General features: G+C 36.2%; 3 protein-coding genes across 6 annotated transcripts; 1 reads left to right on the top strand and 2 right to left on the bottom strand.

Annotated features, from left to right (window-relative positions):
* Window positions 1-23359: 23359 nt before the first annotated feature.
* LOC133030550 (uncharacterized) lies at window positions 23360-34338 on the bottom strand. The gene is made up of 2 exons (XM_061103332.1): window positions 34210-34338; window positions 23360-24352 (listed from the first exon to the last, which is right to left on the bottom strand). Exons 1-2 carry the CDS (start codon window positions 34336-34338, stop codon window positions 23360-23362), a joined length of 1122 nt encoding a protein of 373 aa, XP_060959315.1.
* Window positions 34005-49047, top strand: LOC115699674 (protein ENHANCED DOWNY MILDEW 2). 3 transcript variants are annotated; one of them, XM_030627195.2, is made up of 19 exons: window positions 34006-34280; window positions 34742-35157; window positions 35233-35329; window positions 35688-35741; window positions 35833-35975; window positions 36176-36272; window positions 36384-36482; window positions 37497-37744; window positions 37840-37929; window positions 38022-38546; window positions 38672-38819; window positions 38933-39034; window positions 44922-45014; window positions 45782-45823; window positions 46011-46121; window positions 46928-46999; window positions 47087-47205; window positions 47274-47337; window positions 47471-49047. In XM_030627195.2, exons 2-19 carry the CDS (start codon window positions 34748-34750, stop codon window positions 48740-48742), a joined length of 3786 nt encoding a protein of 1261 aa, XP_030483055.1. In that variant the 5' UTR covers window positions 34006-34280; window positions 34742-34747; the 3' UTR covers window positions 48743-49047. The 3 variants fall into 3 exon arrangements, with proteins under 3 accessions (XP_030483056.1, XP_030483055.1, XP_030483054.1); XM_030627194.2 differs by having other exon boundaries at window positions 35830-35975; XM_030627196.2 differs by lacking the exon at window positions 45782-45823 and having other exon boundaries at window positions 34005-34280; window positions 35830-35975.
* Window positions 49048-51258: 2211 nt separating this feature from the next.
* On the bottom strand, window positions 51259-55662 carry LOC115699628 (uncharacterized). Of its 2 annotated transcripts, none has more exons than XM_030627130.2 (8): window positions 55010-55662; window positions 54308-54914; window positions 53295-53411; window positions 52768-52946; window positions 52587-52683; window positions 52413-52490; window positions 52183-52284; window positions 51259-51779 (listed from the first exon to the last, which is right to left on the bottom strand). In XM_030627130.2, exons 2-8 carry the CDS (start codon window positions 54788-54790, stop codon window positions 51645-51647), a joined length of 1191 nt encoding a protein of 396 aa, XP_030482990.1. In that variant the 5' UTR covers window positions 54791-54914; window positions 55010-55662; the 3' UTR covers window positions 51259-51644. The 2 variants fall into 2 exon arrangements, with proteins under 2 accessions (XP_030482990.1, XP_060958763.1); XM_061102780.1 differs by having other exon boundaries at window positions 52587-52680.
* Between the last annotated feature and the right edge of the window lie 16427 nt (window positions 55663-72089).

Here is a 72089-nt window from a genome sequence, read left to right as displayed (position 1 = left end):
GCATGGTTCACATGATTTATTTCATGATTATAAATTCTGTTAAGTCCAGAACGTATGTATTTGTTAATAATTCTAGTGTTGTCAGCACACTGAAATATAATCTTGATTATATGTTTGAAAGTTTAATTCCCTGATTTGTCAGTTCACTGGATTTAGACTGTCATGATAATCAGCGATAGGTATTCTTACACCTTGGATAAGTGTTATGTCCTTTCCAGGGTATTGGCAAAGTTTACCAGTATCGGATGTATGGAGTATACATTGGAAGGGACCGATATTGAACTTTGATTAGATATGTTAAATTTACCGTAATATCTATTCAATTCAATATCACCTAGTTGTTCCTAGATCAAATGATCTTAATCCTGATATGGTTAGGTTCGATCTCAAGAGTATTATACATGTTCTTTGATTTGTTAGTTAAGCCTACTTTTGGGTCAGGGTGATACGTACATTTTGGGAACATGATAGTATAATTGAGTGGGAGCGCTAAACATAGATATGAAATCTATAACTTCTATAGGTATTTAGAAGTGAAACGATGATTTCCTTCGAGCTTGGCTAAACAGAGATAAATGGTTGAGTACTCATTTCACTTCCCTGAAATATCATTTATACGGAGCTAAGTGTTTTAAGGATAAAATACATTGAAGGGTGTAACGGTAATTTAATCCCTATACAATTTATTAGAGGATCATTGATCAAATTAGGATTATAACAATGAATAATTAATAACGTATCTATATCGTGGAACATATAGAGCGATATGACTGAGAGTGCAATTCCAAGTTCTATGCGTGGATGCAACAAGGAATTAATAAGCCAGTGGATTTACTTGGTAAATTCTTGATCTGCTTATTGGAAGCTCGGTTATACAGGTCCATGGTCCCCATACTAGTTGAGACCATACTGCTTGTAAGACTCAATTAATTGATTTTAATTAATCAATTATAATTCTAAAATTAGACTATGTCTAGTTTATGAATTTTCACTAAGCAAGGACAAAATTGTGAAGAAAAAAGATTCTAGGTTTTATTTGTTGATTAAGAGACTTTATATGTCTAATTAATAAATATATTAAATGACAATATTATTTAATAATTAATTTTTAGTTATTAAATAATTGGAATTGGCATTTAAGTGGTTAAATTAGAAAATTGGTATTTTTGAGAAAATGGGATGGAAAAATGACAAAATGGCAAAATTGTAAAGTGGGGCCCAATAACATCCTATGGCCGGCCACACTAAGAATTTACCATTTATTTTTCTATTATTTTAATGCCAAATAATTCTAACCTAAACCTAGGTGGTTACCTATAAATAGGTAGTGACGGCTTCAGGAAAAAGATGATGCATCTCATTCCTTCAGAGAAAATTCTAAGCCGCCACTTCCCTTCTCTTTTCTTCTTCTAAATTTTTGAACCTTGAGTGAATGAGTGAGTGCCCACACACATCAAGTGGTATCTCAATCATAGTGTGGAAGATTGTGAAGAATCCAATCAACAAGAAGGAGAATCAAGCTCAAGGAAGGAGAGAAAGAGATCCAGGTTCAGATCTTGGTGATGCTCTGCTATAGAAAGGAATCAAGGGCTAGAGATCTGAATGGAAGGAGTCATTATATTCCGCTGCACCCAATGTAAGGTTTCCTAAACTTTATATGTGTTTATTTCATTGTTTTAGAATTCATATTAGGATGTTAATGAAACATACTTGTTAGTAAATCTAGATCCTGGTAAAATATTTCTAACATAGGTCACTTGGTGAAAAAGCAACGGTGACTTGAGGTAAAAACAAGGGTCTAGATAGATATTATCTGTTTTGCTTAAAGTATTTTTCTAGTGTATTTAATTAAATAGAAAATTAATATTTAAGTTGATTCTTAATCATGATACTTAAATGTTTGAAATTTTTCTTAAATATTTAATTAAATAGGAAAATTAAATTTTTGTTGTAAATTAATTTTATTAATTAATTTTGGGCCAACATAAAATTAAGATAATTTTTCCAGGATTTATTTTATTTTAAAGCATTTTCGAAAGTAGTATTTTTATACACTTTATTTTTTGAAATGCAATATATATTTATAGAAAATTAAATTTGAGTTGTAAATTAATATAAATTAATTTTGAAACAACTTAAATTGCATATTTTTCTAAATATTTATGGAAGTTATTACTAAGATGGAAATAATTCACGTTATTTTCATATCCATCTAAGTATAATTTATAAATATTACATTAAAATTTATATTTAGAATTTTTCATTCTAAATTGAAAATTTTAATTAAATAAATATATATATTTAAAATAAATAAATTAAAATAAGTTTCAGAAGAAAATACAACTTTCATTAAATAATGAGCTTTATTATTAGGATATTCGATCTCCATTGTTGGTTTTACATAGCTATTGTTTTAGTGAGCAATCCTCCCTAATGGAAGAACGTTCATTAGCAAGTTAGCACCGTTTAATCTCGAAAGATAAGTAATCTTGTAAGTCTTTTATATAGTATTGATCACCCTAATGGTGGCGACTGTATAAGACTTGCAAGAATATGAAACAATGTGGAAGCTCATAAGATAGAATAGCCTTGACTCTCGCCTAAACGGGACAACGCGGATTCCAATCTTGATCGAATAAAAGGTTGCTAAAATGTTTATCATTTTAGATGAGCTGACAACTCTATTCAATGGATGGTATCACTGACTCTCGCCTAAACGGGACACTGATATCAGTTTGTTGAAGACCTTGGAAATTATTTAGGATTGTATGTTTTAGTATTTTCACTTATCATTCTTACTTGCTATGTGATTAATAATTTCCGAATTGTGTATGAATTTATATTGAACCATGTTATTTTATGTTATTAAATTGTAGTTTAATTTCGAATCTTCATTGTTGGTCTAACTTGGTTTGTTTTTCTAATGAGATAAATCCCTAATGGATTTTCACCATTAGACTAACATAATAGTGTTAGATCTCGAAAGATAAGTATTATAAATGCAACATTTAGCTGTTCATCAAGTGATCACACCTTAGACTAGTATTTACAATATGAAACAAGAAGATTGTATAAATAAGATTACTTTGACTGTCGCTAATCGGAGCATCATTGGATTCTTATTTAAAACGAAATTATCCTAATTCCTCTTAGCTTATTCATTTTGAATTAGCTCAATGACATATCATTGGATGAATGGTTTATAAATCATATAAAGTCATTCTATATTTTCTCTTAAGAAATTAAATGACGCATATGATTATATTCCCGAAATTCTATCCCGAAATGATATAAATCCTCAATCTTAGAAATCTCCTACTTGTATGGGCAAATCAACTTAGAGTTAGATTAGTAGTGGTGGTCCAAGAAAGAATTACTCATTATACAATTACACTTTCACAAGTGTTTCATAACCATTTTTTATCAATGGATTCAAACTGTATGAGTTTAGTATTCTGTGACCAGAATCCACTTGCACTATTCTAAGAACTCTTTGATGTAACTAAACTTAAGTCATCAAAAGATACAACCACATATTTTATAAATCTATGGCATTTGTATCTTGTTCATAGTGGTTTTGACAAGATCATTCTCTGCAAAGAGTTCATATGCCTATATCCACTGAAAGTATAATCATCCCATTCTAGATTTTACCTTATGCAAAAGAAATTTGAAATGTTTGAAAATTTTCATGAATTTCTAGCAATGGTGGAAAACCATTAAGGTAAGTGGTTAAAGATCTTGTGAACTGATAGGGGTGGAGAAAAAGTTAGTAGATATGTAGTTCAAAGATCATTAATTTGATTTTTGAATTATATCCAAACTTACCTCCCTAGAAATTCAATTTGCATACTGATAATTAGTTACTAATCGTTGCCTAAATCCTTCTATGGTAATATAATTTCAGAATGATGCAATGGTTGTATACTTAATGTAAATCATTACTAGATTCATGGATGACCTAATCGAAATCTTAAGAAAAACTAGAACTGCTAACCCTTGTTTGCATGTTTGTTAGCTATTCTAAGTGATTAGGGGTGGGCCATCCCATAGTCATTAGATAAGAAAGTGTTTGTTTAAACAAATACTACTTTTCTAAGAAAATGACAAGTCTGAAAATAAAGTAGCAAATAAAGGAAATATTTTCTTGATTCCATAAGTGTTCTATCATCTTATTCGTTACAAGATGATCCCACTGCCTCTGTTGTCTTAACACAACCGAAGAGGTCAATACCATTTAGTTTTCTTAGACATAATTCACGGTACCTTGTCGTAGTGGGAGGGTTTCTAGGAATCCACCTTATTGTGACTTGGAAGACACTAGTGATTAAAATCCATTGTGAGTTTAAATAAGTAATGGATTGTCAAGATAAGAAACTAAGAAGAAAGCCAAGAGAACTATAGTTTAATCCATTCACATGGAGTAACCTAAAGTTTTCTATTACAAGGACATAAAAGGAAATTTTTGTTAATAAGTCTATTCAATGGATTTAACAAAACTTCCTGTTCCTAGTATTATAGGTTTGAGTTTATCTAAACCTATGGCTTGTGGTATACCTGGTAATTACTTACTCTAATGCAAGCAACTTACTTTAGTAAGATGCTGAAGCATTTCCTTTCCAATGGAAATCTATAGAAGCTTCACAACTTCTAAGCATAGATTTAATTTATCTAAGGAAAAGTCTCGACTATTCCAGAAAAGATAAAGCCATGAAAGAATTTCTTAAATCAACAGTGAAAGGTCTCAGATATGCTTTTGTATGCCTTAGACCAGACACCTGCTGTTGAGTGGGAGTAATGAGTAGGTATCAGATTAATCCAGGAGAGGAACATTGGAAGACAATCAAGTAAATCTTAAGATTAAGAAGAGGAACTATATGTTAGTCAATAAGGGTGTGTTTAAAACTCTTAGACTACACCACATCAGATTTCAAGACTTGCCTTTGTGCTAGAAAGTCTGCTGATAAAATGGTGATTACTCTGGGGGTGGAATAGTGATTTTGGAGAAGTGTAAAAACCTATCTGAAGTCTCTTAGTCTACCAGAAAGAGACTGAATGTTAAAGTTGCAGGAAAGGTACTTATTCAGTCTAAGGAAAGTTCTATACATTTGTGGCACCGTTCCAACTTGCCTTAACTACTAGTGTTACTTCCTGAATAACCAAGAAGTAGTTGCCAAAAGTATAGAATCCAGTATCCCAAGAGAGTGGACATATAGAGAGGAATTTCACATTATCAATGATTTTGTGATTAAGGAAAAGTAATGGTGGAGAAGAGGTTGTGTTTTATTCAACCTGTCAGATCCTATTACGAGGAGTTTACTACTATTACACTTGATTTGTATATCAAGGTGTTGAGATTATTTGAAATGCATATTTTATTTTATATTAGTGCAGGTGGGAGTTTGTTGGGCTTTGTGCCCTAAATAAAACCCATTTCAATATAATCAGATTTACTTATTAATAAAGATCAGAAATAACATTTTATGTTACATGGTTCACATGATTTATTTCATGATTATATATATAATGTATGAATTCCATTTAAGTCCAGAACATATGAATTTGTTAATGATTATAGTGTTGTCAGGACAGTGGAATATAATCTTAATTATATGTTCGAAAGTTTATTCCCTGATTTGTCAGAACACTAGATTTAGACTGACATGGTATAATCAACGATAGGTATTCTTACACCTTGAAAAAGTGTTATGTCCTTTCTAGGACATTGGGAAAGTTTACCAATATCGGATGTATGGAGTATACATCGGAAGGGACCGATATTGAACTTTGATTAGATATATTAGAATTTACCGTAATATCTATTCAATTCAATATCACCTGTTGATCCTAGATCAAATGATCTTAATCCTGATATACTTAGGTTCAATCTCAGGGTGATACGTACATTTTGGGAACACGGTAGTGCAATTGAGTGGGAGCGCTAACATAAATATGGAATCTATAGCTTATATCTGGCGAATAGAAAGTAAAGGATGATTTCCTTTGAGCTTAACCAAACGAAAATAAATGGTGGAGTACTCATTTCACTTAGCTGAAATATCATTTATATAGGGTTAAGTGTTTTAAGGATAAAATACATTGTAGGGTGTTACGGTAATTTAATCCCTTTACAGTGTAAATCATCTATATAGAGGATCATTGATCAAATTAGGATTATAACAATGGATAACTAATGACGTGTCTATATCGTGGAACATATAGAGCGTTCTATATGACTGAGAGTGCAATTCTAAGTTCTAAGAGTAGATTCAATAAGGAATTAATAAGTTAGGGAATTTACTTGGTAAATTCGGTTCGACTTATTGGAAGCTCGGTTATATAGACCCATGGTCCCCATACTAGTTGAGACCATACTGCTTGTAAGACTCAGTTAATTGATTTTAATTAATCAATCATAATTCTAAAAGTTAGACTATGTCTACTTTATGAATTTTCACTAAGCCAGGGTGAAATTGTGAAGAAAAGAGATTCTAGGTTTATTTATTAATTAAGATACTTTATATGTCTAAATTAATAAATATATTAAATGACAATATTATTTAATAATTAATTTTTAGTTATTAAATAATTAGAATTGGCATTTAAGTGGTTAAATTGGAAAATTGACATTTTTGAGAAAATAGAATGGAAAAATGACAAAATGGCAAAATTGTAAAGTGGGGCCCAATAACATCCTATGGCCGGCCACACTAAGAATTTACCATTTATTTTTCTATTATTTTAATGCCAAATAATTCTAACCTAAACCTATAAATAGGTAGTGATGGCTTCAGGAAAAAGATGATGCATCTCATTCCTTCAGAGAAAATTCTAAGCCGCCACTTCCCTTCTCTTTTCTTCTTCTAAATTTTTGAACCTTGAGTGAATGAGTGAGTGCCCACACACATCAAGTGGTATCTCAATCATAGTGTGGAAGATTGTGAAGAATCCAATCAAAAAGAAGGAGAATCAAGCTCAAGGAAGGAGAGAAAGAGATCCAGGTTCAGATCTTGGTGATGCTCTGCTATAGAAAGGAATCAAGGGCTAGAGATCTGAACGGAAGGAGTCATTATATTCCGCTGCACCCAATGTAAGGTTTCCTAAACTTTATATGTGTTTATTTCATTGTTTTAGAATTCATAGGATGTTAATGAAACATACTTGTTAGTAAATCTAGATCATGGTAAAATATTTCTAACATAGGTCACTTGGTGAAAAAGCAACGGTGACTTGAGGTAAAAACAAGGGTCTCGCTAAAGGGATAGAAGATAAAGTTTAGGGTTTAGGCCAAGCTGCATCTCACAGATAACGACGTTTACCCTCAGTTATTTCTTGTAAAAATTGCCTATAGTGACTGGAAATTTCATCATGATTGGTTTTTATTAGATGATCCCTAATTTTGGCATCATTTATCTCAAGTTTGGAATTAGGTTTTTGGATTTTGGGTTCGAATGGAAGGGCTAATTCGTTAGGACATTCTATTTCTAGGAAATTTGGAGTTGAAATTTTAAAATTAGATTGGGACATATTGACTAAAAAGAATAATCCCAATTTCTGGAAGAAATTAATTCAATCTAAACCAGAAACCTAGGAATTTAATTATACATAAGTTTTCTCCTTAAAACCCTAGAAATTATCTAGAAACTAAATCGAAAAATGCCTAAACCAAACGCAGTAAATGAAGAGGCAATCGAAAGCAAAAATAAGATTACAAAGTCTGGAAAAAGGAATAGCAGAAATAAAGAAGTAAACAACTTAATGTTTTGACAAAAGTTTTTGGGTAATGAAGAACTTGTCGAGTGAGAATTTGATGATTGGAGTAATGAGTTATGAGATTCCCTGAGATTGAAGACGAAGTCTGATGAAACACGCAAAAAATAAGTCAAGGATAATAGGGCATTCAAGGTGATGGAAAAACAGAGATGGTTTTTTCTGAATAGTTCGAAGGTTTGAAAGGCAGAAATGGCAAATAAATGTCTTCTCTTGAGTTTTATACTTTAAGAGTGATCATCGTTAGATTAAAAGAAAAAAAATTCTAAACGGATGGGAACACGAAAGAATCGGAAAAGATGGGCATTTAATGCTAATGATGTGTCTCGAAATCATGAACCGCCAAAACTCAAAGCATGCAATTTTTCAAATTGGGACTAAAACAAAAATACCCTTGTAATCATTTAAAAAGCTCTTTTTAATTAAAAAAGAATTTAAGGGGCAATTGTTATACCCGAAATTCGACTACACTACAAAAACTGACATGTGTCTTGTGGTAGAATATGAACCACTTGATATAATAAAATTAAATCATTAAATGCAAGATAGAACAACAAGTTAACAAAGATTTAATAGAAAACATTCATAACTCGCTAGCTATATAGTCTTAGGCGAGATAAGGATAAAAGGTTATTAAGACTTGCATTGACGAGACACGCGTTTGCCTTAGAGTACATAGTTAAAGAAGATATTCATCTATTTGAAGTAGAATAAATACAATCAGATATGGCAACCTCAGGTTATGTATAGCGAGACAGTTATCTCGCTATTTTAACTAATAAAATTTAACGAGGTGAACCATCGAAATCAAGATGAACAAAAAAGATAACTCGAATTAAGGGAGATACAATTATCCAAATCAGCATTAACCATCGAAAAGGATAAGAACAAAAAGCAGTTAAGCAGTTATCAAGTATTATCCTACATACAATTAAATGAAACGTAGGAATTGTCCACGTTTCATGAACAGTTACATTTTAAATTGATCCCAAATAAATAACTGTCAATTTATATTCGTATAAATAAGGACAGATTCCACAGAAAAATGGACGAAGAGTTTGAGAGAAAAAGATTATCAATTGTATATTGTATCATGTATCCAGAAAATATCATAATAAGATAAACTCGTGGAGTATGCAAATTTAACTATAAAACTTCGTAAAAATATCTGGAGTTATTTAATCGTATATTATTATTTTTGTGATATATTAATTACGTAAAGGTTCATTATTTTTAGTTAACAAAAATCTACGTTAACAATGTACCTCTTTAAAAGTGGTGCACTGATGTACTCTTACCTATTTCGGTATTTGAGAGACTTTTTAGTATAACTTTTTATGGTCGTGTAAATTATAGTTGTAATACCCGGAATTTAGAAAAGGATTAGCAAAAACCCTAATTAGATAATTATGAGTTAATTGAGGAATTATATTATTATATAGTTCAATATAAGTAAAATTATATGAAATTTAACATGTTAAGACCCCGTTGGTGAGTCAGGGGCATTTTGGTAATTATGACCCGAGAAGGGTAAATTGATGAAATTAGTTTAATTATGTGCTTAATAGAACTATTATTATATAGTATGCCTGTGTTGTCTTTTCAGGTGTGTTCTGACAGGTTGGCGCGGTATAGTCACAACCGGGTATTTCGGGCCGAACCGGGTTCGGGCCCGAAATGAAAATTAGATTGAATTAATTGGCATTTTATTTGATAATGAGAAATTTGAAATTTAATTGGGTTTGAATTGGTGTGTAAATGTTATTTTGTTTGCCCTTGCATGCCTAAGTGAATGTTATTTGGCCCTAGGGGCAAAATGGACTTTTAGACCCTTAATTTATGTTTAATAAAAGAATGATTTTAAGGAAAAGAAAATGAATTTTCTGGTGTGATTCTCTCTCTCATCCGACCCTCTTTCCTCTTCCAAACCATCTTGATTTTTCAAAATTTGTTTGGAGAATTGCTTGAAGTTAGTGTGGAATCAAAGCTTTGCAATTGTGGAATTTTGAGCTTGCTTTTGGGTTGAGTTTAAGGTAGTTTTCTCAGCTTTATTTCTAATTAAAGTTTGCTGATTTTTGTTGTTAGAAGAGCATGAAAATGGTTGTGATGTTGTGAATTACATGTTCTTGATTTTGATGTTGATCTTGGTGAATAGAATGTGTAAAGCATAATTTAGTTGTGATATATGTTTATTGAGCATGGAATGTGAGTTAGTGGTTGAGTTTGCAGCTCTGACTTTAGTGTTGTTCTTGAGTTTGTGTTTTGGGGTTTTGATGTTCATGGTTATGGACTTGAATTCTAGGTTGAATTTCGCTCAAGTGTTGAGCTTGACTTGAGGGTTGTTAATCTTATGTTTGGGATGCATATTCTGTGATGAATTTAAGCATGAAATTGTGTTTTACTCCCTGTTTTGGTTGAGGTTCGATTATATGTTAAAGTGGGCATGTTTAGACCTTAAAATCTGGTTTTCTGGGTTTTTCGAACCCAGTGGCCGCGGCCAGATCTATGGTCGCCGCGGCCATAAAATGCAGCAGAGAGCCATCTTTTTCCTGATTTTGTTTTGGCCATAACTTTTGACTCGGGACTCCATTTGGGACGTTCTTTATACCGTTGGAAAGCTCTTTTCAAGCTCTATGTGATTATCTATATTGTAAATTCCATGCTTTAATTTTATTGAGTTAAAAGTCAGGGGTTAACCCTAAGTATGAATTATCTCGGATTTGTGTGACTAGGATTACCGGCACCTGATCAGGAGCACCCGGGGATTTGGAATCTCCTTCTATAGCTGGACAACAGGTAAGACAGTAGTTTGCACGTAGAGTATGCGTAGTGGCGCTTTTGTTGAATATGATATATGTGAGTTATGGTAACCGAGATTTGGGTTATTACCCTAATAGGAACGGTTTGTTAGCCTAGGGTTATTACCCTAGTGAAATATGTGTATAAATGCCATGCCATGTTAATTGAAATGAAATTTATGGATTATGCGCTCAAGGCATAATCAGGTTGGACTCGGTACACATAACCGAGATGAACCACTTCTAAGGCCTTAATGTATTTAGACGTGTGAGAGTAACACGTGGGTCTACGTCATGTAGATTTAATTAGATGTGTGAGCGCAACACATAGGTCTACACCACGTAGACATAAATGGGCATGATGAAATAATGATCAGGTCTGTGCTATACAGACATATGTGAATGAGCATATTATATTTGTTATGATTTATACTGTCTTGCTGGGCTTGGCTCACAGGTGCTCTACTGTACAGGAAAGGGTAAGTCAGTGGCTGATCAACCATGAGTTTCAGGAGCAGGACGAAGAATGTACATGTTCACGCCACTTCAGACCAAGCGGGTTATGGGTCTAACAGTGTTGACTTTTGTATTCGGTTTTGCCGCTTAGGTCGGCTAGTAAGAAAGAACTTGTAATAAGTTTGTAAATATTTTTGGGATCCCAACTATTTTGAAAAGTTAAATATATTACAAGTGTATTTTCAGTCTGTTTAGTATAAAAGTTTAAATTCTGCGTTATTTTAATTAGTAATCCCGATTAGGGGATTAGGGTTTCATAAGTATTTTTGAGTAGCGTGTCTAATTATTTAGGGCGTTACAATTTGGTATCAGAGCGCCAAGGTTTTTAAACTTCCTGTAGACCGGCCGAACATGTACATTCGTCGTCAGAGATAAGCTCGACTCATGGTGCAGTAAGTATTGAGAGTAAATACTTGACTGTATGTGTGATCATCTGTTTACCGCTTTCCATTTTAGGCAGTATGCAAGCATCTAGAGTATGTATGTGTTATGTGATGCCATTCTATAAATGCTAATTGTCTATGTAAATATGTATGAGGTAAATAGATGAGTTAGGGTTTAAGGCAATAATTGCGTAAGTGTGGTATCGGTGCTTAACTCGCTGGAGTTGTTGATTACAGGGGTACTAGTAATGGACCCTCCGCAATCATCCAGACCACAGGGCGAGCAAGTAGAGCCCGAGGCTACCCGAACCGATCCACTAGCACTGCCTCAACCTTCGCAAAATTCGGGGGATAATGCGGAGACTGTTAATGCTAATCCTCCTGCTGACTGGCAGCAGATGTTTCATGAAATGCGGAGTGTCATACTTCGTCAAGAAGAAGAGTTGCAACGTTTGAGGCAACAAGTTGTCCCAGCTAATCAAGGGTTACCACCAGCTCCTGTGCCAGTGGTGGGTAACCAAGGGTATGTTATGCCGCACCGGGACTCTGTGTTCGAGCGGTTTGCGAAGCTGCAACCTCCAGTTTTTCTGGGAGGTATTGACATTATTAAGGTCGATCAGTGGATGAGCACTGTTACCCGTATCCTCGATAATATGGGGGTGACGGGAAATGAGAGGGTAAATTGTGCGGCCTTTATGTTTCAAGATCATGCCCGCGTCTGGTGGGACATAGTGAATCAAACCCGGGATGTCAGTGTGATGACATGGGATGAATTTAAGAAACTTTTTGAGGAAAAGTTCTATAATGTGGCTGTACGGACTTCACACCAGGAAGACTTTGTGAAATTGACTCAAGGGAAGATGTCGGTGGCTGAATATACTCTGGAATTTGATAGGTTATCTAAATTTGCTGGTGATCTGGTGCCTACAGATTTCACCAGAAAGCAGAAATATGTTCGAGGACTCAATGCTACAATCAGTCGAGACTTGAAAATTACCACATCCCATGACACTCTGTATAAGAGAGTGGTAGACTTGGCCTTAATTGCTGAAGAGGCCGAGCAGCAAGTAATGAAGGAGCAGGCTGCAAAGGATGCGGCCATGGCATCAAACCCTCCTGCTGGTGGTAATGTCAGTAAGGGGATCGACAGTAGCAACCCTGAGCACAAGCGGAAGGCTGAAGCTTTCGGAGCTTCAGGGGGAAATAGAAAGTTTCGGGGAAACAGAGGTGGCCGTCAGGGTCGCGGGTCCTCATTCCGATCATATCCAGAATGTCCTAAATGCAAGAAGCATCATCCTGGTGAGTGCCGAGCCAATGCATGTTTCCAGTGTGGCGTGGTGGGCCACTTTATCAGGGACTGTCCCCAAGCTAAGAGAGAAGAGCCTAAGAAGAATGTTGCTCAGAACCCAGGAGCGACTTTTCACTATAACTCAGGCAGACGCTGATGCTAGTCTGTCAGTTGTGACAGGTCAGTTGTCTATTAATGGTTGTGCTTATACTGTATTGTTTGATTCGGGAGCTACTCATTCATATGTATCGAGTAGAGTGATAGAAAGTTTATATAAGCCATGTGATATTTATGCTTCGGGGTTTGGAACCCTGTTACCCTCGGGTGACCTGATAGTATCCACAAGGTGGATCCGGTCCTTGTCTTTTTGGATTGACGGTTGTGAGTTGACCGCCAATCTAATTGAACTGCAATTATCTGATTTTGACATAATCCTGGGAATGGATTTTCTGTCTAAGTATGGAGCAATGATTGATTGTAAACGGAAGATGGTGGTGTTTGAGCCCGAGAGTGCTAACCCAGCGGTGTTCGTGGGTAAAGTTCAGGGGGCGTGCATACCGAGAATATCGATGTTGAAAGCTAAAGACCTGATGGGTAGAGGTTGTCTAGGGTTCATAGTCACTGCAGTGGACACTAGCCAACCTGTGACATCAGGGCCTGAGAATACGAAATTGGTATGTGAGTTCCTTGATGTCTTTCCAGAAGATTTGCCGGGATTGCCACCTGTTCGGGAAATTGAATTTGTTATTGAACTGGCTCCGGGAGTGGATCCAGTGTCTAAGGCACCGTACCGTATGGCTCCAGCTGAGTTGAAGGAATTGAAGATACAATTGCAAGAGTTACTGAATCTGGGATTCATCAGACCGAGTTACTCACCTTGGGGTGCTCCGGTTCTATTTGTGAAGAAGAAAGACGGAACCCTGCGAATGTGTATTGACTACTGAGAGTTGAACAAGCTTACCATTAAGAACAAGTATCCTTTACCTCGAATTGATGATCTGTTTGATCAACTGAAAGGGAAGACGGTCTTTTCCAAGATCGATCTTCGCTCAGGTTATCATCAGCTAAGAGTTTGAGAGGAAGATATCCCGAAAACTGCGTTCCGTACTCGGTATGGACACTATGAATTTCTTGTGATGTCTTTTGGACTCACTAATGCCCTGACGGCATTCATGGATTTGATGAACCGAGTGTTTAAGGATTATCTGGATAGGTTCATGATTGTGTTTATTGATGACATCTTGGTGTACTCTGAGACCGAAGAAGAGCATGGGTTGCATCTCAGAGCGGTTTTACAAAGGTTACGGGATCACAAGCTTTATGCCAAGTTCAAAAAGTGTGAGTTCTGGTTATCTCGTGTCTCATTTTTGGGGCACATAGTGGATAAAGATGGGATTATGGTGGATCCGGCCAAAATTGAAGCTGTTCGGGATTGGCCAGCACCAAAATTGGCTACAGAGGTGAGAAGTTTTCTGGGTTTGGCTGGTTATTACCGTCGGTTCGTTGAGGGTTTTTCTAAGATTGTTGTACCCTTAACAGAGCTGACCCGAAAGAATTAGAAATTTGTTTGGACTGATCGGTGTGAGAAAAGTTTCCTGGAGTTAAAGCAACACTTGATTACCGCTCCTGTACTAACTCTTCCTTCAGATAAGGAAAAGTTTGTGGTATATTGTGATGCCTCGAGATAAGGTCTCGGCTGTGTGCTTATGCAGGCTGGAAGGGTAATAGCTTATGCTTCTCGGGAGTTAAAGGAGTACGAGCAGAGGTACCCTACTCACGATTTAGAACTCGCAGCAGTGGTATTTGCGCTAAAGATTTGGCAGCATTACCTTTATGGCGAGAAATGTGAGATATACACTGATCATAAAAGTCTGAAATATTTCTTCACCCAGAAAGATTTGAATATGAGGCAGAGGCATTCACTAGAATTGGTGAAGGATTATGATTGTGAGATCCTTTATCACCTTGGTAAAGCCAACGTGGTTGCTGATGCCCTGAGTAGAAAAGGTCAGAGTCAGCTGAGTTCTATGAAGCAAATCTCCCAACAGCTGGCAAATGAAATGACTCGAGCTCAAATTGAGTTGGTTGTGGGGCAATTGGCTAATATTACCATGCAATCCACTCTTCTTGAGAGAATTAAAGAAGCGCAAAAGCAGGATTCGGAATTGACAAAAACCCGAGCTAGGGTTTCGGCCGGGAAGGCTAGTGATTTTTCAGTGGATGAAATGGGAATGTTGAGATTTGGGAGTTGAATTTGTGTGCCTATAGATGAGAACATCAAGAAAGAGATCATGGGTGAGTCTCACACGACTCCTTATTCAGTTCATCCAGGGTCGACAAAGATGTACCAAGACCTGAAAGCCATGTTCTGGTGGCCAGGCATGAAGAATGACATCGCTGAGTATGTTGCAAAGTGCCTTACGTGTCAGCAAGTGAAAGCTGAACACCAGCGACCTGCAGGGTTGCTGCAACCGCTGAAAATACCAGAATGGAAATGAGAAGATATAACTATGGACTTCATGGTAGGTATGCCTAGAACCACGGGACAGTTTGACTCTGTGTGGGTCATAGTAGACAGGTTTACAAAGTCTGCTCACTTTTTACCTGTTCGGATGAATTTATCCATTGATCAGTATGCTGAGTTATATGTTAGAGAAATTGTTCGTCTGCATGGTGTCCCAAAGTCCATTATGTCGGATAGAGATCCGAAGTTTACATCAAGATTCTGGGAAAGTCTGCATCGAGCTATGGGAACTCAGTTAAAGTTTAGCACAACTTTTCATCCTCAGACGGATGGACAATCCGAGAGGACTATTCAGATTTTAGAGGACATGCTACGGGCATGTGTGCTTGGTAAAGTACCTTTCCCTGATCGAGTTTTCTTATAATAACAGCTATCAGGCAACAATCGGGATGGCTCCTTATGAACTTTTATATGGAAGGAAATGTGGATCGCCCATTCACTGGGATGAAGTGGGTGAAAGAAAGTTCTTGGGTCCCGAAGCTGTTCAAAAACAAGTGAGGCAGTTGACAAAATTAGAGCGCGAATGCTCGCGGCTCAGAGTAGGCAGAAGAGTTATGCCGATCCAAAGCGTCGAGATATTGATTTTCAGGTCGGAGACATGGTATTTCTCCGAATATCTCCGATGAAAGGCGTAAAGCGCTTTGGGAAGAAAGGAAAACTTAGCCCGAGGTTCATTGGACCTTTTGAAATCCTAGAAAGGATACGGCAAGTAGCGTACAGGTTGGCTATGCTCCCAGCGCTGGCAGCTGTACATAATGTGTTTCATGTTTCAATGCTTCGAAAGTATGTCTCAGACTCGTCCCATGTTCTGAGTTATGAAGCGTTGGAACTTCAACTAGACTTATCATACGAGGAACAACCAATGCAGATACTTGATAGAAGAGAGAAAGTCTTGAGAAGCAAGACTGTGGCACTAGTGAAAGTACTGTGGAGGAACAGTAAAGTAGAAGAGGCAACTTGGGAGCTCGAGACAAATATGCAGCAGAAATATCCGGAGTTGTTCAGGTAAATTTCGGGACGAAATTTCTATAAGGAGGGGGTAATTGTAATACCCGGAATTTAGAAAAGGATTAGCAAAAACCCTAATTAGATAATTATGAGTTAATTGAGGAATTATATTATTATATAGTTCAATATATGTGAAATTATATGAAATTTAACAAGTTAAGACTCCGTTGGTGAGCTAGGGGCATTTTGGTAATTATGACCCGAGAAGGGTAAATTGATGAAATTAATTTAATAATGTGCTTAATAGAACTATATTATTATATAGTATGCATGTGTTGTCTTTTCAGGTGTGTTCTGACAGGTTGGCGCGGTATAGTCACAACCGGGTATTTCGAGCCTAACCGGGTTCGGGCCCGAAATGAAAATTAGATTGAATTAATTGGCATTTTATTTGATAACGAGAAATTTGAAATTTAATTGGGTTTGAATTGGTGTGTAAATGTTATTTTTTTGCCCTTGCATGCCTAAGTGAATGTTATTTGGCCCTAGGGGCAAAATGGTCTTTTAGACCCTTAATTTATGTTTAATAAAAGAATGATTTTAAGGAAAAGAAAATGAATTTTCTGGTGTGATTCTCTCTCTCTCTCATCCGACCCTCTTTCTCTCTTCCAAACCCTCTTGATTTTTCAAAATTTGTTTGGAGAATTGCTTGAAGTTGGTGTGGAATCAAAGCTTTGCAATTGTGGAATTTTGAGCTTGCTTTTGGGTTGAGTTTGTAACACCCCGATTTCCCGAGATGTCACATAGGATAGTCCGTATAAAACAATTTAATAAGATAAAGACAATCAAATACTGCTTTATTGAAAAATATCCAAGCATGAGATCTCATTGTTTAAAACAAAATTCTTTTAGTACTGTAAACTTAAATAAGAACTAGTTAAGTCAAAATAATAGTTCCAAAATGTTTAGCAGTTAAAAACATTAAAAGCAAAATACTGTGCCAGCCCCCTAACATGCGGTCCACGCCTCGAGCTCTTCATTCTCACTGCTTAGCCTTACCCTTACCTGCACACAGAGTACCCGTGAGCTAACGCCCAGTAAGAAGAGCTATGTAGGACATAACCCTCCTAACTAGTTACTTGACATAATTTGCTCTTTTATATTAATCAACAGTAATTCACATTCCATAAATATATCCACAATGCATGTTGTTCTCACATGCACACATCAAGTCTCATACCGCACATTATACTCACATACGATAATCAACTATTCTCTCATGTTGATCAGACATGAGGTAACCTACCCTGCCTTGTGTTATTCTCACACTTGGCATCCAACAGGGCAATTAATTACCATAAGTTGTACTCACCCATGATAATGTTATAACCTGCAAGTGTTATGCTCACACAAGCAGCAAGACCCTAATATTATTCTCATGCTAACGATGCTCACAAAATATAAGGAAATCATAACACAATCAAATTAAATAGCAAACCAACCCAAGTTGTATGCATAACATACACCCTGTGTACAGATGTCCACTCTTCTTACCTCGCCGCTAAGACCACACTTGCTACCTCGAGCACCTCAACGAATTTCCTTGTTGAGAACAAGATCCTAGACATTCATTAACACAACAATACACTCAAAATACATTCAAGTATGAATCTCTAAACTCATACAGAAACTTACGTAAAAATACGTAACACATAGGTCCATTTCGCTTGCATGACACACCATACATAAGCATTTATTATTTAGATTCACACAAACATATTGCATGGACTCAAACAAACATTCTTAATGTAAAACATGAATTCATACAACACATTTTTACGTAAAATTTACTAAAATACCATTTATTCTTATTAAAGTCCAAATAAATAGTTAATTAATCACCAATAATTATAATAAATACCTACAGCAACCAATAAATAATAAAACCTATTCCATTTGATATCATAGGCAGTAAATGGTATCACAAAAATACATTTTACTATTTTAACAACACTTATCTATTTTTCATAATTAACTTAAGCATTAATTAAGTAAATTCATGAAAAATACCAAAATTGATTAAAAACCGAATCTAACTCTTCTAATACACTTTATAATCTGTAATAGGTCATAAATAATTTTCTTTGAATTTTCTAAGCAACCTAGGTATTTTTCATAATTAAAATAAGAAATAACATCAATAATTCATGAAAAATACATAATCGCCTGAAAATTCAATCTACCAATTTCATAACCGTTTATATATCATAGTCCATCATATAAAATAAATCTAGATTTTTCTGAGCACCCTAAGTATTTTTCATAATTAATTTAATAAATAACACAAATAATTCATGAAAAATACAAAATTAACCGAAATTCGAATCTACCAATTTTGCAATAGTTTATATCTCATAACTAATCATATAAAATATATTTAGATTTTTCTGAGTAATCTAAGTATTTTTTCATATTTAATTTAACAAACAAACCAAATAATTCATAATAAATCAAATAATTGCAAGAAAATTATCAAACTTCATAGTAGGCCTAAGAACACCTAGCACAAGTCAAGAACTGAAAGAAAATCGAAAAATAACCTCCAGAAACCCCTGAACGGAGTGTCGCCGGAGTTCTCGTCGGTTTCGTCGCCGGTAAAGTGTAACTTTGTCTCCGATGGCTCTTGAAGCGTCCTTTCGATTGGGGAAGCTCTCCACAATGCTCAGGACCTCAAAACGATCAAGAAAAGTGGTCCGAGAAGGCAGATCGGGGTTGTCTTCTTCGTTGGCGGTGTACCGTCTTTAATGGAGTCCAAAATTTTGGATTTTCGTTTTGGACGTTAAATCTTCGTTTTCTTACGTCAAAAACAATCCTTAGGGTCCCATGCACTCAAATATAACCTCCCTTGACCCAAGAACAAGCTTAAACACGTTCGAATTCGAGTCCGTAACTAAGCCGCACCTTTGAAGCTTCAAAAATGTCGAATCTCAAAACGACGACTTCCGCCCCTTATACCACGTTAAAAGGCTTCCTTAGGTCGTATATAAGTGATCCCAAACCCCCACGTTCACCCAGGTTTCACTCCGCTTGAAGAAACGCAAGTTTTCGGTACCGTATACGCCATATACGTGCTCTCTCTCTCTCTCTCTCGTTGGTTCTCTGTTTTGGGTGAACGGAAATAGAGTTTAAAACCTAATTTCTATCGTGTTTAAACCCAAGCAAAATATCGCATTGAACCGAAGTGGAGCGATTCCCATTCCACCAAAATAGGCGTTCGGTTCGGTTGAATCGTGTATACGTATCGCATATACTAACTAATAATAATAATAATAATAATAATAATAATAATAATAATAATAATAATAATAATAATAATAATAATAATAATAATAATAATATGTTAATAATAATAATAATAATAATAATAATAATAATAATAATAATAATAATAATAATAATATACCCATATAACAATATCCAGACAAATGTATCTATTAGGCATTATACACATGCCAATAAAATCACATATTATATCATCATAAAAATAATTCCATACATATTTAAATCCATAAATATGTAACATAAAAAAAAATACTCTCAGCTAAATAAAATTACAAAAATACCCTTTCGGAGTTAGCGGATATTACAATTATCCCCCTCTAAAAGAAAATTTCGTCCCGAAATTTTACTCAAATAATTCTGGATATTGTTCTCGCATATCAGATTCAAGCTCCCAAGTAGCTTCCTCAACCACACTGTTTCTCCATAGGACTTTCACCAGGGTAATTGTCTTATTTCTCAAAATCCTATCCTTTTGATCAAGAATCTTTACCGGACGTTCATTGTAGGACAAATCTTCCTACAAACCCAGTGTTTCATAGCTCAAAACATGCGATGGGTCTGACACATATTTCCGGAGTTGAGATACATGAAATACATTGTGCACCCCAGATAATGATGGCGGTAAAGCTATTCTATAAGCTACACTGCCCACTCTATCCAATATCTGAAATGGACCAACATATCTAGGACTTAGTTTCCCTCTCTTACCAAATCTCTTCACTGAGAGTCCTTTTCGTGGTGTCACTCGAAGAAACACATGATCACCCACTTCGAACTCAATGTCCCTCCGCTTCAGGTCTGCGTAAGATTTCGTCTCGCTTTCCGAGCTGTGATCATTCTAGCCCTGATCTTCTGAATAGCTTCGTTGGTGTGCTGAACTGCATCTGGCCCTAGGAGTTTGTTCTCTCCCAACTCATCCCAATGCAGTGGAGACCTGCACTTTCTTCCATACAACATCTCATAGGGTGCTACCCCGATAGTAGACTGATAGCTGTTGTTGTAAGAAAATTCAATCAAAGGCAGGTATTTGCTCCATGATCCTTGGAAATCTATCACACATGCCCTCAACATGTCTTCCAAGATCTGATTTGTTCTCTCAGTCTGACCATCTGTCTCTAGATGATATGCAGTACTGAACTTCAATCGAGTTCCCATTGCTCTCTGTAAGCTTTCCCAAAAAGACGAAGTGAACCGAGCATCTCGATCACAAACAATAGAATACGGTGCCCCATGTAATCTCACAATCTCATTCACATAAAGTTCAAGAAATGGTCCATGGAGTAAGTCATGCGTCTTGGTAGAAAATGGGCGATTTTGTATACCTATCGACGACTACCCAAATGGCGTCATGCCGCTTTGTAGTCTTAGGTAACCCAAATCACAAAATCCATGGAAATCTCTTCCCACTTCCATTCGGGAGCTTCGGTGGTTGTAACAATCCCGCCGGTCTTTGATGCTCTGCTTTAACTTGTTGACATGTTAAGCATTTGGCCACAAATTCAACTACATCCTTTTTCATGCCGTGCCACCAATACAATGCTTTTAGGTCATGGTACATTTTAGTGGTCCCGGGATGAACCGAATAAGGTGTAGTATGAGCTTCTACCAATATCCCCTGCTTGAGCTCATCATTATCGGGCACACAAATTCGTCCCTTGAACCGAATTAATCCCGTGTCTGATATTTCATAATCTTTGGCGTTACTATTCAAAATTTCTTGCTTTAGTTCACTGAGCTTTTGATCTGTCGTCTGCCCCTCCTTAATTCTTTCTAACAAAGTGGATTGAAGTGTGACCTTTGCAAGTTGCCCCGTAATAAACTCTATACCAGCTCGTTCCATGTCTTCCTCTAATTCCCTTGATACTCCTTGTAAAGTGGAAACTAGTCCGGACCTCTACTACTGAGTGCATCCGCTACCACATTGGCTTTACCGGGATGGTACATTATCTCGCAGCCGTAGTCTTTGACTAGCTCCAACCATCTCCTCTCGCCTCATGTTTAACTCTCTCTCGGGTGAAAAAGTACTTTAAACTCTTATGATCGGTGTAGATTTCACAGTTCACTCCATAGAGATAATGACGCCGCATTTTTAGTGCAAAAACCACCGCGGCTAACTCTAGGTCATGTGTCGGGTATCTCTGTTCGTATTCTTTTAATTGCCTTGAAGCGTAAGCAATTACCTTCCCTTCTTGCATTAGAACACAACCCAACCCTTGTTTAGATGCATCACAATATACCGCAAATTGTCCCTCTTCTGTTGGTAAACTGAGGATTGGTGCTGAGATAAGTCTATTCTTCAACTCTTGGAAGCTTTGCTCACACTTGTCCGACCGGGGAAAATTTTAGATTCTTCCTAGTTAATTCTGTTAAGGGTGTGGCTATCTTTGAGAACCCCTCAACAAACCTTCTATAATAGCCTGCCAAACCCAAAAAGCTTCGAACCTCTGAGGCGGTCGTTGGTCTAGGCCATTCTTTCACCGCAAAGAACCTTGGCGGGATCTACTTTTATTCCCCCGTTAGTGACAATGTGGCCCAAAAATGCAACCTCGGACAACCGTAACTCACATTTTTTGTACTTGGCATACAATTGATGTTCTCTCGCCGCCGCAAGGTCAAGCGTAAGTGCTCCTCATGTTCCTCCTCTGTCTTAGAATAAATCAGTATATCATCTATGAATACAATGACAAACTGATCCAGATATTCCTTGAAGACTCGGTTCATGAGGTCCATAAAAGCTGCTGGGGCATTTGTAAGTCCAAATGACATCACCATGAACTCATAATGCCCGTATCTCGTTCTGAAGGCTGTCTTCGGTATATCTTCATTTTTGATTCTTAACTGATGATACCCTGAACGAAGATCAATCTTAGAAAACACCTTTTTCCCTTGAAGCTGGTCAAACAGATCGTCAATCCTCGGTAGTGGGTACCGATTCTTTATAGTCACCTTGTTCAATTCTCGGTAATCTATGCACATTCTCATAGTACCGTCTTTCTTTTTAACAAATAGAACTGGTGCGCCCCACGGAGAGTAGCTAGGTCTGATAAACCCTAACTTAAGCAATTCTTCCAACTGTATTTTGAGTTCTTTCAATTCAGATGGTGCCATTCTATATGATGCACGAGAAACTGGTGCTGTCCCGGGCACTAATTCTATCACAAATTCGATTTCTCTGTGTGGTGGTAACCCGGGTAACTCCTCTGGAAATACATCAAGAAACTTAGCAACTACCCTTGTTTCCTCCGGCTTTCTTTCAATTTTCTTGGTGTCATCAACCACATTAACTAGATACCCTAAGCACCCACGCTGTAATAGTTGCCCAGCCTTCATTGTCGAAATAATAGGAGTGCGGGGTTTCTTTCCTACCCCCCTGAACTCGAAAGTCTCTCCATCTTCTGGTGTGAAAACAACTTTCTTTTGCTTGCAGTCAATTGATGCTCCATATTTGGTAAGAAAATCCATGCCCAAGATTACATCGAAATCAAATAAATCTAATACAATCAGGTCTACAAATAATTCTCTACCATCTATCCTGACAGATATACCCCTAAGCCAACTTCTAGAGATTACAACCTCCCCAGATGGTAACATGGTCCCAAACCCCACAAGAATAATTCACTCGGTGCATTTATATGATTTACTATTGTGCTAGCAATAAAGGAATGAGTTGCACCGTAATCAAACAAAACTTTACAAGTGGTGTTGGCCATAGGAATCGACCCGATACAACCGAAGGACCGGCCTCGGCCTTCGCTTGAGTGATGGCAAAAACTCGGCCGGAACATACTTGTCATCTTTCTTGGGTTCTCGCTCGTTCCCGCCCGTCCCCACAGTGGGCAATTGCGTTTGATGTGTCCTTCTTTTCCACATTTGTAGCATGCTTTTGCGCGACACTCGCCGAGATGACGTTTGGTACATTTAGGGCATTCGGAATGTTTCGCCCACCGCCGCCATTAAATCGTTGGTCGTTATCACTTTTGTACCTCTTGTCTTGACTTGGCCGCCCGGACCGGTCCCGTCCCCGTTTCTTGTGGTCATTAGAATTGGCTCCACCTTTCTTAGATTCTCTCCTGGCAGCATTTTCCTTCCAAATTTTGTTTTCACTCCGCTCCGCCGTAAGAGCCATTTCGACAACTTGAGCAAAACTGAATTGACCCCTTGACACAATTTCCACATCTCGAGCAACCATTGGTTTCAGGCCCTCCACAAATCGATGTGCTCGCACTCTATCAGTAGGTACCAGATCTGGAGCGAATTTTATCAATCTATCAAATTTTTGTGCATACTCAGTCACAGTAAGACTCCCTTGGACTAACCCAGTAAATTCATCGACCTTTGCTGCTAGAACTGCTGAGTTATAATACTTCTCATTAAAGACCCTTTTGAAATCGTCCCAGTTCATGGTATCTACATCCTTTGTTTGTTCTACCACCTCCCACCAGATACGAGCATCTTTCCTCAGCATGTAAGATGCACACTTCACTCGGTCATTCCCATCCACCCTTAGCATCTGCAAAATGCTTTCTATGCGACTTATCCACTCCTCAGCCACTACCGGGTCTATGCCTCCCTCAAACTCAGGTGGGTGTTGTTTCCGAAATCTCTCTGCTAACAACTCATGTCTAGCCTCTGTAGCAGGATATACCACTGCAGCTGGTGGGTCTCTATTTTCTGCATCCCGCCTTATTTGGACAAAGGCTCCGGTTGACGTCTCGACTCGACGAAGTTCTTCATCCTGCCTATGAATGATTCCTTCCAGTGCGGCAATGCGCTCTTCCCATCCCTGTGGTGCTTGAGGTGGTTCATTGATCCCTCCATCATCTCGGCCTTGGCCTTGGCCTCGACCTCGACCTCGACCCACTCTAACTGACCTTCTAGGAGGCATTTCTAAACTCCTGAACCACACAAACCAATACACATCAAGATCATTTTGATCATCAATTTTACATGAAAATAATGTTACCCTCTCGCATGCAGAAATTTAAGGCAACTTAATTATAAGTAATAACCACTTACAGTACAGTGAGTCGAGCTCGTCTCATGGCGGTAAACTTTACATGTTAGGGCTAACCACATTCTTTAGGACCGTATTGCTCTGGTACCATATTGTAACGTCCCCGCTTCAAGCCTCCATTGGGTCCTTACACCCACGGAATGAATGGCTCTTATACACGAGTACGTCACTCTGGCTGCTGTTGGAATTTATTTTACCAGGATCTTAGATCTACTCACAAGTATGTTTATTAACATCCTAAATATGAACTTTCTAAAACGATAAATTAAACACATATAAAGTTTAGGAAACCTTACATTGGGTGCAGCGGAATATAATGACTCCTTCCGTTCAGATATCTAGCCCTTGATTCCTTTACGTAGCGAGCATTATCAATATCTGAACCTGGATCTCTTTCTCTGAATCTTTGATGCTGAAACTCCTTTGCTGATGATCTTTCTTCACGATCTTCCTCACTATGATTGAGGTATCACTTGATGTGTGTGGGCACTACTCATACACTAAGGATTTCGAAATTATCAAGGAAGAAGAGAGAGAGTGGTCAGCTAAAGATAGGGAGAGAGAAGGCTCAGTTTTTCTGAATAGAAAAAGTCAGAAGAAAAGTGTAATTTTTCTGAAGCCTTCACTATCTATTTATAGCATTCCACTAGGGTTAGATTTGAATTATATGGCATTAAAATAATGAAAAAATCAATTTAAAAAAGCTACAAAGGTGGCTGGCCATACACTTAATGGATTGGGCCTTGGGCTTTGCAATTTTGCAATTTTAACACCTTTTGTATCTGATTTTCTCAAAAATGCCAATTTCCTAATTCAATCATTTAAATGCCAATTCTAACTATTTAATAAATATAAATAATTATTAAATAATATTGTCATTTATCATATTTATTAATTGAACCATACAAAGTATCATAATTAACAAATATGCCCCTATAAACTCTTTCTTTACAATTTCGCCCTTACTTAGTGAAAATTTCACAAATAGACATAGTCTAACTTGTGAATTATAATTGATTAATCAAAACCAATTACATGAGTCTTACAAGCAATATTATCTCAACTAGTGGGGGGACCATGGGTCTATATAACCGAGCTTCCAATAAGTAGATCAAGAATTTAGCACTAAAATTCACTAACTTATTAATTCTTCGTTGAATCCACGCATAGAACTTAGAATTGCACTCTCAGTATATAGAATGCTCTATATGTTCCACCATATAGACACATCATTAGTTATCCATTGTTATAATCCTAATGTGATCAATGATCCTCTATATGAATGATCTACACTGTAAAGGGATTAAATTACCGTTACACCCTACAATGTATTTATTCCTTAAAACACTTGACCCCGTATAAATGATATTTCAGCTAATGTGAAATGAGTACTCCACCATTTATGTTCGTTTGGTCAAGCTCGAAGGAGATCATCCTTTGCTTACTATTCGCCAGATAGAAGCTATAGATTCCATGTTTATGCTAGCGCTCCCACTCAATTGCACTACCGTGTTCCCAAAATGTACGTATCACCCTGACCTAAAAGTAGGCTTAACTAACAAATCAAAGAACACGAATAGCCTTTCAAGATTGAGCCTAATCATATCAGGATTAAGATCATTTGATCTAGGATCAACTTAGGCGATATTGACTTGAATAGATATTACGGTAAGTTTAATAAATCTAAGTCAAAGTTCAATATCGGTCCCTTCCGATGCATACTCCATGCATCCAACCTGAGCTTTACTTTAACCAATGCTCTGGAAAGAACATAGTATTTCTCCAAATACAAGTAAACTCTTGTTGTAGATTATCATATCAGTAAAACCCTATGTCTGATAAATCTAGGAAACTTTATTCACATAGTCATGTTTACTTTCCAATGTGTTGACGACACAATAAACAGGATCAAGTATGTGAAAAGGGTTTCAGATGAATTTATACATTATGTACATATAATCATGAAATAAATCATGTGAACCATGCAACATTAAATGTTATTTCTGATCTATATTAATAAGTAAATCTGATTATATTGAAATGAGTTTTATTTAGGGCATAAAACCCAACAGCTGCTTCATGGACTGACGACTGACCCTACAGACCAACACGAGTGTTTCCAGCATGCTTTGTCCTCACTCGCACGCTTCCTGAGAAAACTTCCCAGGAGGTCACCCATCCTTAAATTGCTCCAGGCCAAGCACGCTTAACTGTGGAGTTCTTTCGAGATGGGCTACCGAAAAACAAGATGCACCTTGTTGACATAAGTAGTACCAATCAATCCATTTAAGCTCTCTTCAACTGTGTAGTCCCATACCTACACAGTCTCAGAATCATCCCACTTGACCTTCCCCAGGCGGTGTGGGATTGCGCAGCTTACCCGGTGTTTCCCCTTACGGATCACGGGACTATTGACTGTCACAATCACCCCCCCTTACGGGGTCCGACGTCCTCGTCGACCACACTTCCGGCTGGGTCAAGGCTCTGATACCATATTGTAACACCCCGATTTCCCGAGATGTCACATAGGATAGTCCGTATAAAACAATTTAATAAGATAAAGACAATCAAATACTGCTTTATTGAAAAATATCCAAGCATGAGATCTCATTGTTTAAAACAAAATTCTTTTAGTACTGTAAACTTAAATAAGAACTAGTTAAGTCAAAATAATAGTTCCAAAATGTTTAGCAGTTAAAAACATTAAAAGCAAAATACTGTGCCAGCCCCCTAACATGCGGTCCACGCCTCGAGCTCTTCATTCTCACTGCTTAGCCTTACCCTTACCTGCACACAGAGTACCCGTGAGCTAACGCCCAGTAAGAAGAGCTATGTAGGACATAACCCTCCTAACTAGTTACTTGACATAATTTGCTCTTTTATATTAATCAACAGTAATTCACATTCCATAAATATATCCACAACGCATGTTGTTCTCACATGCACACATCAAGTCTCATACCGCACATTATACTCACATACGATAATCAACTATTCTCTCATGTTGATCAGACATGAGGTAACCTACCCTGCCTTGTGTTATTCTCACACTTGGCATCCAACAGGGCAATTAATTACCATAAGTTGTACTCACCCATGATAATGTTATAACCTGCAAGTGTTATGCTCACACAAGCAGCAAGACCCTAATATTATTCTCATGCTAACGATGCTCACAAAATATAAGGAAATCATAACACAATCAAATTAAATAGCAAACCAACCCAAGTTGTATGCATAACATACACCCTGTGTACAAATGTCCACTCTTCTTACCTCGATTCTTAAGACCACACTTGCTACCTCGAGCACCTCAACGAATTTCCTTGTTGAGAACAAGATCCTAGACATTCATTAACACAACAATACACTCAAAATACATTCAAGTATGAATCTCTAAACTCATACAGAAACTTACGTAAAAATACGTAACACATAGGTCCATTTCGCTTGCATGACACACCATACATAAGCATTTATTATTTAGATTCACACAAACATATTGCATGGACTCAAACAAACATTCTTAACGTAAAACATGAATTCATACAACACATTTTTACGTAAAATTTACTAAAATACCATTTATTCTTATTAAAGTCCAAATAAATAGTTAATTAATCACCAATAATTATAATAAATACCTACAGCAACCAATAAATAATAAAACCTATTCCATTTGATATCATAGGCAGTAAATGGTATCACAAAAATACATTTTACTATTTTAACAACACTTATCTATTTTTCATAATTAACTTAAGCATTAATTAAGTAAATTCATGAAAAATACCAAAATTGATTAAAAACCGAATCTAACTCTTCTAATACACTTTATAATCTGTAATAGGTCATAAATAATTTTCTTTGAATTTTCTAAGCAACCTAGGTATTTTTCATAATTAAAATAAGAAATAACATCAATAATTCATGAAAAATACATAATCGCCTGAAAATTCAATCTACCAATTTCATAACCGTTTATATATCATAGTCCATCATATAAAATAAATCTAGATTTTTCTGAGCACCCTAAGTATTTTTCATAATTAATTTAATAAATAACACAAATAATTCATGAAAAATACAAAATTAACCGAAATTCGAATCTACCAATTTTGCAATAGTTTATATCTCATAACTAATCATATAAAATATATTTAGATTTTTCTGAGTAATCTAAGTATTTTTTCATATTTAATTTAACAAACAAACCAAATAATTCATAATAAATCAAATAATTGCAAGAAAATTATCAAACTTCATAGTAGGCCTAAGAACACCTAGCACAAGTCAAGAACTGAAAGAAAATCGAAAAATAACCTCCAGAAACCCCTGAACGGAGTGTCGCCGGAGTTCTCGTCGGTTTCGTCGCCGGTAAAGTGTAACTTTGTCTCCGATGGCTCTTGAAGCGTCCTTTCGATTGGGGAAGCTCTCCACAATGCTCAGGACCTCAAAACGATCAAGAAAAGTGGTCCGAGAAGGCAGATCGGGGTTGTCTTCTTCGTTGGCGGTGTACCGTCTTTAATGGAGTCCAAAATTTTGGATTTTCGTTTTGGACGTTAAAGCTTCGTTTTCTTACGTCAAAAACAATCCTTAGGGTCCCATGCACTCAAATATAACCTCCCTTGACCCAAGAACAAGCTTAAACACGTTCGAATTCGAGTCCGTAACTAAGCCGCACCTTTGAAGCTTCAAAAATGTCGAATCTCAAAACGACGACTTCCGCCCCTTATACCACGTTAAAAGGCTTCCTTAGGTCGTATATAAGTGATCCCAAACCCCCACGTTCACCCAGGTTTCACTCCGCTTGAAGAAACGCAAGTTTTCGGTACCGTATACGCCATATACGTGCTCTCTCTCTCTCTCTCGTTGGTTCTCTGTTTTGGGTGAACGAAAATAGAGTTTAAAACCTAATTTCTATCGTGTTTAAACCCAAGCAAAATATCGCATTGAACCGAAGTGGAGCGATTCCCATTCCACCAAAATAGGCGTTCGGTTCGGTTGAATCGTGTATACGTATCGCATATACTAACTAATAATAATAATAATAATAATAATAATAATAATAATAATAATAATAATAATAATAATCATCATATAATAATAATAATAATAATAATAATAATAATAATAATAATAATATGTTAATAATAATAATAATAATAATAATAATAATAATAATAATAATAATAATAATAATAATAATAATAATAATATACCCATATAACAATATCCAGACAAATGTATCTATTAGGCATTATACACATGCCAATAAAATCACATATTATATCATCATAAAAATAATTCCATACATATTTAAATCCATAAATATGTAACATAAAAAAAAAATACTCTCAGCTAAATAAAATTACAAAAATACCCTTTCGGAGTTAGCGGATATTACAGAGTTTAAGGTAGTTTTCTCAGCTTTATTTCTAATTAAAGTTTGCTGATTTTTGTTGTTAGAAGAGCATGAAAATGGTTGTGATGTTATGAATTGCATGTTCTTGATTTTGATGTTGATCTTGGTGAATAGAGTGTGTAAAGCATAATTTAGTTGTGATACATGTTTATTGAGCATGGAATGTGAGTTATTGGTTGAGTTTGCAGCTCTGATTTTAGTGTTGTTCTTGAGTTTGTGTTTTGGGGTTTTGATGTTCATGGTTATGGACTTGAATTCTAGGTTGAATTTTGCTCAAGTGTTGAGCTTGACTTGAGGGTTGTTAATCTTATGTTTGGGATGCATATTCTGTGATGAATTTAAGCATGAAATTGTGTTTTACTCCCTATTTTGGTTGAGGTTCGATTATATGGTAAAGTGGGCATGTTTAGACCTTAAAATCTGGTTTTCTGGGTTTTTCGAACCCAGTGGCCGCGGCCATAAAATGCAGCAGAGAGCCATCTTTAAACTGATTTTGTTTTGGCCATAACTTTTGACTCGGGACTCCGTTTGGGATATTCTTTATACCATTGGAAAGCTCTTTTCAAGCTCTATGTGATTATCTGTATTGTAAATGCCATGCTTGAATTTTATTAAGTTAAAAGTCAGGGGTTAACCCTAAGTATGAATTATCTCGGATTTGTGTGACTAGGATTACCGGCACCTGATCAGGAGCACCTGGGGATTTGGAATCTCCTTCTATAGCTGGAAAACAGGTAAGACAGTAGTTTGCACATAGAGTATGCGTAGTGGCGCTTATGTTGAATATGATATATGTGAGTTATGGTAACCGAGATTAGGGTTATTACCCTAATAGGAACGGTTTGTTAGCCTAGGGTTATTACCCTAGTGAAATATGTGTATAAATGCCATGCCATGTTAATTGAAATGAAATTTATGGATTATGCGCTCAAGGCATAATCAGGTTGGACTCGGTACACATAACCGAGATGAACCACTTCTAAGGCCTTAATGTATTTAGACGTGTGAGAGTAACACGTGGGTCTACGTCATGTAGATTTAATTAGATGTGTGAGCGCAACACATAGGTCTACCCCACGTAGACATAAATGGGCATGATGAAAAAATGATCAGGTCTGTGCTATACAGACATATGTGAATGAGCATATTATATTTGTTATGATTTATACTGTCTTGCTGGGCTTGGCTCACAGGTGCTCTACTGTACAGGAAAGGGTAAGTCAGTGGCTGATCAACCATGAGTTTCAGGAGCAGGACGAAGAATGTACATGTTCACGCCACTTCAGATCAAGCGGGTTATGGGTCTAACAGTGTTGACTTTTGTATTCGGTTTTGCCGCTTAGGTCGGCTAGTAAGAAAGAACTTGTAATAAGTTTGTAAATATTTTTGGGATCCTAACTATTTTGAAAAGTTAAATATATTACAAGTTTATTTTCAGTCTGTTTAATATAAAAGTTTAAATTCTGCGTTATTTTAATTAGTAATCCCGATTAGGGGATTAGGGTTTCATAAGTATTTTTGAGTAGCGTGCTTAATTATTTAGGGTGTTACAATAGTTATTTAAGAAATCTAGCAAAATTTTGAAAAATTTAGAAAAAATTAACATGTCGAAAGTAAAATTTAAAGTGTGTGTTGTAATCGTGACTCTTTTATTTAGAGGGGTGTATTTTAGTTTTTTTTTTTTTTTTTTTTTTTTTTTTTGAGATAGTTCATTTTAATTAATTGTGATGATTTTAGTTAAATAAAATAATAATAAAAAATATTATTTTAGTATAACTTTTAGTATTATAGTTAGAATAGAAATAGTTTTCAACTTTAGGTAGTGTTTGGTTTACATGAATGAGTGTAAAAATGGAATTGCTATTCCTAAAGAAAGATCATTAAAGTGTTCGGTTTGTTTATTGTCATTGGAAAACTCATTCCATGGGAATTGTAATTCATGTAAACTAAGGAATTACTTTTCCTAAATAAAATGACTTGAAAAGCCATTCCATACCAACTAAAAATTATTTGGGCTTTTTTCATAAATGTACAACAAAAACAAAATAATTACAAAAAATGTGCAAAAAAAAATTATTTTAAAAATTTATACATTTTGAAAACTTATTACATGAAACCATATATTTTTAATATGTTTATTAAACCTCAAAATAAACAATTTCGTAAAATTAATTAAACAATTTTATAAAAATAAACAAGTTAAATATTTTTTTATTAAAAGATAAATGTTTATTATCTATTTTAGTATGAATTATTATAATTTAATAAGATTTTTTTTTAATAAAATACAATATCAAAATTATAACATTAATGTATATAAATATAAATCAATACTTAAAATTACTAAAAATAAACATGGCACGTAGAGTGATATAATAAACATATGTGAATATTATTATTTTGTTTATTAAAGTAGTATGTTTAATAAATAGAAAACAAAATAAACATATATATAAAGTATTTTATATTATTAGTATGTTTATTATAATTGTAAACATAAAAATAGACATAGTCAATTTATACTATACTAAAATAAGTATATTTTCTTTCTATTGTTTCTATATATTGATTATTTTCTAATGAGTTAGTGAACGGGTTTTTTATTGAAGTATAATTCTTACATCAAAAAATAAATAAACAAACATAACTTTATAAATTCTAAAAATTATTTAGTTAAAAAAAATAAACACGACACAATTAATAAACAAAGAAAAAGATAAAGATAAACAATTTTTTTTTTATATATATATTATTTATTTTCTAAAAAATTACTAAAAAAATAAACATAACACACGTAGAGTGATATAATAAGCTTATGTGAATATTATTATTTTGTTTATTAAATTAGTATGTTTAATTAATAAAAAATAAAATAAATACATATATAAAATATTTTATATTATTAGTATATTTATTATAATTGTAAACATAAAAATAAACATAGCCAATAAACACATATATAAAATGTTTTATATTATTAGTATGTGTATTATAATTGTAAACATAAAAATAAACATAACCAATATTACTATATATATACTAATCAATAATTATTACCATATATATTATAATAAAAATTGAAAAAAAGTTTTTAATTATATATAAAAGTGTATGAGAAAATGATAATAAGTTTTTTTGCACATATTTTGTAATTAATTAAAATAATGTATACAAAATTGAAAAATTCCCAAATTATTTTTCCTTATCTACCTTTCTCATAAATAAATGATTAAAATTATAATGATATATGTAACATTTTTTTATCTTAAAACATATATCTACAACATTTAATATTACAATAATATGTTTATTATATTTTTTTTTGTACATAATTATAGGAAAGTAATATTATTATTATAATTATATAGATAAACTATGTGTGATGATTATAATATATGAATAATATTTCTATTGATACTTAAATATTAATATAAATTAGATTATTAAATTAAATATTTATTTATATTTTATTATTTAATAATTAAATCTAAAAAATACAATTTAAGGGTAATACATATATATATTATTTTTTTTATTTGTACCATAATGGTAATTTTATAAAACAAAAAATATTTTAAAAAAATAAAGAATATTTTGGTCAAAATAATAAAAATTTCATTTTATTCTATACTATACCAATCATCACAATTCTTATTCCGTTATTGATTCGATAGTCTTTAACAAACAAAAGAATGGAAATTCAATTGCATTCTATTCCTATTACTATTCCTATTCTTATTCCAATTTTATTTTGTAACCAAAGGCCACCTTAGTCATATTGGAACACCAAATTTAATGTGTTCTTTATAGATGCTTTTAACATCTCAATCAAACTTCGGACTTTTAAAACAAAAATGAAAAATGGAGGTAGTATGCTTCAGTGACTGTTGTACGATAGGATTGAAATGCTACCCGCATTTATGACAGTTCAGTTTTGGGGAAAATGACAAAATAATAATTTATATTTTTAAAATAAGAAATGCCCAAAACGGTTAAACTACACTCGCGTGACTCTGGTCTTTGTTCCCATTATTACATCATTCCGTGCGATCATGGAGAATGGCTAGAAGCTACGCTCTCTTTCTCTATACAAATAAATTCATGTCTTCTTCCACAATCATCAATCTGATCACACCCACTCCCTCCTCACTATTACTATTCACTCTCATTGTATGATATAAAAATATATATATAAATACACACATATCAACAGTTCACCACCACTCTGGTGCTTTTTCGTTGCATTTTCCTCTGACTTCTCTTCTCCTCCTGGTAATGCGTTCATCATCTCAACCTCTTCTTTTTTTCCTTTTCTATGTTTTTCTACCATTTTGTTTGGTTACAGAGAAAATAGAAATGGAAATGTAATGGAAGGTTTGTTGTAATGGATAGTAGAAAACTATATATAAGTTTATAGTCTAATGGCTTTGTGTAGTTTGTCACCATTAAGAAGAAAGTTCAAGAGTTAATATTATGTTTTTGAGAGTTGCTAGTTAGTTCAGGTGATTAATGAGATTTTTAGGAGCTCTTGTAAATAGTTGTGTTTATTTAATCTATTTTGAAGAAGTTTTGACATTGTTGTAGACATGGGTATAGTTAGAGGACTACCTGATCAAAACTTTTAGTATTATTATTATTGTTTATTTCTTGTTTGATTTTAGGGTTTTCTTTGATTAACTGTTTCATAAGTTTTATGATTTCGGGTTCTTTGTATTTCTCTGTATGCTTTATAGTTGTCAATGGCGTCCTCAGATGAAGAGGGTGAGATATTGCCAAACTGTGTCACAGATTACCTCTTTGTTAATGATAAGGAAGAGCTTGTTTCGTTTACTACGTTGCCACTCCAATGGAGTCCAAATGAGAGTCTGGTTGAGTCAGATAAAGAGGTTTTCTTGCTTGCCAGTGTTGATGATGGTCTTCAAAAAATTTACAAGAGGGTTGTGGCTTGGAGGTTTGACCTCTCTTTTTTGCAACCTGAGATTTATGTGCTTTCCAAGGACAAGAACTGGATAGTGCTCCAAAGGCCAAGGAAGTGTTTTGAAAATACGATCAGGACAATGCTGGTCACCATTCATTGGCTTCATTTTCTGAAGAAGAATCCCGCTGCATCCAGGAAATTTGTTTGGAACTACTTGCTTAAAGTTCTTAGGTCTGCGTTTTATACGGTTTATGTGATTTTCTCTGTGCTTTTTTACTTGTTCTTATAAGCCCGTGGTTCTTGCAGCTCATTTGAGGTTAAACCTTGTGAGAATGATCTGTTTGCCAACTTTTTATTTATCGGTGAAGTTGTCAAAAGGGACAAAGATTTAGCCAAAATTGAGGTTAGCTGTTTAGCTGTTTACTATACCTGTTTTAGTTAGATTTCCCTTTCATTAAAAGCTGAGAATGATATTAACGTGTTACTGATCCAATGAGATTAGGCCGTACTGTCATTGAATTATTATGACTGTAGATATCAAGCTCAAAAGCATTTAGTTCGGATGAGTATTATTCTGAAGAACCACCTATTTCACGGGAAATACTTCTGTTTTTTTTTTCCTTGGTCTTTCATTTGGTGCTGGTGATGCATGCATTGCTATCTACCTTAATTATTCTAGTTAATTGGCTTAACTTGTGTAAAAGTTTGTAATAATGTTATCATAAGGAATTAGCTTATAATTTCTTGTTCTGACTATGTAGCATGATCTGCATACCTATATTGCAAACCCGAGTAAAAATGGAGCTTTTCCGGAGGTTAGTTCTCGGGGATTATTTTGGTGTTTTGTATATTATATGGAAAAACCTTTTCGCTCTATATCGGTGAACCCAATGTTTGATTTAGCAGGACGAGCAAATAAGAAATAAATCAAAGCTCATAGTTGATATGGATGACGATATCATTGGTGACGATGGTGAATGTTTTGATGGAGATAGTGGATTATATGATCATGTTTGCGCAATCTGTGACAATGGTGGTCAAATACTGAGGTGATTTATCATGTTTAATCTTGCATTGTTTTTATTTGCAGCATCTTCTTACAGGATTTTTTTTCCTGTGATCTTTGTTTAGATTCCTGAAAGTATTGTTATATTGCCTGATTCAGCCTTCGGGTGACTCAACATCAACCATAATTTTTTCTTCTCCACATTTAGTTTTCTTCTTAGATTTAATTGCAAGTTTCATACAGCTGTCAAGGGAGGTGCATGCGATCCTTTCATGCAACCAGAGATGCTCCTGGTGGCGAAAATTGCCCTTCTCTTGGATATAATGATTCTCAAGTTAACGTAAGTTTTCCATATGGTTTCAATCAATGCATTCAAAATGCTTTTATCTTTCACTTTTATGACTCCAGTTTACAAGTGCTTGCGCTAGTAACAGTGCTTAAACATATGCAGGCAATTCCAACATTTTTGTGTGCAAATTGTAAGTACCAGCAGCACCAATGCTTTATTTGTGGAAACTTGGGCTCCTCAGATACTTCATCTAGTTGCAAGGTATACTTTTCTCTTAGTTGCCCGAAGCACTACTTTTCTGGCACTAATGTGCTTGTCAAAGGTGCTACCACCTTTTATAAAGTGGGTTAACCAAATAAGTATATCGGCAACTGAATGATGCATATTATGACCTGAATTCAAATTACAGAAACTTTTTTTCAAAGTGTAGGACCACAAAACATTATTGTAAAATTTCAACTTTTCCCTTTCTGCTGAGAAAGAAAGTATATTAAAATTAAGGAATAGGAAACCAACTTACCCAGAAGAGAGAAGAAAAATCAGGAAAAGAGAAGCATAAGAAACAGAGTTCCTTTCTCTGAGGAAATGTTTCCCCCATTTCTTATGAATCATGGGACCCCTCTGCCCTAGAAAGACCAACCTCTGATAAAAATTACATATCTATCTCTTGCATCAACTCCCATTAATCCTAGTGAAGTGTCATGTTCAGTTTTTACTTTTTCATATTTTAGTGAATTCAAAACTTTGGAAGCTGATGTGGCATCAAAATTGGAAATCAATGAAAATGAGTTGTTGTTTATAATGGATTTGGAGTGTACAGTAGGAGTGCAGAATGATATGTACTTAATCTTTTGCAGAAAATAGAATAGAATAACCTTTTCTAATGTATTTTCCGGTGTCACCAAATTCTGAAATTTCTAAGATTTTTATAAGATGTTGTAGCACCTGTACTAATTTTAACAATAGTTAGTTTAACATTTTGGGAACATAAAAAATTGCTGATTGAAGGAAACAGAAAAATTGGCATCAATAGCTAGCTCACTAATCAATAATACTGCAGAAAGTTTATTTAAATTCTATCTATTTTTATTATTGTCTTGATTATACTTTCCTGATGTATGTCATTATGAGTTGTTCATTGCATACTGTTAATTAAATCATTCGACTACCATCTCCAGTTGCTTACTGGATTTCAGTTTTTCTTTTTCACAACCAAGAATAAGAAGCAATATTTGTTGACTGCAATTCTAAACTTGGTTTTCTGTTGAATTTAAGGTCTTCCCTTGTATTTCTGCTACTTGTGGTCACTTCTATCATCCAGAATGTGTTGCAAAAATGCTCCAACCAGTTAATAGATGCCAAACTGAAGAACTTCGTCTCAGTATTGCTGCGGGGGAATCATTTACCTGTCCTGCTCATAAGTGTTTTGTTTGTCATCAAGGTGAAGATAAAAAAGTCATGGAGTTGCAGTTTGCTCTGTGTCGGCGCTGTCCAAAGGCATATCACAGGAAATGCCTACCCAGGCACTATGAAACCTACCCTTCTTTTTGTTTAGAATGTTAGTTACTTTGAGAAAGAATGACATCTTGTTATTGACTTTTTCTGTTTCACTTTTCAGGAGTATTTCTTTCGAATATAACTATGAAAAAAACATTGCTCAGAGAGCTTGGGATGGTTTACTACCCAAACGGATTTTGATATATTGCATGTAAGTAAATTGGAGCTGATTTATGTAAGTTAAAATTAATTTTGGCCATATTTCACATTGATGGTGTATGGATATTCAATTATGTTGACCAGGGATCATGAGATTTTAAGTGAACTTGGAACTCCTACTAGAGACCATGTAAAATTCCCTGATGTTAGTGGACAAGAAAAGGCACCGAATTTGGAGATGCATTCAAGGAAAGAGAGGGTAATGCCAATGTTGTCAACAAGAAGTAATGTATTTGAAACTTTTGCAACAAAAAAATTAAACATGTTGCAACGGGCAGAAAAGGGGGTTTGTAGTGCTAGTGTAGGTGATTCTACCCAAACTATAAAGAAAAGATGTGTTAGACCAGATTTTGATTCGTTAAGAAAGAGAAAAAGAACTGATGAAGTAAGAAAATCTGCAAAGGTCAATGTTGGATCATCTCTTAGTTTCTTTTCAAAAGTTGAAGGCAAGTCATGCATGAAGAATAATTCATCAGTTAGTCTAGAAACACACCCAGTGAAGTCTAAGAGGAATGCAGCCAGTGGAATTGTAAAAGGTGCTACAGAAGAAAATGTCATTAAAAATACAAAGAGGCCATGTCCTTCAGCTCAAGCTGAAATAGAAAAGCGGTGATTACCTTGTTCCATAGTTGCATGATTGAAAGTTTACTTTCAGAATATTTTATGCTTATGTAAATTTTCATTTAGCAATAGTTGGAGCGATAATTCCTTTTCTTGTCTTCTTGGATCTACAGAATTTTGGACCTAATGAAAGAATCCACTTCTTCCTTCAATCGAGAAGAGTTCATAAGAAAACAGAGGCTACAGGCTACAAATGGAATATTCTCTGAAAGCTCACTGGACATAGGCATTACAATAGGAAAAGTGGAGGGTTCTGTTGAGGTATTTACTGACAGAAAATGAATTGTGGCTACAGATGTTAAGATGATGGTGAATCTAAAAACATATTGTACTCCCAAATTTTTTTTACTTTAAGAGTCTTGATATACTTGCAGGCTATTCGAATTGCTTTAAAGATTTTGGATTCAGGACAAAGTATTGAAGATGCAAAAGCAGTTTGTGAACCAGATGTTCTCAATCAAATATTTCAGTGGAAGGTTCAAAAAAAATTTTATTTACTATAAATTTTTGTTGCAAAAAAAAAAAGTTGGAAAAAAAAAAAAGAAAAGGCGACTGGGCATTAGTTATTATTCTTTATAGGCACTTATATTGCATGTCTGAGTTGTTACTCCTTTCTACTGTCTCTATGTTCTGCCTGTCATTTTTTTAATTCAATGCAAACTTTGTTAAGATCTGTAATGTGTTTTGTTAGTTTTGTAAAATGCATAAAGGAGACCAAAGATACTGTGGCATACTGTTTGTTGTATCATACTATCATATATGCTTATACCATCTCTTGTATGTTTTAACTGACTAGTTTAATGTTTTGATACGAATGTGAGGCCTCCTATTAAGTTTACTTATGCTAGAAGGGGTAAGCAAGGTAAATTGGCTTAGGAGGGGGTAATTTGGTAATTGTCTTTAGTAGTGAGCTACCTTTTGTATGGGAAAGGATTGTGTTTTTCGGTTATGCATTTTGTAAGAGATAACTATCTCTTCTGCATTAGGTGAGAGCTGCCTTAGCTCTCTACCTTGTGTGGAAGCTTATTTCCTTGATTAGTATTCAATAATAGCTCCTACTGTGAATTGAATCTCTGTGACTACTGTTTTATTGCTGTTAGTATATTGGAAATTGTTTGAATTGATAGCAGGTGCTCATCATTTGGTATCAGAGCGAGGATTCCGGTGGATGCCGTCGACTCGAATGGAGAAGAAAGTTGAAGGAATCGAAGAGGGTTTAGACAGTGTTAAGAATGACATTCATACGATCAAATCCATCCTTGGAGAATTCAAAGAAACCCAGGAACGGACTGTTTCTGGTCTGGCGGAGCAAATATGATTATGTTTGAATGGCCAAGCTCGAATGGCCGATGAGATGTGTTCTCTGCGTGAAAGCCAAGGGCCGATGCAGAGCTCGGGAAGGCGTTCGGTCAATGAACGACCATCTTCTCCAGCTGTAATGGGTTCGGTCGGACGAGATGGAGAAGGAGGAAGACGACCGGAGTTTCGGGCCAGGAAGATCGAATTGCCCGTGTACTCCGGCGACGACCCCGATGAGTGGACATACCGAGCTGACCGATATTTTGGGTTGCAACGCCTATCGCCGGCGGAGCAGTTGGAAGCGGCGATTATGTGTTTGGAGGGTGCAGCTCTTAATTGGTTTAGGTGGGAGAATTCTCGGCACACGATCGGGTCATGGGAGGATTTGAAGGTGCTGCTGATTCGTCGATTCCGTTCTGCTCATGAAGGATCGATCTATGACTGGTTCTTCTCTCTCCGACAGACTGAATCTGTGCAAGACTATCCCATGGGAACAATGGGTGATCAAGGTTTACAGGCGGTTTATGTCAATGGGTTGAAGATGGAGATACAAGGCCCATTAAGACTCTTGCATCCAAATGGCTTAATTAGGGCCATGGAGTTATCTGAATCAATTGAAGCCAACCAAGCCTTGGTGAGGGGTCATAAAGTTGGGCCCAATAAACCATTTCACAGCCGGCCCAACTCTCTAATTATCCCAGATTCACGTGCACCTCACATGACCACTTCACCAACTTACTCTACTACTTCGGTTCAAAGTAAAACAACATCAGCTTCATCATCATCTTCTCCGACCCAGTTCAAACCATTCACAGAGGCTGAATTGAGAGAAAAGAAAGCAAGGGGTGTTTGTTTCAAGTGCGATGGGCGCTGGTTTCGAGGACATGAATGCAAAGAAGCAGAATTGGTGGTGATTGTGGTACAAGACGAAGCCCAAGAGGAGCCTCCGGATGATTTAATTGCTGAAATGGTTGGACTACCGCCAATGAGATCGGCATCGGAAGCCCAAACTGTGGAGGTGTCGTTGCATTCGGTGGTGGGATTAACCCCTCCAAAAACGATGAAGATGTTGGGGTCGATCCTTGGTCAAGACGTGGTGGTGTTAGTTGATAGCGGGGCAACCCACAATTTTGTTACGGTGGACTTGGCTACTAAATTGGAGCTGCCCATTACAAGAACAGAGGCTTATGGGGTTCAGTTGGGTAGTGGACAAGCGATCAAAGGCGCTGGGGTTTGCCGGGGAGTTCCGTTGACTTTGCAAAGCATTAACATTGTGGATGACTTCCTTCCACTTCCCTTGGGTAATACGGATGTGATTTTGGGAGTTCAGTGGTTGAATACGCTGCAGAAAACAACACACCATTGGCAAGAGCACACTATGGAATTTAATCTCGGTAACAAACGGGTGGTGTTACAAGGGGATCCCACCTTACATAAAACACCAGTTTCTCTGAAGTCATTAATGGCTACCTTGCAAACCGAGAAGATTGGTGTTTGGGTGGAATTGGGCCATTCGTCAGTTATGGCAGCAGAGGAAGAACCATCGGAAGCCATCGCCGCCTTGCTACAGCGCTATAATGCCGTGTTTGAGGAGCCACGGTATCTACCACCACCTCGACAACATGACCATGCCATCACCTTACAACCGGACGCAACACCAGTTAGTGTTCGGCCGTATCGATACCCCCAGATCACAAAGGATGAGATTGAGCGGTTGATTGACCAAATGAAAAGCGCAAAGATCATTCAAGATAGCAACAGCCCCTTTTCTAGCCCGGTTTTGTTAGTCAAAAAGAAGGACGGTAGTTGGCGGTTCTGTGTGGACTACCGTGCCTTTAATCGAGCCACCATTCCAGATAAGTTTCCTATACCGGTCATTGATGAACTCTTGGATGAATTACATGGTGCTCAAGTGTTCTCTAAAATTGATCTGCGCTCAGGTTACCACCAAATCAGAGTTCGGCCTGAAGATGTTCACAAGACGGCTTTTCGCACTCATGAAGGCCATTATGAGTTTTTGGTCATGCCGTTTGGCCTTACTAATGCTCCTGCCACCTTCCAATCTCAGATGAACGCACTTTTCAAGCCTTGGCTGCGAGAATGTGTTTTGGTATTCTTTGATGACATCCTGGTCTATAGCCCTGACGAAGCTACACACATACAACACCTCGAGCTTGTGCTTCAAACTCTCCTCAAGCATCAGTTTTTTGCTAATAAGAAGAAGTGTTCTTTTGGGCAGCGACGTATTGAGTACTTGGGACATGTAGTGAGTGGCCACGGGGTTGCGGTGGATGATACAAAGATCAAAGCCATGGTGGATTGGCCTCTCCCTACTTCGATTAAAGATCTACGTGGGTTCCTTGGTCTTACAGGATACTACCGCAAGTTTGTCAAGAATTATGGTTCTATTGCTCGACCTCTGACAGATCAATTGAAGAAGGATAGCTTTGCTTGGTCCTCGGCAGCAACTGAAGCTTTTGAGTCTCTCAAAACTGCAATGACTACGGTTCCCGTGTTAGCCCTTCCCGATTTTGCCAAGCCATTTGTGGTTGAAGCGGATGCCTCCGGATATGGGTTAGGAGCAGTTTTGATGCAAGAAGGGCGGCCTATTGCTTACTTCAGTCAGATTCTGAAACCGCGAGCTCAACTTAAGTCCATCTATGAGAAGGAATTAATGGCCATTGTATTGGCAGTGCTTAAGTGGAGGCCATACTTGCTAGGTCGCCGTTTTATTGTCCGTACCGATCAACAAAGCTTGAAGTTCCTCTTGGAACAACGATTGGTCACTCCGGAACATCAGAAATGGTAGGTCAAACTCTTGGGGTATGATTTTGATATCCACTATCGACCGGGAGTGGGTAACCGAGCTGCGGATGCTTTGTCTCGAGTGCAGCCTCTAGAATGCTCTATCCTTACTACTACCACTTGGTTGGATTGGACGGTGATTGAACAAGAAATTAAGCAAGATCCTTTCCTCTCTCGTGTAGTGGCAGATTTGGAACAAGGAAAGGATGTATTGGGTTTTACATTCGAGAAACAGCGTCTGTTGTATCGGAAACGACTTGTTTTGGCCGCCACATCATCCTTGATTCCACATTTCCTTCGGGAATACCATAGCTCCCCAATCGGTGGTCATTCGGGAGAGTATCGGACTTACCTTTGCCTTCGGGGAGATGTTTATTGGGTCGGTATGAAAGCGCAAGTGGGGAATTTTGTGCGCGCTTGTGAAGTGTGCCAACGGAACAAGCACTTGGCCATGTCACCGGGGGGTCTCTTGCAGCCTTTGGATCTTCACGCACAGGTTTGGGAGGACTTGACTATGGATTTTATTGAGGGGTTGCCAAAATCGGAAGGTGTTGACACGATCTTAGTGGTTGTGGATCGTTTGAGCAAATACAGTCACTTTATTGCCCTCAAACATCCTTTCACAGCTCGCACAGTTGCCGAAGCCTTCCTTCATCAAGTGGTCAAGTTACATGGGGTTCCTCGGACCATCGTCTCGGATCGTGATCGCGTCTTTCTCAGTCATTTCTGGGCTGAGCTGTTCCGCCTCCAGGGCACTGAACTCCGCCATAGCACTGCCTACCACCCGCAAACTGATGGCCAATCCGAGGTGGTAAATCGTTGCCTCGAGACTTATCTTCGTTGTTTGGCTTCTGATCGTCCTAAGGCATGGGCCAAGTGGTTGTCCTGGGCAGAGTACTGGTACAATACTACTTTCCACTCCTCCTTGAGGTGTACTCCATTCAAGGTGTTATATGGGCGTGATCCACCAGCATTAATTCGGTATTTTGAGGGATCCACTTTGGTCTTGGCACTCGAGCAGTATTTGGAAGAACGAGATGGGTTTTTGGATGATCTCAAAATGCACTTGTTGCGTGCTCAACACAAAATGAAGGCAGCAGCTGATTCTTCTCGTCGACATGTTGAGTTTGAAGTTGGCGATCGAGTCTTCCTTAAGCTCCGGCCTTATCGACAGAAATCCTTAGCCCTCCGCAAGAATGAGAAGCTGGCTGCTCGTTTCTATGGGCCCTTTACTGTTCTGAAAAGGATTGGGGCCGTCGCTTATCATTTGGACCTTCCCACATCATCAGCGGTTCACCCCGTCTTCCATGTGTCCCAACTCCGTGCAGCGGTTGGTTCAGCTCACTCGTCCCCTACCATACCTCCTACATTGACTGCTGATTTGGAGTTGTTGGTCGAACCGGTGGAACTTTTGAATGTGCGTCAACGGCCTACACCTACGGGAGCTCCTATAGAAGTGTTGATCCGTTGGAAAGATTTGCCTCTTTTCGAAGCTACTTGGGAGAAGTTTGACACCATTGCAGCCCAGTTTCCAGATTTTAACCTTGGGGACAAGGTTCGGGATTTTGGGGGGGGAGGGGTAATGATACGAATGTGAGGCCTCCTATTAAGTTTACTTATGCTAGAAGGGGTAAGCAAGGTAAATTGGCTTAGGAGGGGGTAATTTGGTAATTGTCTTTAGTAGTGAGCTACCTTTTGTATGGGAAAGGATTGTGTTTTTCGGTTATGCATTTTGTAAGAGAAAACTATCTCTTCTGCATTAGGTGAGAGCTGCCTTAGCTCTCTACCTTGTGTGGAAGCTTATTTCCTTGATTAGTATTCAATAATAGCTCCTACTGTGAATTGAATCTCTGTGACTACTGTTTATTGCTGTTAGTATATTGGAAATTGTTTGAATTGATAGCAGGTGCTCATCAAGTTCGTTTTTGCAATTCGGGTACATAGCTGTAGTTTGGATTACTATGCTAAATAGTAGCTGGTTTTGAATTTTTGGTTGACTTTTTCATAGGAAATTGTCAGAATGCTAATCAATTTACTCTTTTAATTATTAGCTTTGAGCTGTGATTTATGTCGACACGAATGATGGTACCAGCCCTTTTTGAAGTATTCACATTTTGAAAGTTTAAATACTTTCCAGCAAAAAAAAAAAAACTTTCTGTGTTTAGCATGAATCTTAAACTCTTTTGTCACATTAGTCCTAATTAGAGAGATTGGTATCACTTTGATCTGTGCAATGATTATTGTCTTGTGAATTTGCAGAGAAAGCTTGGTGTTTATCTTGCTCCTTTTCTTCATGGGAATCGGTATACATCTTATGGTCGTCATTTCACTAAAGTGGATAAGCTTAAGGAGGTAAATTGATTCAATAAGGAGCAATTTTTTTTCTCAGCCAACATTTTTATTATGTGTACAGTTTTTCAGAATTGTAACATAAGAATCTGAGTAGCACTAGCAAGTAGCAACTTGCCCCTATGAGAATGACATTGCTGTTTGTTTATTTTTCAATTTGCAATTTTATACATGTATATATATATATATCAATTTATATATCTACCTGAGCATATTTTAACTATATATTTATACTGGTTTCTCGTGTAAAATAATCAGGAAGACTGAGAAGGCTTAATAGTTAAAAATTATGAAGCTGATCCTTGTATTCTTCTTTTAATACATACAAGGAAGGCAGTTTTGTTTTAAAATAATTATAATAATAATGGTAAAGATTTTGAAGCTAAACTCGCATGCCCTTTTAGGCATAATAAGTAATAGTTGATAATTACCTGCCGATGCTAGTAAAATAAGCTCCATGGTACCTCCACCACTACAGACAATTGTTTAATAATCAATGCTCTAGTTTTTATTAATGGTTAGTATTTTTGAGGAATTTTTTATAACCTAATGGGCGCTTCTTAGTTCTGAGGGATTTTGTTCATCCTGTATTGTTTGTTGAAGATTGTTCTTGGAATTTTCTAGTCTTATTCTACTGTTTCTATATTCCTGGAATGGCTGAGCCTTTTTCTACTGAATTTTGTTTATATGACTGGCTATGTAATATGTTATATGTGTTGTTTATTTATATATTTTGATGTGAAAGCTAATAGCATAATACAACTCTACAGGTTGTTAACAGGCTTCATTTTTATGTTCAAAATGGAGATACAGTGAGTTATTTTCAATTTGGCTGTGTTATCTTGATAGTTATTGCATTTTCTAGTGCAAATAATTATTGTGTATTTTAACGAACCAGTAATAATAAATTTTATATACTACAGTACAGCTTAAAGCTAAATTACTCAGGAATGTATACTTCAACAAATAAATTGACAATAATCTTTCTTTGTTGAACAGATAGTTGACTTTTGCTGCGGCTCCAATGACTTCAGTCTTCTGATGCGAGAAAAGCTTGAAAAGACAGGAAAACAGTGCTTCTTCAAAAATTTTGATCTTTTTTGTCCCAAGGTAGGCCTTAATTTCAGAAAACGTATGGAAAAGCTCTCTCTCTCTCTCTCTCTCTATATATATATATATGTAGACAGTACATGTGTTTTATCTAAATACAAGTTAAGTACTTTATATTTTCAATAATACTTATTTGGTACCCTGTATCTAAATACAATCAAACTGTCTAAAATTTTATGAATTTTGAATTCAAATTTAATTATTTAATTACATATAACTGAGAATTATTTGGTTAAATTAATAAAATTATATTGATTAAATTTTATTTAGGGTACTAAATATGTACAAAAAAAATAAGAGGTACCAATTAAGTATTATTGAAAATACAGTATACCAAATATCTTTTTTTATAAAAACTGAAGGTAGTGAGTATATTCCCTTTATATAATTATAGTAAACACTCTAATAACAAGGTTAAACAAGAGAAAGTAACGCCAAATAGAAGCAAATGGCAAAAGAATAACATCAGTTCATTGGTATGTGATAGCCAAATGTGACAGATGATACTTTGTGGTATCAAAATCATAGGACAAGGGCTCAATTAGAGATAAGTATTTATTATCGTTATTAGTTATTGTTATTATACTGCGACTTTAGTCTCCACAACACTAAACCTTGGTGATTTGATTCTGTATGAACATATTCTCTTACTGTATTTCTGGGCACTCTTGGATTTGAGTGCTAAAGCCTAAAGGGACTTTGTTGTTAGTTGCCAGTGTGTCTCTTCATCATTTATTTGTCTTGACTCTCAAATGTAAATGTAAAAGAAAAGTTAAACTAAATACCTTCACCATTCATTCCTGTAGAATGACTTCAGTTTCGAGAAAAGAGACTGGATGAGTGTAAAGTTAGAAGAACTGCCTGATGGTTCTCAGCTGGTGAGAGTTTTGTTTTCCCCTTTGACCATGTACCAAATAATCTAGATGCTTGTATTTCTTATACTTCTGAACTAATTCTAAAAGTAGGTCATAGGACTCAATCCTCCTTTTGGAGTAAAAGCTTCTTTAGCTCACAGGTTCATTTTTAAGGCCCTGGAGTTCAGACCAAAACTCCTTATTCTAATTACCCCAAAGGAAACCAAACGGTGAGTTCTTAAAGTTAACTTATTCTCCACCATTTCTCGTTTCTCACATTTGTTTGCTGCTTTTCCAGACTTGACACAATCTTCAACCCTTATGATTTAATTTGGGAGGATGAAAAAGTACTCTCAGGAAAGGTAATTTAGTATTCTTTCTTTGCTAGTAAATACATTTCCCAGCTACCAGTTGTGATAATATAATTTAATAGGATTTGTAGAATTAATCATGATTGTGCATTTTGATTTGTTTTTTCTCTCCCATTTTTTTCAGTCTTTTTATCTCCCTGGATCTATTGACATGCACGATAAGCAGTTAGAGGATTGGAACCTGAAGGCGCCACCTTTGTATCTTTGGAGTCGCCGTGACTGGACTCTTAGACACAATGAGATAGCAATACAACATGGTCATATTGTCCTGCAACAGCTGCATCTGGTAGGAAACAAGGTAAGGAACCATCCCGAGGAAGAAGGTTATGATTTTTATCAGGACTACTCCTATCTGTGTGCACCCGGTGACATGTCTTGCCTATTCAATGGTGTTGCGGATGTTAACTATGAGGCTGAACCACAAGAAGCTGGATCAAATACTCCCATAAAAGTCAATCAAAGCTATATTCATCATGATGACATTGATACTGGTAGCAAGAGCAACCTCATTAAGATGGACTATGATGGACAAGGAGAAATAGAGAGGTTGATTCAGGGGGATTTGGAAGGCTCAACACCTTCTGATGTGAGCATTGATATGGAGTTGTCTTCCCCAAGTTATTCACCAACCCAAGCACTGCATGAAGTCTTTGCATCGCCTGAAGTCTTTGGATCACCAGAAGACGAAAACAAAGAAAAGGCCTGCCAAGACAAAGAAAAAACTCTTGGACAAGATTTTCCACCTGGTTTGGAAAGTGGGAAATTCCAGACCAGTAATCCCATTGACACAAAAAGGAAGCAAAGTTCCCAGACAAGTTATCCCATTGAATCAGAAAGGAAGCAAAATTACCAGACCGACTACCCTATTGACACAGAAAGGAAGCAAAGTTCCCAGATCGGTTATCTTAATGACACAGAATGGAAAAGGAAGCAATGTTCTCAGACCAGTTATCCCATCGACACAGAAAGGAAGCAAACTTTGCAGACAAGTTATCCCATTGACACAGTAAGGAAGCAAACTTCCCAGACCAGTTATCCTTCTGTTGCAGAAATGCAGCATAGATACGAGCCAAGCGCCCAACTTGGTAACTACGGGTGGCCGAATATGGATATGCCATCTCAAGGGTACACTGGCAACTTCACCTACACCTACCATTCTGGCCAGAAATCCTATCAGAGTGGAATACAAATAAATGCTCAACATAAATACACTCCTGTCATGCAGAGGAATCAAAATCCTTCGTCACGTGAATTCATGCAACCAAATTTTAGTCCTCAGTTCCAACACTACGGTTCTTCGTCTTCTATCCAGTCTTCACATTATTCCCAGACTCCCATGGGGAGTGGAAGTGGCAACTACGACTTGGCATACCAGCCCGAATACCCTAGTTTTTAACAAAATGTAATTATCTTTCAGTTGCTTTTATCCTTGTTCAGCCTGTAGAAAAGTGATCCATATAGACTTGGCTTATGTAATTGGCATGAAAGGTAAACCTACAATTTACAAATGGATCCTAACATATGTGATGTGAGGTGGGGTGGGGTGGGGTTTCTTCTTTCTTTCATTTTAGAATAATTAGCAATTTATCTCCTCGAATTTTCGGCAATATTGATTTTTTCTCTTAAAATATACACATTTTTAAGAATCCCTTGAACTTTTACATTTATAGAAATTTAGTCTTAGGTTTCAACCTATTATTCTGTTTGAATGTTGATGTAAGTAATTTTGTTCCATAAACTTTGGCAATTATCAAATAGTACCTCCGATTCAACGTTTTTTTCGGTAAATTTTAAAAAATTAATTTAGATCCTAAAAAAATTATTTTGAATGATTAAGAAAACTAAAAAAGAAATTAAAATTTTAAAACTAGTTAAGTAATTTAAAAAAAAAATTATTTTTTATTAAAAAATTCATTTAGATATTTTAAAAAAATATATATTAAAATAAAAATTCAATTTTTGTAAAAAGTTTTGTCACTAGTCGAGTTTTGCGACTTCAAATGATATGCTTGCTTCGCTAGAGAACAACATTTTTAGCAGATAAGTTTTCTTTGGTACATTCAGTCTCATTAGAATTTTTTTTTTGTGATTTATATTAGTTGCTAATTTTCTTTGTATTTTATGCAGCTGGATCATCTTATTTTCATTTAGAACATTTGGACGGAGTAGAACAAGCACCAACTGAAAATTTAGGTGTGGAAGATGGAGATTTCTAGCATTTCAAGCATATTTTTTTGGCAATTTAATGACGTTAGATAGGAATTTTCCTTCAAAATTTGTTGTTCTTGTTGACTTTTACCCCTTAGCAATTGTGTCTACCTTTGCTAGGAGACATTCTTTCTTTTTTTTTTTTTTTTTTTTTTTTTTTTTTTCAGTGATCTAGGATCATTGTTAGAGAATGTAACAAGTTTGTTATCTAGTTTTCCTAGAGTGTCCCTGATCTATGTACTTTGGTCGGCCTTTGTGGCTGCACATGGATTAGTTGTGCATGCTCTTCGAATGGATTAACAACTTGTTTGGCTAGATAACTTTTTATTATTTTATTCTTTTGGTTGTATATAGTCATTTAGCCTGTATGACATTATTCAGTTATCAATGATATTAGTCATTGTTTTCAAAAAAAAAAAAAAAAAAACTTGAGTCAATTTTGTTTTTCTTGAAAAAAAATATAGATTTGTTTAAGTAAATATAATATTTTTTTTAGTTTAATTTCTAATTTTTTTTTTCAAAATAATTTTATATTTTTATTGAATTTTAATTATTTTTCTCTATTTGTTAGGATATGAGTTTATAAATATAAAAAAATTTGATTTTTTCTTCAAATTTTTTTTTGTTTATTTAAATTATTTATTAGGTTCTTAATAATTTTGGTTTAATTTTTTAAGATTGTGTTTATAAATAAAATAAAGTTTGAAATTTTTGTTTTAGGAATAATTTAAGTTTTTTTTAAACAAAATTAATATATTGTAATTAATTTAATATTTTTATGAAGCTTTTTAATATTTTTTCAAAATTAATATAATATTATAATTTTTAAAATTAATTTTTTTAATAAAAAAAGATAAAATTTTGTATTGGTGAAAGTTAAGCAATAGAAATACTATTTTTTTTTTACTGTAAAAGAAACAGAACTAATAACTGTTATATTTTAGAGAATTTTTAACCAACTATTAGGAGGCAAACTCCCAGTAGTCCCGAAAATTCACAAAAATACTAATTATTCTTATTTTATTATTGTTTTCTCCTTGACATTTTTAGAGGTAGAACTAGAAGTGGCACAGATTTTCCATCAAACGCCGCCTGACACAGATCTTTCACTTCTCACAAAGCTACGCTCAATAATATTGTATGGTAAGTTTGTTAAACGATCTGATTTGACCTATTTTGTTCTACAAATCACGCTCTTGTTTGTTAATCAATAATCAGATGAAGCCATTGGCATTTGGCAACCCCCAAAATGGAACACAGAAAGGATCATATCATCTACCGTACTGCCCGCTGTAAACACTTAATCAGTGACAAAAGTGTAAGTAAACACGTGAATATCGCAAATCTTACTTAATTGGTAAAGACCAAAAAATAAAAAAAATATATACCTCAATTTTGCCCATCAATCACTCCACGATTGATGAAAAATTTAGGGAGCTATAGTGACGAAGGTCAACTTATAGCCTATGGGAAATTGTAATAAAAAGGTTTTCAATCAAATTAGAGTCCATCCCACCCCACACGGTTATTCATTTGCCATTTTATTTTCAGTGACGTGCAACCGTGTAACCCCCCACCAAAAAAGGAAAGAAAAAATAAATAAATAACGTGAGGCCAACGAAGTGACTTCTAGAACCATTAAAGTCGAGACAGAAGAATTTTGAAGGAAAAAAAAAAAGATAGGACAGATGTTCTCCAACAACCTTACAATAAAAAAACGTATTTCATAGGAATATAACTTTTAGTCCCATTACAATTTTACACTATATAACATTTAAGGGGAAAAAAAAGGAATTAAAGGGCATATTAGTTGCATTAATGCAACAACAATGCCCTGATTTTCTTCATGTATGTTTAACCAGGTTATACGGGTAATATTAAGAACATATACATTTATCACCTACAAAATCCTGAAAACAACAGGCACTCACTTTCTACTTGGTTCTACTTGTTTCCCATGCAGAAACAAACAGGAAAGGCACAGATTCAAGCTCCTTCTCCGTAAATCTTTCGAGGGCAACAAACCACCTAGAAGATGCATGCATGGTGGCATTCTACAATTTCGATCCGTGTTGACACAGCGGATGATGCTATTTGTCCTCCAATTTTAACGAATTAAGCCGTCTCAATCTTTGGTCGAGCTCTGCCATCACAGCTGGTTCTTGTATTTTTCTCTGCTTAGAAATAGTATTGGTTGTCATTGAACCTATCTTATCAAAGGCCACCTACAAGATAGAAATGTTTCATTTTAACACCTCAATAATGAAAAGAAACTTTTGATGGATTGTGAAGCTTTCAGTCATCATTCAAAATTGGGGTAGACTAGACATACCAAATAAGAACAAATCATTTAAGCAGAGGTGATGACATATACTTCATCTGAACAATAGTAACTAATTTTGGTTCTGTTGATAGCAATTTTCATTGTGCTTCAGAAAATCTTCACTAATCAGTAATGTTATCCATCACAAATAGATGTCTACTTTTGATGCAATGAAAGCCAACCAGAAAATATTTCATATTCATATACATGTAATGCCCCATCAATCAAATTTGTTTCGATATGCTAAGCGAGAGAACACTGACATTGTGATATAAAATAATAACTGAAAAGAATGTTAATATTACCGTCAACAGTTCATCGGGGTCAAAGAGGTGATGAGTAGTTTTCTGTAAAATGTTAATTACATCCCCTACATGATGAGTTAAAAGCAACTCATCTTCCTTCATCTGTAAATAGAGACCACAATGTCAATTACGTGATGACTTATTATTTTTCTAGATCAACAGTTGGGGGATATTATCACTAGTTCTTTTAATAAAATGAACCAAAGATCCAAAGGTTCAGCTTTTGCTACCTTAAATATAGCCAAGGCAACATGAAATAGCACCTTTGCCCCCTCATAGAAAAGGACATCCCAAACTCGCAGAGTTGTCTGCAATAATCACAAAGCAAGCACCATTAAAGAAGTGTTAAGTCACAGAAACAACATTAAATTTTCAAAAAGAGAAGTTCTCAATATTAATCTAACCTCTGACGGTAAACTTTTAGAAAAAAGGCATAGAAACCATTCAGTGGCGACAAGGGAAACATCAAAGTCCAATGCTTCAAGATGAGTGGCTATCCTGCTTTTATTTTCCAGAATTTCAGAGACACCAGTAAGAGAAAAGATAACATAAATAATATGGCCAAGTCATTAAAAAAAAGATTACCTAGGACACTTTTTTGCAAGTAAATCCTTAAAGACCCTTTGTTCAACATGGCACCCTGATAGATTAGTAGTATAACAGTCATTGACCAAGACGTTCTCCAAAAGGACAGCAAGCATCCAAAATGCATCTTCCTCTGTTTTCATTACGAGCAACAATAATGCTGCAACATAATTTAAACCCTGCAACAAGAATAGTCTAAGTCAAAAAATTCCAAAAGAAAAAACCATTCAAAGAAACAAATAAAGAACTATAAAATAAACAATCCCATCACTTATGTGCCAGTAAAAAATTAACAAAAACTTAACATGTTTCAAAAGATCCAATCTGAACGATCAAAAGGAACCAAATACAATGAAAGCATAAAAGCAAACAAAACAGGTACAATATATAAATAAGTACCAAGACTATTTTTAAGCTCCAGAATACAAATTAGATGAAAATTTTACAAGGCTTATTCTTGTTTCTGATAATTCAATGCCTGTGGCCGAAAATGGTTATGTTTGAAAAATGAGTGAGGGAGAATCAACCTGACAATAGCCTACATCAGAGTCACGAAAAGAATATCCAACAAGAACACGTCGAAGTGCAGCATGGCCCTCTGGAGTATCCAACCATGGGTGACCTGGAAAGGTTCGTGGAAGGTCCTGCATACATGATTCGGAACTAAATGAAAATTTGAAGAAATTTAAAAGTGAAATGAGAATCTGCGTGAACAACAAATATGCATTTTCAAAGTACTGAGACATTTATGAAACAATAATAAATAGACAAAGCAATCGAAAGCTTCAACATTTAAATCCTCAATAATGAACCATATAACAAACAAACAAGTTTTCATTCATAGCATTGACATGAATCAGACACTAATCCAGCACAATAGCAATGGTTTATAATACACTTAGCAGAAGAGAACAAACTGATTTTAGCATCACTCATCAAATTCACATTGTGGTAATAACAAAGATGCATTTGTGTTAACTGCTGCTACCAGATCTTGAGAACAAGCAAAGCTACCAGAATGTTTCAGTTTACATCATCTTAAGAATCTTTCTGAACGACTTCAAAGTCAAACAAGTAATAATCATAATTAAGAATATTATCATCTTACTTTTGGTTTTCAACTAAAAAATATTTCCATGATCGGCAATATGCCTGAACGTGTCACATGATTCCATCTCTTTGTCTAAAAGTTTGTAGTTTTAATTTTATGGTCAGATGACTCGTACAGCATTAACATATTCAATCCAAGAAAAGTTTGTGTTTTGATTTGTTCTAAGAATAAACATACACTAAAATACCTCGGAAAACAGAAGTTATTAACAGATAGATAAAAAAAAAAAGAGAAAAATCCAAAAGCCACCATTTCAGGAAACAAAACAAAACAAAAAAGAAACTTTTGCAAATGGAGGCAATAGACAAGCAACATGGTGCATAGTATAAAGCTGCCCAGGATTTTAAGATCAAAAAGATAATTTTGTAAGGAAAGTTAACTACACATATAATGGAAATAGTCATCATAAACTAAAGCAAGGGGACTAACATGATCAATCTGTCGAGTGGCGGGTGTGACCTTTCCCTCAACAGCCTTTAAGAGATCATCGTAATAGCTCTCAGGCACGGTAGACTTCTTCTTGGCAGCCCCAGATAAAGAAAACCACACCTTAGGCCTAAGCAGTGGTGGAATTCCCTTCCTAATAAGCCTCTTCAAGGTAATAGCATTGGCAAGAGTGGAAAACTTAAGAGAAGATTTTAAGGCAATCCCTTCAGATATGGAAGGCTCCAGATACCAATTTGCACCTTTATTGGCTTCCAATGCCCACCAAACCCGACCTTGCTTCCGCACCTTCTCTCTCACCTCATTCAACACATTAACATCATCAACATTCCCTTCTACTGTAAACATATAAAGGTCTTGGAACTTCACAGTGAGATTAGCCCTCCTAGAATGGATGCTGGGCCTCAGAATCGGTATCTGGGATTGAAATTCTAAAGCAAGGTCTCTTTTGCTTTGAGTCCCATACATTTTGGCTTCTGGGTTATTGTGATAGATCAAGAGGGATAAAGGAAGAGACGAATAGATGGAGAGAGAAAGAAAGATAGAACCTTTAGGGGTCAGATGCCCTTGTCAAGCAAGAAAGAAACACCAGCTAAAAACCCATGGAAACGGTCGAATGTTAAAGTCTAAGAAACTTAAGTTTGAAAAAAGAAAACCAAAGAAGAAGCTCCAATTTCAACAGGGTACCTCAAAAATCCATGAATGAAGAGTTGCAGACACAGGATATCACCAAAATCTCACATTCCAATGGCCATGGTTAGTTGGGTTTTCCTCCAAAAAGAGAAAAAGTCCAAATTGCGTTTAATATATATATATATATATATGTGTGTGTGTGTATTTACTCCACCGGAAAAGGGGAAAAATGTACCTTTTTCCTTTTTCCTTTTTCAGGTGGGCTCCCAAGTGAAAATTCAAAACAAAGAAGATGAATTTAAAAGAAAAAATTAAACAAAAAAAGAAAAGAAAAGGAAGAACTCAGGTTAAAGAATGAAGAGAAAGGCAAAACCCAGAAATAGATCAATGCAATTACAAAGAGAAATTGGTTAGTGAAATGGGGTTTTTGATTAAAGAAAGTGTTAAGATATTGTCTAATTTTAGGCGGAAAATGAAATGGGAATGGATGAATAAAAGGAAGGGGTTACAAGGATCAAGGAAATCCGGATTTGGAGGATAATTTAAGCAAAAGCGGATAGGATGTAAAAATAGGAATAGGATGATCTGATTCTGAAGTGGTCTCCTTTTTTTGGCTGTAGAACAAAGAAAATCTTGGAGAGAGAGAGAAAGGTAAGGAAGAGGTCCAAAATGAGAAAAGGAATTTTTTTTTAATATAGTGGGTCTTTTTTTATTCAATTTATTTCTATAAATACATTTTTTGGACCGTTATAAATATATAGACAGAAGAAACTGAGTGGATATTATGGATAGACGTTAATCGAGAGAGAGAGAGAGAGTTAGGTAGGTTTACAATTTCAATTGATGGTAAAGTTTGGAAAAGTGATGCCCTCCATGATTATTGATGAATGAGATTGAAAAATTACACTCCCTTATGTATAATTTTTTTTTTTTTTTGAAAATCCCTTATGTATAATTAAATTTTTAGTATTGACATTTTAGTTGGGAATTAAAAAATATTTTTTTTTTTAAAAAAAAAAAAGTAAGTTCATAGTTAAAAAAAAACTTCTCAATTATTACATATTTGACATATTTGCCGCAGTAAAATATTTTTTTTTTTTTTTGAAAGGGCGGCAGTAAAATATTTAATGTTTACAAAATGTAATACTTAATTATTTATAATTTTCTTATGGTAGAAACATTTTAATAACTCTTAAAGAGTTAATAAAAATATATAGATATATATTTTATTTAATATTGTTGTCAGAGAAAAAATAAAAAATACAAAAAATTATGAGTATTCGAGATTAATAAGAACACTCATGTACAAAAGTGTGAGTATTCACTTAGAGTGGCAAATACTCAAAAAATTAAATGTGAATAAGCGAATAAAAACATCAGTAACGTAAATAAGACAATGAATAATAGTAGTTCAGTTTGAGTTTAATCTGCTTAGTTTACTTTTGTAAGAAGCGTGTATGTTGGTTATGAAGCTTGTATGTTCTTGATCTGGGACGTACATTTTTATCTGGTTATATCCAGAGTATGCGTCCATAAATGACATAAGCTCGTGCCCAGTAGTTGCATCCACTAACTGGTCGATCCTGGGAAGTGGAAAACAGTCTTTTGGGCACGCCTTATTCAGATCGAAGAAGTCAATACAAGTTCTGTTGGGCTTCAGGACGAGAACAAGATTGGCTATCCACGAGGGATAAAACACCTCGCGTATAAAGTCATTGGCCAACAATTTGTCAACCTCCTGTTTTAGTACCCCTTGCCTCTCGAAATCCAAGGGCCTCCTTTTCTGTCTCTTTACTGGGTAGTTTGGATCAACATTTAAGTGATGGCAGATAGTATTAGAGTCAATCCCTATCATATCTCCATGGCTCCAGGCAAACTGATCCTGGTTCGCCTTCCAAAAGCTTATTAGCTGCTATTTGAGCTGCTCCTCCAGGTTCTTCCCAATGTATACACATTTTGTGGGATTTCCTGGGTCGAGAATAACCTCTTCCAATTCTTCGATTGGTTTTAGCCAGTTTCTTTCATCTTGAACTCGAGGATCAAGATCTTCATATTTCTTCTCGTTTTCTTCCGCTAAGATTGTCATTAACTGATGACCGGCTTTTCTATGCTGTAACTCTATGCGATAGCAATCGTGAGCCAGCATCTGGTCGCCACGCACTACTCCCACGCCATCTGGTGTTTGGAATTTTGAGGATAAGTGCTTGATCGAACTGACTGCCCCTAGTCCGATCAGTGCTGGACGACCCAACAATATGTTGTAAGTCGAGGGCAGGTCAATAACTAAGAAATCTTGCATAACAGTAGCAGTTAAAGGTTCCTCGCCTAAGGTTAATGTGAGCTCGATTATGCCAAGGCTATCAATGCTATCTCCGGTGAATCCACGAAGGTTTACCATACAAGGCCTTAACTTGGCATTTTTGAGCCCCATTTTCTTTAGGGTATCCTTATAAAGGATATTTACCGAGCTCCCATTGTCTATTAACACCCTCTTGATCCTTTTATTGGTGAGTTGAATGGTTATCACCAAATGGATCGACGTGAGGATATCTCACATTTTTCTCATCTTCCTCCGTGAATGTAATGGGAAGTTCCTCAGTTTTCACCTTCTTGGAAGGTTCTAGGGCAAAGACTGACTGCTCGTTCTTTATTGGGCTGGTTGCATCCCTAGCCCTGTCTTTTCACGTACTGCTTAAAATGGCCTCGAGCAATGAGACTTTCCATCTCTTCTTTTAGTTGGCGACATTCATCGGTCGTATGCTCAATATCCTTATGGAATTTACAATATTTGTTAGGATCCTTTTTGCTTCTCGAATTCCTCATAGGCTCGGGTTTGCCGAAGGCTACCTTCTGCTCATGTGCGAGGTAAATATTCTCCCGAGTTTCATTAAGCTCGGTATAGATAGTATACATTGGCACATATTTGTCATGCTTCTTTTGTTTCTTCTCTCCTTCGACTGTTCCTTAATTCCATTTTTTCTCTTCAGACCAGAAGCCCCCAAGTTATCAATTCTCGTGGAAGCAGTACGTGTTGAAACATTGTTTGGTTTACCTCCCGAGCCCGTTTTCAACAAGTTCATTTCCTTTCGGGCTTCTTCCTTCTGGACAAACACCTGAGCCCTTTCGTTGAACTCAGTTATGCTTCTCACTGGACGTCCTTGTAAGTCATCCCGCAACTCGCCCCTTGCAGTTAATGGATCAGTAGAGATCCCCGCCAGAAGGGCTGTAAGTTGCATGCTGTCATCCAAATTTCTAACCCTAGCGGCAACCATGCTAAAACAACTTAAGTAAGCCTTAAGTGTCTCGCCAGGCTGTTGCTTTATATTGGTTAGCGAGGCCGCTTTAGGTCGCCTGTCCCTAGCGGCCTGAAACTGCTTCTTGAGATCTTTGAACAGCTAGTCCTAGGAAATTATTGAATGATAAGTAAATTTGTTAAACAGCTGCTCGCAATAAGCAAGGTGGGGAACAAAATACAGCGTAAATTGTTCGTCACATTACTCGCTCGCATTATTGTGTTAAAGTTATTCAAATGCGAGACCGGATCTGTGGTTTCGTCATAAGACGAAACATGAGGGTTTTTGAATCCCGAAGGAAAAGGGTATTCATAATATATGGGTGATACGGCTCAAGTTCCTCGTCAGAGTTGTATCTAGATAGTTTCCCTAATGCCCCCATTTGATATCTCCTGAACTTGTCCTCCAGCTCGTTTATCCGCAATTGGATTGGATCCTCTTGCTTTGGACCAAGCTATTGGCGAAGGTCAGGTTTCTTCCGATTCAAGTAATCTCGCAGATCTGGTTGGGAGTAATTGCTGACAGATCTTGTCTTACTCATAGATCGCGTCTTACTCATTGACCTTGTCTTTGAGTGGCTCGCGGATTTACTGGTTCCCATACTTTCTCGATCATTAGCTCCTTGAGTACTTTCTCCTCTTCGAGTTGATCGACTATGGGTTCTGGATCGCCTCGAAGTCACACTTGCTTCTTCACGCTCTGTTCTTTCCTTCCGAGAGCGATTTGTTGTATTTCCCCCATCAGGGTATGTACGAGTCCTCACTCTATGGGTTTGGGAAGAACATTGGTGATTTCTAGCAGGTGATCTCCGTTCCCCCGGTTGAGTCCCAAGATTCTCCTCATTTTCATGAGGGATTTCTTGTTCGTCAGTTTCCGGTTATCTCCCATCTGGCTGTTCATCTTGATTCTCAGAGGGTGTCTAATTTTCCTCGGGTTATTCTTCCCGGGCCTTTTCCTGTCTCCTGGTTCATGAGCCACAAGGTCTGCCTCGTGGTCTTCTCACTCAAGGTTCAGGTTGATTTTGAGCGTTCATCCCCTGTACCGCCCTGGTCAAGGCTGCCTCACGTTCTAACTCAGCGTTCCTACGCTATGCCTCTTCTAGACGTCATCTCAAGCGACGACTTTCCGTTTCATAAGTTCTTTCTTTCACAGATTGGGCACCTCCACGATTGAGCTCTTCATCCCTCGTCCCAGGGTTCTGACCATTCCCATGCTGAGTTCTCCTCAAGCGTGTTGTCCACGTACTAGGACCAACATCGAGTTGAGTTCTTCGAGAACGTGTGGTTCGCGCACTGGGGCCACCTTCAGGTTGAGCCCTTCTAGAATGGGTGGTCCTTTTGGACTGCAAAATGGTAGATCTTCGGGAGCCCATGGGCTCTTTTCCAGAACAATGGTTGGCTTCCTCATGTGGGGTGTTAACATTTTCTGGATTTTCAGCCATGTAGAGGTTGTTTTTCTTCGAAAGAAGGGAGGGTTTTTCTGAGCTTTTTCACAGAGGCTCTCAATTCGTTAACCAAATTTTAGCCTCAAAATATTGTTTTCACACATAAATAATTAAAGCTATCAAAATAAAGAATATGAACACAGGGTTTTTACGTGGTTTTGCAGTTAAAATTCTGCATAGTCCACGAGTCAATCTTATTCAGATTTCTGATTGTGTTTTTTCTTAGGGCCTCTCTCGTATGAGATTTTTTCATCCCCTTTTTTGAGCTTGTCTGCCACTATTTATAATTACATAAGGGGCAGTTAATTACAAAGTTGACCGAAATAATTTTACAGCAATCATCCCTAAAATCGTGGGATTTGATTACATATTTTGTAATGTAAATGCGGTTTATGATTTGAAAATTGTATAGTTGTGATTTTCTCGCTTTTACTGAGTCAAAACTATCGTGTATTAAACACGTCTTTAATTGTTGAATCTCGAGATATCTCAACAGAAACTTGATTATAATGATTCCAATAGCAAGTTGGGGCCATTCTTCTTTCCTAGGTCGACAATGTATGTCTCGCATCGATCGCGGTTATTTATAAAGAAATCTTATGACTCGCCAGGGTTGTGAGCCTCGCTCCTGTTAGTTGGATGAAGCTATAGGAAGTCTTCCCATAGCGAGATGGTCATCTCGCGTACTTATTCTTTGAGCCGATCCGACTTTTACACTTAGTTTGCTTATTGCAAGTTAAGGACTTTTAAAGTTGGTATGTGTCACTTTCTCTGGTGCCTCGCTATTCGCATTTAGTGATGTATGGTTTCTCGCTAATACACTAAGTGCCAATTTGTACATTAATTCCTCGCCTAAGACCTTACAGTCGACGGGTTACAAATATACTCTGACTCTTATATAATTAATGAGTTATTCCATAAAAAGCTATTGCACCGATTCACATTCCCTTATCTTGACACGTATCCTCCAGTCGAATTTCGGGTATAACAATCTATAAAAAATATATAGTTTAATTTCAAATTTATTAATTATTTAATTTATCTTATAAGATAATTTTAATATAATATTTCAAATTAAAAGGATAAAGTTATCTTTTAATTTAAAATATGGCTAATATTAAAATATTTGATCCTATAACTAATTAATATATAAATATTAAAGAAATTAACAAATTTTTAAAATTTGACCATAATTTAAAAATAAAAAATTAATTTTTAAATTTAAACCTCAAAATATCAAAAAATTAATAATGATCGATTAAAAATTAAATATTATTAGTTTAAATTTATTAAAAATAATATTTTCTTTTGATTTTTGGGGTTTGAAATTGGAAAAATTCGGAATAAATTGAAAAATCCCACAAAATTTGGGTTTTGGGGTGTTGCTGCCAAGACGTTGCACGTCCAGCCAAAAGAGGCTGCAAATGCCTGATGCGCACGTGAATTTGAGGACCTGCAGCCTTCTTGACCGAGGTTTCTCGGTCAACTGCAGGGTGTGCATGGGCAGATGGGTAGCATCACATGGGCGTGAAACGACTTCATACAGGGTTTTGTCCCCTGTCACGCGTGCGCGGAAGCCACCTTGTCCGAGTGCCTGGTGCACTCGATGCACCTAATCGACACCATTGAACCCCGAAACTTCAAAATGCCATAACTTTGTCAATTTTTCACAAGGAATCCAAATAAAATATTTTCAGAATGAAAATAAAATTATTTTCATGAAAAAATTTTGTAATTCACATTCAATCATCAAATAACACATAAACCTGTTGGAAATTATTTTACCAGGATCTTAGATCTACTCACAAGTATGTTTATTAACATCCTAAATAAGAACTTTCTAAAACAATAAATTAAACACATATAAAGTTTAAGAAACCTTACATTGGGTGCAGCGGAATATAATGACTCCTTCCGTTCAGATATCTAGCCCTTGATTCCTTTCTGTAGCAGAGCATTATCAATATCTGAACCTGGATCTCTTTCTCTGAATCTTTGATGCTGAAACTCCTTTTGCTGAATGTCTTTCTTCACGATCTTCCTCACTATGATTGAGGTATCACTTGCTGTGTGTGGGCACTACTCATACACTAAGGATTTCGAAATTCAAGAGGGAAGAGAAAGAAGAAGTGGCAGCTAAAGATAGGGAGAGAGAAAGGCTCAGGTTTTTCTCTGAAGGAAAAATAGAAAATTTAAGTGTAATTTTCCTGAAGCCTTCACTATCTATTTATAGCATTCCACTAGGGTTAGGTTTGAATTATTTGGCATTAAAATAATGAAAATATCAGATTAAATTGCCTACAAAAGTGGCTGGGCCAGGCTTAGTGGATTTGGGCCTCACTTTTTACAATTTTGCAGTTTTATCTTTTCTGCATCTGATTTTCTCAAAAACGCCAATTTTCTAATTCAACCATTTAAATGCCAATTCTAACTATTTAATAACTATAAATAATTATTAAATAATATTGTCATTTATCATATTTATTAATTGAACCATACAAAGTATCATAATTAACAAATATGCCCCTATAAACTCTTTCTTTACAGTTTCGCCATTACTTAGTGAAAAATTCACAAATAGACATAGTCTAATTTGAGAATTATAATTGATTAATCAAAACCAATTACATGAGTCTTACAAGCAATATTATCTCAACTAGTGGGGGGACCATGGGTCTATATAACCGAGCTTCCAATAAGTAGATCAAGAATTTAGCACTAAAATTCACTAACTTATTAATTCTTCGTTGAATCCACGCATAGAACTTAGAATTGCACTCTCAGTATATAGAATGCTCTATATGTTCCACCATATAGACACATCATTAGTTATCCATTGTTATGATCCTAATGTGATCAATGATCCTCTATATGAATGATCTACACTGTAAAGGGATTAAATTACCGTTACACCCTACAATGTATTTATTCATTAAAACACTAGACCCCGTATAAATGATATTTTCAGCTTATGTGAAATGAGATCTCCACCATTTATTTTTGTTTGGTCAAGCTCGAAGGAGATCATCCTTTGCTTACTATTCGCCAGATAGAAGCTATAGATTCCATGTTTATGCTAGCGCTCCCACTCAATTGCACTACCGTGTTCCCAAAATGTACGTATCACCCTGACCTAAAAGTAGGCTTAACTAACAAATCAAAGAACACGAATAGCCTTTCAAGATTGAGCCTAAACATAACAGGATTAAGATCATTTGATCTAGGATCAACTTGGCGATATTGACTTGAATAGATTTTACGGTAAGTTTAATTAAATCTAAGTCAAAGTTCAATATCGGTCCCTTCCGATGCATACTCCATGCATCCAACCTGAGCTTTACTTTAACCAATGTTCTGGAAAGAACATAGTATTTCTCCAAATACAAGTAAACTCTTGTTGTAGATTATCATATCAGTAAAACCCTGTGTCTGATAAATCTAAGAAACTTTATTCACATAGTCATGTTTACTTTCCAATGTGTTGACGACACAATAAACAGGATCAAGTATGTGAAAAGGGTTTCAGATGAATTTATACATTATGTACATATAATCATGAAATAAATCATGTGAACCATGCAACATTAAATGTTATTTCTGATCTATATTAATAAGCAGATCTGATTATATTGAAATGAGTTTTATTTAGGGCATAAAACCCAACAAAACCAACATGAACACATCCAAATCAACACACAGATAATATTCATCGTTTTAAATACATATTACATGAAATTAAATCATTACCATGGCTCTGAGACCAGTTTTTAGAAATATTTTACCAGGATCTAGATTTACTGACAAGTATGTTGATTAACATCCTAAATATGAATATCTAAAACAATAAAATAAACACATAAGAGTTTAAGAAAACTTTACATTTGTTGCAACAGAATATAATGACTCATTCCGTTCAAGATCTTTAGCCCTTAATTCTTTTTTGTAGCAGATCATTATCAAGATCTGAACCTGGACCTCTTTCTCTCCTTCGGGTTTGGTTACCACCGTCTTACTCACTATGATTGAGTACTTGACTTGCTATATATGGGCATGACACTCTTTCACTATGGGTTTTGAATGGTGAAGAACAATGAAGGAGGTTTGAAATCACTAAGGAGGGAACTCTCTCATCTAGGTTGGTTGAATAGTCAAGTTTACATTAGTTAGATGAGTGAGAGTATCATGTTCCTTTTATAGTGTTTCAACTAGGGCTTAAGGATGAATTATATGGATTAAAAAAGAACAAAATATTGTGCAAAAATTCACTTCATGCCCGTACAAAATAATGGACCAGTTTCTAGTTAGATTTTTACCACTTTATTTCAACAACTTATTCTTCTTTTCAATAATATCATATTTTCTAATTCGATCCTATAAATGCCAAAACTATTTATTTAATAAATATAATTAATTATCAAATAAAATTTTCATTTATGTAATTTATTAATTAGACCATGCAAAGTCTCTTAATTAACAAATTGACCCCAAAATATCTTTTCTTCAAAATTAAGCCATTGCTTAGTGAAAAATCATAAATAAGATAAAGTCTAATTTTAGAATTATAATTGATTAATTAAAATCAATTAACTGATTCTGCAAGCAATATTATCTCAACTAGTGAGGGGACCATGGGCCTATATAGCCGAGCTTTCAATAAGTAGATCTAGAATGCACCAAGTAAATTCTCTAACTTATTAATTTCGCCTTGCGCCACTATAGATTTGAAATTGAATAGCACTCTCAATTATATAGAACGCTCTATATGTACCACAATATAGATACGATATGATTATCCATTGTTACAATCCTAATGTCAAAGATTCTCTATAGATGATCTACACTGAATAGGGATAAATTTACCATTCTACCCTTCAATGTATTTTATCCTTAAAATACTTAGCAACCTATAAATAATATTTCAGTAAACTAATATAATTACTAAAATGAGGCCCCAATCATTTATCTCTATTTAGCCAAGCTCGAAGGAAATTATCGTTTCACTTCTAAATACTTATAGAAGTTATAGATTCCATATCTATGATCAACACTCCCACTCAATTGAACTATCATGTCCTTAATCTGTATGTCACGAGAAGATCCAATTGGCCGACTTTAACGAATAAAGTGAAGAACATAAATAATACAACTGAGTTGAACCTAACTATATCAGGATTAAGATCCATAGACCTAAGATCAACCATTGACATTGACTTAGAAAGATATAACGGTAAGTTTATAATATTTTATCCAAGATCAATATCGGTCCCTTCCAATGTATACTTCATACATCTGATACTGGTAAACTTTGTCAATACCCTAGAAATGACATAACACTTATCCAAGGTATAAGCATACCTTATCACTGATTTTCATGTCAGTCTAAATCCAGTGAACTGACAAATCATGAGAATTAAACTTTTGAACATATAATCATGATTATATTCCACTGTGTTGATGACACTATAATCATGAACAAATGTATACATATTTATATATATTCTAGATTTAATAGAATATATACATTAAATATAATCATGAAATAAATCATGTGAACCATGCAACATAAAAGCAATTCTGATCTTTATTAATTAGTAAATCTAATTATATTGAAATAAATTTTATTTAAGGCACAAAACCCAACACATCCGTGTATTTATATAATATACTTGATTTTGATTCATAAAAACTATATATTATACTTGATTTATTTAGTTGAATTAATATACTTTTTATTTAAACTATCACCCCTTAGAGGACTCTGTATATATGTGGCTCTTCAGATTGGTTGTTGTAATTCTCATGTGGACGTTGCATCATTGATTTTCCTTTTGGATACTACTTTATATATAAAAAATAAATAAAAAATTAAACCACGCCACACAAATAACTATGCGATTAATTATCTACAAAAAGCTCATCAGTAGCAACACTTATTCTTATCAAATACAAATTATTATTAACATTGATTTTTAAAATTTCTTACAACTAACCAAACCATTTAAAGTTAAACAAAAAGAAAAATATAAAAAATTATTGCCCAAAACCTTCCCAACAACAATAATAAATAGCCAAAGAAAAATTGAATCAAACTCTTTTCCAGTTAATGTTAATATGAGAAGGACCCATAGTTGCTACAAAAATGAATAAAACCCAAAGCACATAACACTTTCCTTGTAAATACAAAATCATCCAACCACGACCATCGCAAGCATCTCATCGATATCTCTAGCTATATTAAACTCAAACAAATATTTTGGAGGTGTCTCTGTCTTGTCCTCTGACATGTTATTATATGTTTGATTTCTGTCTAAAAGGTTTTTTTGTCTGGTGTTGATCCTTGTTAGTGGTTGTGATATATAAGATATATATTGTTGTCTCATAATGGATGAAGAAGTAAGAAGAGGGTATGCGCAGATCTCGTTAGATGATGAGGAAGATGAAGGCTTATTATTCGATAATGGAGATCAAGAGCTTCCTGAGTTTGATGCTCGATGGTGTATTATTGGCCGTTTCTTGACAGACCGATCGTTGGATTTTCTGGCAATCTAACATAAAATGGCGTCCCTGTGGAGGCCTGGCAGGGGACTAGGTGTGAAGGAGCTTGATCCTAACCTTTACCTGTTCAAGTTTTTCCATGAGTTCGATGTGGCGAGGGTGATCGAAGGCAGCCCTTGGACATTTGACAGGGTCCCTTTGATATTTGCACGGCTCAAAGAGGGTGATGATCCAAGGAAGGTGATATTCAACAAGCTAGATTTCTGGGTGCAGATACATGGATTAGTTGCTGGCTTTAAATCTGAGAATGTGGTGAAACAATTGGGAAACTATATTGGTTCCTTTATGGAATTAGATAAAAATAATTTTATGGGGTTGTGGAGGGATTACTTTCGTGTGAGAGTTACAGTCCGGGTGGATCTCCCATTGAAACGCAGGAAGAAGTTGCAATTGCAGAATGGAACAGAGTGCTATGCACAATTTAAGTATGAAGATCTTTCAACATTTTGTTTCATTCGTGGGGTACTGGGGCACTCAGAGAAATTATGTGACACAAATTTTACAACCCCTGCACACTTGATTACAAAGCATTATGGGCTTGAGATGAAAGCAGAGTCACGACACCGTCGTCAGCATACTATCAGAGCAAAATGGCTCTGTGATAGTTCGTCGTCTGCTGGGGGTTCCTCGGGTTCTCAGGGAGGAGGTGGGTTGAGGGAGCAAGATAGTAATGACAATGACCAATCTATGGAGGAGGATCAGGAATTGATACGAAATGGAAAAGGAAAGATAATTGTTGATTCAGAAATTATGGGTGGAGTTAATGTTATATCATCAAATATATATACGACAAGTGATGGTGACAATTTGATGGATATATCTCCATGTATTACACGTGGTCAAACAGAAGCAAATGAAAAAGAAATTAATGAGGAGGATGAATTAGTCATTTTGGAGAGTAAAAGAAGGAAGACTTTTTCAAAGGAGGATAGTGGAATAAAAGATGGTCATGATATGGGCCCAGTAGTGTTGGAGGGTCCAAAAAACTCATTTGGTGCGGGTTTTGGTGTCCAGGCCCGCCAAGAATTATGAATGTTCTAAGCTGGAATTCCCGGGAGCTTGGGAACCAACGAGCTATTCATTTCCTAAAAGAGGTAATTTCTCAAAAGAAACCCAATTTTCTATTTTTATGTGAGACAAAATGTGATAAAAACCGTGTTACTGTGGTGGGCCAGCTATTGGGTTTTGAAGGTGTGTTTGTAGTGGAGGCCCAAGGATTAAGTGGTGGGCTAATTTTATGTTGGAAGAATGAGGAAGAGGCTCGTGTTCTGGGTTACTCACAACATCATATTGATGTTGAAGTAACTATTGATCGGTTACAATGGAGACTCACCGGTCTCTACGGTGAACCAAATAGACGTTGCTGTCATAATACTTGGAATCTTCTTCGATCTCTGGTGAATGACTCTCAAAAGTCGTGGTGTGTTATAGGTGATATGAATCACCTCCTGCATCATAGTGACCAGCGAGGGGGGAGAAGCTATCCTCGATGGCTCCTGGAGGGGTTTCAACAGGCGGTACAGAGTTGTAATTTGGTGGATGTGGAGTTGCAAGGTTATCGTTATACATGGGAGAGAGGGAGGGGCACCGATAGTTGGGTGGAGAGCCGCTTGGACAGAGCTCTGGTTTTTGCTAACTGGTATGTTGTTTTTCCCCAAACTAGGTTGATTAATTTGGAAACATCCACCTCTGATCATTGTCCTATATTCCTTGAGTTGGATTTTCAATCTAATGTTATCCTCAATAATAGATTTAGATTTGAAAATGCTTGGCTTAAGGAACCTGTCTATTTTGAGATAATAAAGAGTTGCTGAAATGATTTGGGAAATGAAAATAATTTTGCAAAAATAAGTTCTTGTGCCACTGCTCTTGCATCTTGGGGGAAGGAGATTATAGGGAATTTTAAGAGCAGAATCAATAGCTGTAAACGTGAATTGAAGATGTTGAAGAACAAGAAAGATTCACTGTCTATCCAACGATACAGTGAAGTCAAGAAGCAGCTTTTTGTTGCCCTTGATCAGAAAGAAACCTTTTGGAAACAAAGAGCAAAATAATTTTGGTTAAAGGAAGGGGACCAAAATAGTAAGTATTTTCATAGAGTGGCCAGCAACAGACGGAGTCACAACCGAATTACAAAGCTGAAAACTGATAATGGTTGTTGGGTTGAGTGGGAGCATGGGTTAGAAGATGTGGTTGTTAATTATTTTTCCCAGTTGTATACTTCTGATGGTAGTGCTTGTGAAGAGGTGATTGACTGCGTTCAACATCGTGTTACTGCCCAAATGAATGAGGAGTTGGTTAGAGAGGTTTTTGTTGAGGAAGTAAAGCGAGCTATTTTTGACATGCACCCTAATAAGAGTCCTGGCCCAGACGAGATGACCCCAGCTTTTTTCCAAAAATGTTGGGATATTGTGAGCAAAGATGTAGTAAACCTCGTCCAATGTTATCTTGATAAAGGGGAATTTTCTCCAGGTTGCTCTGAAGCCAATATTGTCCTTATCCCGAAGACAAAAAGACCTGAAAGAATGACTGACCTACGACCTATTGCGTTGTGTAATGTCCTTTATAAGGTGATAATAAAGGTCATGGCGAATAGAATGAAACCATTCATGGACGAGATTGTGGCGGATAGGGCTGAACATTTAGACCCGCAAATCCGAAAACCCGACCACCCGCCTCGACCCGCTGCCGAAAAAAGCCAAAAAATTTAAAACCCGTATAGTCGGGTCGGGTCTAACCCGAAAATGCTCAACACGGGTGTCAGGTTCGGGTTTTAAAATAATGCATTTTTTATTCGGGTTTTAACCCGATACCCGAACAATACTATTAAGTTTAAAATATTTTTTTTTAATTACAATAAAAAATAATATTAAAACTTAATACTTAATAGGTTAGATTGTGGTCATTGTTGCCCATTTCTTTGGTTCTCTCTTTATGTGTTGTAGAACCAATGATGTTCTCTTCTCTCAACAGCAGGAACAACAACAAAATAAAATAAAAAGAGTATATAACCATTCGTAAACTAAATCGTAACCCAAGAAAACCAGCGGCTGCTTCTTCTTCTCCGGCGGGTTCTCATCTCAGCCGTCAGCTCAATCAGGCGAACTGTGCTGCCAGTGGCCCGGTGCCTCTTCAGCTCCTCATCCCTCTTCTATTTTTCTGAAATCTGACCGCCAGTGCCTCTGTCCGTGTCCGCCCATGCCCGCCTGCTCACTGTCGGTCCGAGATTTGTTCTTGAGTTCTCCTCTGCCCTCTCATCTCTCTTTTTCAGTTTTATATTCATAAATTATATACATTAATAAATTATAATTTATATTATATATAATGTAATTTTTTTATTTAAACTTATATGTTTTATATTATACATTTTTCAATTTTCAGTTCTTTATATTACACATTTTTTATTTAAACCTGCTGAATAGAAATAGAAAAATAAAAAAAAGATGGTACTTTTAAAAATCAAGTTTTATTTTGGCCCAAAAATAATCATTCGGACTGCCTAATAAAACCCGAACCCGGACACATTAAACCCGCCAAATTCGACCCGAAACCCGTCGTACCCGACCACCCGAAACTCGGGTTCGGTTACACATTTCAAACACCCGAAATCCGAAAACCCGAACCCGACCACCCGAGAACCCGAAAACTCGACCCGTGTGCAGCCCTAGTGGCGGATACTCAAAGTGCTTTTATCCCAGGAAGGCTCATCTCAGATAACATAATGGTCTCTTTTGAGGTGTTACACTATTTGAAGCGGAAAAGGAAAGGCAAAGATGGCTATATGGCACTGAAGTTGGATATAAGTAAAGCGTATGACAGGATTGAGTGGGGCTTTCTTAGATCAATTCTTACAAAGCTTGGTTTTAGTCAGCGGTGGGTGAACTTGATTGTAAACTGTGTCACTTCAGCTCGGTATAAAGTTACTCATGGGGGTCGCGAATTAGGTCTAATCTTACCGAGTAGGGGGATTAGACAGGGGGACCCGCTTTCACCGTACATCTTTCTCCTTTGTGCGGAAGGACTTTATGCTTTAATTTGAAAATATGAGGCAAAGGGTTGGTTACATGCCTGCAATGTTGCTAATGGTGCTCCAAGGATCTCTCATATGCTTTTTGCAGATGATAGCTACCTTTACTGCAAAGCGACTGCTGCTGAACCGTTAAAGATTCAAGAGTTGCTCTACAAATTTGAATTGGCCTCGTGACAAAAGGTGAATTTGAATAAGTCCTCTATTTTCTACAGTGTTAATACTCATGCTAGGCATAGACAAAATATTAACCAGATTTTGCACATGCGACAAGCTGACGAGAACAGTTTATATTTGGGGCTTCCAAGCACATTGGGAAGAAACAAGTCTGCTGTGTTGGGTTATTTAAAAGATCGGGTAAGAAAAAGACTTCAAGGACGGGAAGCAAAAATTCTTTCTCGAGCTGGTAAGGAAATTCTGATAAAGACAGTGGCTCAATCTTTAACAAACTATGCTATGAGTGTCTTCTTGTTACCTATTGAGATTGGTAAAGATATTGAGGGTCAAATGGCGAGGTTCTGGTGGAACTCCTCTTCTAATGGCAACAAAGGAATTCATTGGATGTCGTGGGACTGAATGTGTCATCATAAAACTGTCGGTGGTATGGGCTTTAGGAACTTGCGTGACTGCAATCTCGCCCTTCTTGGAAAGCAAGGATGGCGGTTGATTTCTCGACCCCAATCTTTAGTTGCCAAAGTTTATAAAGCTCGTTATTTCCCAAACGAGAGTTTTCTTGCAGCACAATTGGGGAATAATCCTAGTTACGTCTGGAGGAGTATTTGGGAGGCATAGGACATTGTTCGAAAGGGCTTACAGTGGCAAGTGGGCAATGGGTGTTCAATTTCTGTTTTAGAAGACCCGTGGCTACCTGATCTGAATAACCCTTTTGTCGTTTCTCAACATTTGGGGTTGGTGAATGTTAAAGTCCATAGCCTTCTGAGATTGGAGGACAAAAGTTGGGATTTAGAGATCTTGCAGGACATGTTTGAGGATCGGGATATCAGTCTGATCACCAAAAATCCCTTTACAAGTAGCTCAGGAGACTGACCAACTTCTTTGGCGTTTAGAGAAGTCGGGTATCTACACGGTCAAAAGTGCTTACAAACTTATTCAACAGGAGAAAGGGCTAGTTTTTTAGGACAATTACTCTAAGTTTTGGAAGCAGTTGTGGGCATTGCGCATCCCTCCAAAGGTTAAGAATTTGATTTGGCGTGCTGGTACGCAATGTCTTCCTACTATGTGCCAGTTGTTAACTAAGAGAGTGGCAGTAACAACTGTTTGTCCTGTGTGTGGACTGGAGGAGGAGTCTATCATACATTGTTTGGTTACTTGCCATGTGGTACACCTGTGTTAGGACAGGGTTGGGACAATAATTTCTTATCTTGGATTGCTTCTCATTCTGAAAGGATAGAGGTTGATAAAAGGGGATCGGTAGCTACTCTTTGTTGGGCTATTTGGAATGCCAGGAATGACCTTGTTTGAAAAAATAAAAGGGTGAGTGCCTTAGATATTGTTGTGTTTGCTACAAATTATCTTGATTAATGGAGAAATGCTCAAAAATCTCAGATTGAGGTATTATGGCCTGGTTTTAGGGCGGGTGATGGAGCTGAGCATTTGATTTGTCCACCTGAGAATAGTGTTAAGATTAATGTAGATGCAGCTTTATTTGAGGATGGGGCTCGGGCAGGTGTTGGAGTTGTAGCCAGGGATAACAAGGGTCTTTTCATTGAGGGGTTCACAAAAATTTTCAATGAAGCTCTGGACCCTACTTTGGTGGAAGCAATGGGAGTGAGGGAAGCGCTGAGTTGGCTAAAG

This window comes from Cannabis sativa, chromosome 8 (genome assembly GCF_029168945.1).
Source record: "Cannabis sativa cultivar Pink pepper isolate KNU-18-1 chromosome 8, ASM2916894v1, whole genome shotgun sequence".
Classification (NCBI taxonomy): Eukaryota; Viridiplantae; Streptophyta; class Magnoliopsida; order Rosales; family Cannabaceae; genus Cannabis; species Cannabis sativa.
The sequence above is the reverse complement of the archived record's forward strand: the minus strand, read 5'-3'. Positions and strand labels throughout refer to the sequence as shown.

Bases quoted from the DNA above. Each gene is read 5' to 3' on its own strand.
- LOC133030550 (XM_061103332.1), bottom strand. From the start codon at position 34,338: ATGGTAGAAAAACATAGAAAAGGAAAAAAAGAAGAGGTTGAGATGATG. The intron at 24,353-34,209 runs GTGTATTTATAT...CAAGCACCACAG, and splicing joins GTGGTGAACTGTTGATATGT to GGATGGGAAGAGCGCATTGC.
- LOC115699628 (XM_030627130.2), bottom strand. From the start codon at position 54,790: ATGTATGGGACTCAAAGCAAAAGAGACCTTGCTTTAGAATTTCAATCC. The intron at 52,491-52,586 runs GTTAGATTAATA...TGATTATTGCAG, and splicing joins CTAAAAGTTTACCGTCAGAG to ACAACTCTGCGAGTTTGGGA. The intron at 52,285-52,412 runs GTAGCAAAAGCT...CTCTATTTACAG, and splicing joins TTGCCTTGGCTATATTTAAG to ATGAAGGAAGATGAGTTGCT.
- LOC115699674 (XM_030627194.2), top strand. From the start codon at position 34,748: ATGGCGTCCTCAGATGAAGAGGGTGAGATATTGCCAAACTGTGTCACA. The intron at 35,158-35,232 runs GTCTGCGTTTTA...TGGTTCTTGCAG, and splicing joins TACTTGCTTAAAGTTCTTAG to CTCATTTGAGGTTAAACCTT. The intron at 39,035-44,921 runs GTTCAAAAAAAA...GTGAATTTGCAG, and splicing joins ATCAAATATTTCAGTGGAAG to AGAAAGCTTGGTGTTTATCT.